This window comes from Phalangium opilio, unplaced genomic scaffold (genome assembly GCF_054372755.1).
Source record: "Phalangium opilio isolate 3A_F unplaced genomic scaffold, DU_Popi_V2 ptg000077l_1, whole genome shotgun sequence".
In the NCBI taxonomy this organism is placed as follows: Eukaryota; Metazoa; Arthropoda; class Arachnida; order Opiliones; family Phalangiidae; genus Phalangium; species Phalangium opilio.
In genome coordinates, this window is record NW_028324185.1 from 6,220,836 (window position 1) to 6,292,924 (window position 72,089).

General features: G+C 38.5%; 2 protein-coding genes across 6 annotated transcripts; one reads left to right on the forward strand and one right to left on the reverse strand.

The window, feature by feature from the left end:
- The first annotated feature begins 30,124 nt into the window (after window positions 1-30,124).
- LOC149657105 (uncharacterized) lies at window positions 30,125-40,485 on the forward strand. 4 transcript variants are annotated; one of them, XM_089844563.1, is made up of 17 exons: window positions 30,125-30,599; window positions 30,668-30,750; window positions 30,866-30,986; window positions 31,055-31,206; window positions 31,269-31,437; window positions 31,500-31,574; window positions 31,629-31,728; window positions 31,806-32,024; window positions 32,104-32,258; window positions 36,155-36,504; window positions 36,581-36,666; window positions 36,738-36,848; window positions 36,908-37,122; window positions 37,205-37,273; window positions 37,339-37,434; window positions 37,499-37,622; window positions 37,683-40,485. In XM_089844563.1, the coding sequence occupies exons 2-17, from the start codon at window positions 30,738-30,740 to the stop codon at window positions 37,803-37,805; spliced, it is 2,178 nt and encodes a 725-aa protein (XP_089700689.1). In that variant the 5' UTR covers window positions 30,125-30,599; window positions 30,668-30,737; the 3' UTR covers window positions 37,806-40,485. The 4 variants fall into 4 exon arrangements, with proteins under 4 accessions (XP_089700689.1, XP_089700688.1, XP_089700687.1 ...); XM_089844562.1 differs by having other exon boundaries at window positions 30,674-30,750; XM_089844561.1 differs by having other exon boundaries at window positions 30,125-30,750.
- LOC149657106 (P2X purinoceptor 7-like) lies at window positions 33,530-36,128 on the reverse strand. 2 transcript variants are annotated; one of them, XM_089844566.1, is made up of 4 exons: window positions 34,716-36,128; window positions 34,484-34,660; window positions 34,322-34,415; window positions 33,530-34,255 (listed from the first exon to the last, which is right to left on the reverse strand). In XM_089844566.1, the coding sequence occupies exons 2-4, from the start codon at window positions 34,565-34,567 to the stop codon at window positions 33,798-33,800; spliced, it is 636 nt and encodes a 211-aa protein (XP_089700692.1). In that variant the 5' UTR covers window positions 34,568-34,660; window positions 34,716-36,128; the 3' UTR covers window positions 33,530-33,797. The 2 variants fall into 2 exon arrangements, with proteins under 2 accessions (XP_089700692.1, XP_089700691.1); XM_089844565.1 differs by having other exon boundaries at window positions 34,484-36,128.
- Window positions 40,486-72,089: the final 31,604 nt, after the last annotated feature.

Here is a 72,089-nt window from a genome sequence, read left to right on the forward strand (position 1 = left end):
TTAATTCTACTACTTAGCTGCTACACTGAAGACCCTGTATATCAAAAGGGACCGGAAGTTCCTCAAATTTGAGTTTTCAAAGATTGCCAGCTTGAGCATGCAGGTCATGGAGTTTATAGTGGTGAAGGTCGCTTTATCGTACGACACGTGACACCGTGGGATGTTTTTGGAGCTCAAATGTACTCACCCAATAGGTCCAAACAATTACCATCCTGGTTTTTCGGCTCAGCGTTGCGGTATTGCCGGTCCCATTAGAAATGCACGGTATGTAGTTTTACAATTGTAACAATACTCCTGTTAAAAAGGCATAAATACTCTAACCCCCTCCCACCCCAAAAAAACTTTTAAATTTCGCGCCTTTTCAATTGCTCTCTTTTCAATATGGGAAAAATGATTTTAAATGACAATTTTTTAAGTGTAAGAATTAAACAGGAAAATGGAGGCTGAGTGAAAGATAAGTGTAGTTTTCATTATAATTTGTTAGTTTAATTCTAAGGTATCCATGATTTTACCAAAAACAATCGTGTTTTGGGTTAATTTCACATTAATTATACTTGATTAAGTTTAATTTAACGGTTTATCTAGTGTGGATGGAATTATTTACCCTAATTGGAACGTTTTGTGCAGTTTAACATATTTGCCACAGTCATTATTTTACCCTAAATTTTTGAATTTCGCGCCAACATAGTAGTTTTAATCTTAATTAAACAGTTTATTTAAACGTTATTTGAGCTTTTAATCCAAAAAATGAATATTTTTGGTTCAATTTCACGTTAATTATATTTAATTGATTTAAAATTAACGTAGGATTGTGTTTCGGCAGTGTACATTTAGGTTATAAATGACTTTCAATATATACTTAACCTTAATTGCAATTTTTAGTGGGTTTTGAATCTTATTTTACCTTAAACTTTCGAATTTCGCGCCTATTAATGTACTCTAAAGATAATTTAAATTAACTAAGTATGAGATAGAAAACATGGGGCTATACTAACAGCTTGTGCAGTTTTAATCTTAATTAAGTATTTTATTTCAAAGTTACTCGAGTTCTCATCCAAATATGTATATTTCATGTTTAAATTCACGTTAATTATACTTAATTAAGTTGAAATTAATGAAGGATTGAGGTTTGGCAGTGTTGATTTAGCTTACAAAATGAGTTTCAAATCACCTTAATTGTAAAGTTTAGAAGAGTTTTTCATTCTTGCCAACACAATGTGTTAAACTTTTATCATACCACGTGCTAAATTTGCGGTAACATAAAGATCTTCTATACCATATGTTAATGAAAGATGTGATTCTATAATTTAGCAACTTTGGCTTCAATAACAGTAATTAAATTAAATACCTAAACAATTCATAGCAATTTATACAAATAAACAAACGGCAATGTGAACTGTGGAGATAGCGAACAACGTAACCCTCCGTTGCTGACGTGGTTACGTTGGAAAAATCTGCGCTGATGTAAACATGGAAATTATTTGACTAATTAAATTACATAACGACACTGTCCTCCTGGATTTATCAGCACCACTGTTACTTATATTTATGAATTAACAAAATCCACTGTTGGTAACAAATAGTTAAACTGCGCTGACGTAAACACCACGACTCTTTTAACTGCCGTAGGGAAAACATATTGAACTTTTTGTCATCTTACGAGTAGTATTTTGAAGTTTTCACAGGGTGAAAAGCACTATCTTTATTTCAACACCTTAATAATTTGAATAGGAAGTGCAAACGGTAAATACAGCATAAAAAACCTAGGGTTAACCCGGTTAGGCTATGTTTCTAGCATAAAATTGAGCAGACTATAATACAGGATTCCAAAAAAATGAGAGCTGGAAATCAGCCTTTTTAATAATCTTTAAAGAGGAAAGACACACTATATGAGACTATAATTACATAGAGTAAGTAAGATGGGGTAATGGCAGCCTTTTACCTTCGACTGTATTAAGCTCTATGGGGAAATAACATGGAGTGCCATTAGTCTCTATAACTTAAGCCTTGGTCGTAAAGAACGTCGAAAAGCTTACTTCAAAAGATATAAAAACCTCTATTAACTGTAATAATTTACCTGAATTATTTTTCTAGACGAAAATTCGACCTGATAACGACCAAGTTCTTATTAAGGGTGCTACAGTTAATTAGAAAATACATATAAAGGTGCTCAAGCTCGGATGAAATACCAAAGTAATTTGTTAGAGTCTACTGCTAAGAAATTAGGAAAATCAGCAAGAAAGCCAACATTTACAATTAGTCAACGTAACTTGTTAGCACCCACAAACTTAGGACCTTGTAGTTGTCAACGAGAACGAAATGAAGAAAATAGGTTTAAGCGCGCTATAAGGTTAGGCTGACCTCTGACCCAAAACTAATTTTTGGATGTACTTTGTTAATTAGTTTAAGTACAATACTTAGACTTCATTAATTAAAAATCGAAACAGGTAAGTTTCCCATTTAATAAATGCTTGTTAATTTAGAAGTATTCCGAAAACTAACTTCGCTATAGTTTTTCCGTATGGCCGGCTTCAATTGCCTTAAAAAACCGAAATTTTTTAATGCTTTTTCTATGGGACGCTAACCCTAAAAACTGTGAATTTTCCTTTAACATTACGGAAGGGTGTCATGTCATATCTACAAGGGCCTACCGGCCCTGTAGAATTAAAACAATTCTCTCCCACATGATGTCAGAAAAAAGGGTATCATTAGAAGAAATCATTAAATTAATAAAAACGTTCCCATATGGAAACACAGAATCAAACAAACCCCAATTACAAATAAGGAACGCAATTATTGGTTCAGGAAACATTAAAGGATCTGCAAGCGAAATGTTTTGCTTATTTAGGCTGTTCCCACTTATATTTCACGATAAGTTAAAGATAAATGATCGAGGCAAAATTATATGGAACATTTATTTAATGTTTCGTTAAATTTGCGATATTTTGTTTTCTGAAGAAATTTCGTCAGAAACCGTTGAAAAACTTCAGGACTTAATAGAATTGTTTTTGAAAATGGTAGTGGAAACCTTTGGAAAGAATTCCATCTTTCCAAAACTTCACTACTTACTACATTATCCATATTTTATTAGAAAATTTGGTCCCATGAGCGTAATATCATGCATGCGTTTAGTCCAGTGCAATTAGACGAAAAATGGCATTGACCTAGAACAAATTAGGGACAAGCAAATCGCGACGTAAATGCAAAGTACTAGTGGTTCTTGTTAAGGGAAAAAAATTTTCCGGACTTCCGGTTGGGGGAAGGCACTTAAAAATGGCCGCCATTTTGAAATTTTCGGTTTTTCGGGTTTAACGCCGAACTCGTTGCTCATATCAAAAAATGTGTTCCAACATTAAAGATGGAGAATATAAAACTCTATCTAATGGTATATGAATTGATGTCCTACGAATACCCATTCGAAAGATAGACCGATTTTTGTGATACGCCATTTTAAATTTTCGATGTTACCTGCAAATCTTCTTTTGAAATTTGGAAAAGAACATGCGACATATATGGGAAAAGAATTGATACTCTTTATTTTATTTATATTTCATCAAAAATATCATTTTCATCTTCGGAAAAGTCTTTATATGCATTTAAACAAGAGACCCCATTGCACTCCCCGCACATCGCAGAGCATTTCAAGTCGAATTTTCGACACGAACATGCTTTGCCACAGTTTGTGGCCTTACAACCGCAAAAAATTAGTTTTAATATGCTTGCGGGTGCTGGTGAGTTTTCAAAATAAATGGGTACTAGTTCATTGCTTTTATTTAGTTCCCATCCCCATTCTTTGGGATTTAGTGTATTACCCAACCATTCTTGCGTTTGTAGGTATACTCTTAAAATGTGTTGCTGAGCAGCTGATGTCGTCGGAGGTAGGGAAGCCAGTTCGAAGTTAGACTTCAATATTTGTTTGGCAACTACCTTGTTGTATTGCAAGTATCTTTGCTTGTTTAGTGTCTCGGTCTTCGGTGCCGCCCCATACAATTTTAGAAAAAGGTCTTCGCCAATTTGCTTCAGATCTTCCATATTTGCATTTTTATCATTGAAAGCCAAGCATCGTTCAACTAGATCAGAATTACTTTTAAGTAGTTTTAAAATTGGCAGTTTTCCTTTCTTATAAATTGCCGAAGTAGTATCGCAACCAGAGAATGCGTGAAGAAACGGAAATATTACGGCTAGTCCTCCAAGTTTGCAACGAAGCTCATATATGTCGATGACTCTATCAGCTTTGGAATTTTTTCCTGGTCGTATCATGAAAAAATGGTTCTCTGTTGCATGGTATACCAGAAGTACCATTATGTCAGTATCATCTGCCACCACAAATACCAAGTTTTCACGAGTCTTGCATTTTAGTGATGTTGACACTATGACCGTGTCTGCATCAGACTTGGCTTGAACCACGAATATGTTTGCTGAAATCATCTTCCGAGATAAGTTTGCAATAAAGGATTTCTTGTTCTGAATATTGGCTAAGAAGTCCGATTGATTAACAGTGTTAATCATATCATCTTGAATTATGACTACTGATGATTTCTTGGTTGCTCTTCTTGTTTGTTCTTGACATTTTATACTAAGATTATTCTCTTCATAACCGTCAAAAACCACTGTGCTATTTTCTCCGTAGTGGTATGTCACGTATCTAACATACTGACTGTAAATTTCGCCATAAGTTGAGGGTCTTTGCCAAACAACTTTATGCAGTAGGTGTCCACCGTCTACAACGTAGCAGATTTGCTCACCTTTAGGAAGCGATGAACTAGATTTTTCAATTTTGTCAACTTCCTTTAAGAGGTTTGATTTTATCCCTTTTCTTAAGAAGCCATCTACAAAAAGAGATGGTGGGTAAGATGCTAGTTTGAATTCAAAGCAATGTTCAAGATCATCTGGGGATTTACTGGTACACAAAATCCGGTTAAACAGTTGTAGAGGATTTATCGGTACTAGATCATTTTTAATCTTTATGGTTTTGCTGTTGGTTATGTTAAGAGTTTTCACTCGATCCAATCTACGAAACTTGACGTCCGCCATTTTTTCCCCAAGGCATTTTGCATCAATTTGTCACCCACCTCTTTAGCCATGTCGCAATTAATTTCGTCTTCAGCAACTCGTCCGCTTGACAGAGAAACAAGTTTCGGTCCGAGTTCTTTATTAAACGGAGAATGGTCTTCAAACCAGTTCTGAAACCGCTCCAGATCTTTTTGGTCACGAAGACGCCGGGAACTTCTTAGATCTACGTGCTGCTCGCTTGTAGATGCTATAACACCAGTGAACCTCTCCAAAGCATTGCTTACATCGGAACAATGGGGCATTGTTGTTACCCATTTAGCAAGTGAAGAATTGCTTAACCCTCTACCTTGAGTAAGTCCGCCAGATGTTTTCATGGAACGCATGAGATTTTGTTCAATAATCATATCGATCCAAGTTCCCGACCAAAAGTTTTCTGTTCGGCGAATTGTAAACATACCTTGTTTAGAAAACTTTTCATAGTCACTTGGAGTCATGTCACGTTTCAGTTTTTCCATTTGGTTGAGGTAAATTAGAGATGACTTAGCATAATTCAGGTGACCACTTGCCCAAAAATAAGGAACCATTTCCGAAACACAGAAGAGATGCATGTCCCAGTTTCCACTTCTCTCAGCGTGAATAAACAGCTTGACAATTTCCACCATATACCAAAACTGTTTCCACAACCTTCCAGTTCTGCTTTCTTCAGCACATTTAGCTAATTCGGATTCAAATTTATAATGGATCTTTCTCAGGACTTCATTTTCTGCATTTTCGACCGTGGGATTCGCGTATATTAATTGCAATTCTTCTAGTGACAGGTCTTCCAATCCGCATTGCTTCAGTATTAATAAAGTCAAAGCATGTTGCGTTAGAAAATTAGCCCTGATAGATCTTGAGTAGGCGTGACCACTAAGCATGTGTACCACAGTATTTTTGGCGTAAACCGTTTGCCATAGCTCTTCAAGGCCACTGGAACCCATTACATAGCCAATTGAGCCCAGAAAAGACATAACTGTATGAAAGGCGCCAAGGCGAACGATAACTCCAACAATTGGGTCATTCTTTTCAACCGATTCAACTACTTCAACCGCTTTAAAAAATAATGGCTGATCAAAGGTAACCAAACAATGCTTTTGGTTTTGTTTCTGACACATTTTCTTGGCGTAGCTAAGGGCAGTGTAAATGGTGTTTACGTTTCCTGGATCCAAGTTTATAAATGGTAAGGCGAGGATCCTAGTCGTAGAGAATTCAGAAGCAGGAGCGGCGATGCTCATATATCCATTCCAAGAGACAGTGCCGTCTTTGCTAAAATACTTTCCAGAAGCCCATAATGTATTGATGTGTCTGGTGCTCTTAACTATTTCAGTGCTTTCCAAACTAAATTCTAAGGCATTTACTCGAATCTCCCCAATTGCATTTGAAGAGGTCCTTTTAAAAGCCTTAACAGGCATGTTTCCAAACTTTCCAATTTCTGTAGCGCTAAATGGACTTTTCGGTCTTGGAATTTCTTGCTTCACTTGGGCAGATTGTTTTGGGGTAACACAAACCACTCCTCCCATGGAGTGAAAAGTGTCGTGTTCATCCAGGGTTCGGATATTGAAGTCAGCATTATCGAATATGAATTGTATGAAAGCTTCTTTTTCATAGGTGATTTGTGAGTGAATGACAGCTGCGGATTCAAATTTCAATGCTTCTTTATATGAAGCGCAAAACCCAAGTTTCGATAGAATGTCTATCAAATGTTTCGAAGCGAATTTTCTGTGAAGGTGAATGGATAAACCGACAAGAACTGGCGAGACGTAAGACCGTGCTCTTACAACTGACATTATTGAGTTTGACAAGGCTGTTGCTTTAACAATCTTTGACTTATCATTATCATTGATGCCTAATAATGTCCTCATCAGGATTTCCAAAGTTTCTGGGATGTCATTCTTACCGCCAGTAGTGATATCGTTGTAGGATGGATAAGTATCACATTTGCAAACCCTCAAACGTATATCTTCACGCACTATTTTAGCAGCTGATTCGACAATTCTTTTCCGTTCCTCTGTTTCGTTTTCGTTTCTATCTTTGTACCATTCTTTATTAATTGCTTTTCCCATGGTGCCTTTGAAACACAAAATATTATTTTCGCCAATGTTTTCTGTAATAACAATGTTGTCTCCAAAGAAAGCTTTTAATCGGCTCTTAAGGTGCTTGAAAGTCCAAATTTCGTCGTCTATATAAACAGTGATGTATATGTCTATATTTTTATACGTTTAAATTTATTATTAAGAAAACAAGATTTAAATACCATCCGTAATGTAGGGCTTCATTTCTTGTTGTAATTCTTTTATGGAAAACTGACATCTATCCTTTGAATTTAAAAGAAAAGAACAATGCTTGTGGAACGCTTCCTCTCTAACATCACATTTTGGTCTTCCCGGTGCATGTTTTGAAGGTGCTTTAAAAATTGCTTGTAGCATTTAACATGGTACCTAGCTTCAGCCGCTACCAAGTCGATGCATGAAATAGATCGTCTATGAACTTCGTTTCCCCATTCATCACCTCGTTCTTTGCATTTATTTTCAATTGAAGATTTAATTTCAAGAGTAGAAATCAGACGTATGGAACTACTTCTTTCTTTCTTTCCCAATTGCAATTTCTTCGCGCAAAAGATACAATCTTCTTTAAAGTTAAAATCAGGCGTAAGAGTTCTAGTTTCTGCTGCTGTAGCAGAAGTTGATGGTTCACTCCTGTTTTTTAAATATCTCTCTATACTGTCCTTTCTAGTATAGTTAACACGACATTTCTGATGCACTAATAGTGACTCCAGTTGGCCTAAAACGTCATCAAATTTTTCGTCACCCCGAGCAACACTCGCGTTAATAATCGTCTGTATTCCTTTTTTTTTTCACAATAACTGTTTTTTGGCTTGATAATGGCGCGGCATAAATAACACACGTTTCGTTATCCATTATGAATATTATACTAATGCTATTCGCGAAAGTAAAACTTATAGTCCCTAAACAAATTTAAGATATTTTAGCGCACAAATAGCAACGCTGCATCTTGGATCCGTATTCAAGATCGAACTGAAAAAATTTCTTGGGAACCAGAGGGTGAGTGTTTAAACTATAAACACAGAAAATCCATAATAGCAGCTATATAATAAAAGGCTATGTTAGACGGTGAAGTTTGAGCGGGACGTTTACATAGGAAGTTTCAAAATACATTAACAAGTAATAAAACTCGGAAAGAGGCAATACTCATAGTCGAAAATCCCCTTTTTGTGACGAAACGCCACCAAGGTAATTTTGAACATTTTCCTGGCGGGGTTATCTTCCATTGGAAACACTGGAGCGTCCTCAAAGGATGGCCACCATTCAAAGTGGATGTTGGACTTCGCCGCATTCTATCGACTAGAACTATAACTGCTAGAGGGCATTATAAAATAAAATGGGCAATGGCATTGTAGACCCTTTTATTTTTTAACATCTACGTGTCGAAAATTCGACTTGAAATGCTCTGCGATGTGCGGGGAGTGCAATGGGGTTTCTTGTTTAAATGCTTTAAAGACTTGTCCGAAGATGAAAATGATATTTTTAATGAAATATAAATAAAATAAAGAGTATCATTTCTTTTCCCAAATATGTCGCATGTTCTTTTCCAAATTTCAAAAGAAGATTTGCAGGTAACATCGAAAATTCAAAATGGCGTATCACAAAAATCGGTCTATCTTTCGAATGGGTATTCGTAGGACATCAATTCATATACCATTAGATAAAGTTTTATATTCTCCATCTTTAATGTTGGAACACATTTTTTGATTTGAGCAACGAGTTTGGCGTTAAACCCGAAAAACCGGCCATTTTTCAGTGCCTTCCCCCAACAGGAAGTCCGGAAAATTTTTTTCCCTTAACAAGAACCACTAGTACTTTGCATTTCCGTCGCGATTTGCTTGTCCCTAATTTGTTCTAGGTCCAACTCTAATTGCACTGGGCTAAATATGTAATATCGATCTTCGTTCTGCTCAATATTTCGAAAGGGAAGGATGTTATATAATAGATATATAATAGACATAATAATAGACATAACAAGTTGATAGATAAGATAAGATCAAGCGGGGACAAAGGGCAGCTTTCCTTTAGTCTAGCAATGTAAATAAAATCAGTTGTCGTTGGATCTTGTGGAATGAAGTTAATAAAGTAACGAGTCTTAACATATCTGTGAGTCCATTATATCACATTAATAGGGTCCTGGATTCATATGTCACCTCTTACTTCCACCGGGAACATCCTTTACCAATTCTTGCCTGCCCTTGTTAAAGAGTAAACGAGTAAAACCAGTCCTTTTGATAACAAAAATGTTTCGTAGCGCCAGAATCTACGATCCATTCCTTTCATTCCATTTCAACGGTACTGCCGAACGCTGTAGCAAGAAATGCCCCTTCCACTGGTTTCGTTTTCTCGTCCCTTGATTTCTTTTCTTGTCGCTTGGGTCAACGACAATTGGCTGCTTGATGACCCCTGAGGTTACAATTGTAACACCTACCATTGAATAACGATAACTTGCTACAGGCTTAGGCTTCATTCGTTTCCCATTCGCGTCTGGATGTTGAGCGATAAAAGCCTTGCGCATGAGGTCTTGGTCTGTATAACGTTGACATAGTGTTCGATTTTCAGCAAGTAATTTGTCTGCTACTGCTTCAGGTTAAAAATCCTTGTAATCGAATTGAGCTGTTAGCGAATCATAAGATGGTGACAACGTTCAAATCATTTTTTGCGTGACGTGTTTATCATCGATCTTCTCCCGGCTTCTGCTAACTCGTCAGTCATTACAAATGTTCTATCCAGAAATTCAGGTATGTCTTCACCCTCTTGATAAACGATAGCATGGAATTTGGCTAACAAAAGTCCCATTCTTGCTCATCATTTAGGCTCATAAATCTGCGTCTATAACTTGTGGGGAACACATTTCCTCGCAAACTTTGTTCGAATCGTAGAACTAATCCCCAAGGCTATTGTAGAGAATACGTCTGATTCATGTAATTGAAACTTTAGTCAAGCTTCTGCGGTTCCCGTTTCACTTGGGCCTGTTTCTATTCCAGATACTATTTCCCATAAGCCTTTCTGCCTCAATATTAATTCCATTTACAGTTTCCATATCAAGAACTTCTGATGTTAAGCCTTAGCTGTGGATTCCGTCAATCACGCTCTGCCACCATGTTGCCATAATAAAGATCACTAGGGAAATTATATAACTAAGGCTTTAGTTTAGTGAACAAGGTTAACTAAACATATTTACAGTATATATTAATTTTATATTCTGTTAACTCTATATACGGGGGGCGACGATGATTACATAGGACTTTTGATAGATGGGCATCCAATGACCCCGATTTGTGTGTGTCCAGCCCGAGATTGAGATGGTGTATAGCGTCATTACTCCCCCCCTTGAATTTTCCGGAGGCTAGATTTGACGGTGCGCACGCAGCGCTCGGCGCGACCATTTGAAGCGGGATGGTAAGGGGGTGTGAGGACATGCTTTATGCCAGCGGTGGAGGCAAAGTCCTGCAAGGATCTGCTGGTAAAACACGTGGCATTGTCGGTGACGAGCGTCTGAGTGATTTCAAAACGTGCGATATGCAGCCTCACTGCTCGGAGTGCGCATTATTTCCACTTCAATCTACTCCGTGTATGCGTCAGCTAAAATGAAGAAGAATTTACCTTCAAGGGGGCCAGCGAAATCGGCATGGGCCCGCTACCACGACGTTTGTGGCGGCGCCCAAGGTGTATGGCTGGACGCAGGCATGGCAGCCTCTTGCTGGCAAGTGGCGCATGTTTTTACAAGAGTTTCGATGTCCCCGTCTATGTTTGCCAACAATCCCTTGATGGAAGCTATGCAGCTCGAGGAGCATGGCGTGGCGTTTACTGCGAGGGATAATGACCCTATTTCCCAACAGAAGGATTTTGTTGAACGTGGAAAGGTCGTTGCGTCGACGGTAGTAAGTAGCCGAAGGGCTGTGGATGAACGTAGTGGGCCATCCATGCTGCATGTAAGCGCGGAGATGCATGAAGTCGGTGTCGGCCAGAGTGAGAGACTCGAGTTCCACGACAGTGAGGGGGCCAGTCGCGGTCACTGCGCGGAGTAAGAAAACGTACTCGGCCGGGACGGGTGTGTCTTCAGACGAGAGGTGAAGGGGCAGGCGGCTTAGGGCATCGGCATTTTGATGTTGTGCACCATTTTGTTAACGGATCTCGTATGTATACGCGACCAGAAGGAGCGCCCACCGTTGAAGGCGCGCGGCGGCCAATTGAGGCACTGGTTTGTTGGATGCGAGGAGAGTAACCAGCGGCTGGTGGTCGGTTAAGAGAATAAATTTCTTACCATAGATGTAGTCGCGAAACTTTCTGACGCCAAATATTATTGCGAGGGCTTCTCGATCCAACTGAGAGTAGTTCCGTTCGGCACGCGTGAGACTGGGGGAAGCAAAAGCGATGGGGCGTTCGCTACCATCAAATTCATGGGAAATGACAGCGCCCACTCCCACCGGAGAAGCATCGCAAGCCAAAACGACCTCCTTGTGTACGTCATAATGAATTAAAAGGTTAGAACCCTTCAGGGTGTTTTTGGCCGCTTGAAACACCTCGTCCTGTTCTGGGCCCCAAGTCCACTTGGCGGCCTTGTGCAAAGAGCATAAAGCGGGGACAACCGTGTAGCATTGTTGGGCAAAAACTTTGAGTAGTAGTTTAAAAGGCCAAGGAACGAACGGAGAGTCTCCATGATGGCACTCATCTTGGAAACCTGTGGGTGTAACCCCGCCGCGTCGAGGGTGTGTCCCAAGAATTCCACCGAGCGAACCCGAAATTTTCATTTTTCTCGTTTTAACTTGAGGTTGTGAGAGCGGAAAAGCGCCAGGGTGTGGTTGAGCTGTATGAGATGGTCCTGCGACGTTTTTCCGCCAATGAGGACATGATCTTGGAACGGAAACACTTGGTGCAAGGAGCGGAGCAGATTTTCCATGATGCATTGGAAAATGGCGGACGATGAGAACACACCCTGCGTCAGGCGGTTGAATACAGATAATCCGAAGGGAGTGTTGATTAGTGATGCCGCGAATATTGATTTTGCCGAATACCGAATATCGAATATTCGGGCGTGACATATGTGCAACTCGCGCGAAACCGGTTATGAGCTGTAACCCGTTCCGCCATGAATTCATTTACTAACATGAATGTCTTTCCGTCTTACCATACATCGCCTCTTACTCGGCAGTAGGAGGAGCCTATTTAAAAAAAAAAAGATGTGGCGAACGGGAAGTAGCAATCAGCTGATATATTTAAACCAGACAACGCGTTTTAACATTAGGCATAGGCTTAGCAACGAAACTAGCGTGTTATAGGTTTATCGTGGTTTTAGGTGTTATATTTTGGTATTTTGTTTATTAATTTTCAGGGTTGGCAATTGTTTAAAACTTTGGTTTAAAACTTGTTTTAAACAGCCATGAAAAAAAAACATTAATTTGTTTAAAACGTTTTAAACAAACAGTTTAAAACATGTTTTTTATGGAGAGGAATTTCGAATATTTTTAACTCGTTTTATTTGAAAATGAGCGAAAATATTAAATAATAGAAATAATAAGCTTCAGTCAAAACCATGCAATAATTTGACTGTTTCATATGAGTGTTTAATTGTTTGGAAACCCTACCAGTTGATTTATCCGTTACCAATCTGTATTGAAGACTGATATTCAGTAATTTGATTTGAAATAACTTATTTTGTCGTCTACCTAAGGTAAAGGAACAACGTTTTTCTACACTGTTGGTACATTTTACTGTTCTAAAGTGAGTACGCGTAATATTTAAAGCCAGGCCCTTGACAGTTCTAAATTTTTTTTCTTTATGTTGACCTTTGCTCTATTTTTATTTTTGTCAATAGTATAATACACAAAAAATTTCCTACTAGCCACATGAGCAATATTGCTCGTGCGTGGCTGGGAATATTAGAATTACATAATTAATGTTTAACTATAAATTGTTTTTAAATTAGATTAATTTAATTAAATGGTGGTCCCATTTTAAATTATTGTCTATAATAATCCCCAGATATTTAATCTTACATACTTTTTAAAGTCTTGGGCAGTCAGTAGTGTCATTATTAGTTCTATCATGTATTATAATATTAAGATTAGGGTATAAATTTGGCTGGCCTCTAATTGAGAAGCATATGTATTTAGTCTTTTCTATATTCAGAGTTAATAAGTTATTAGTAAGTACGTCGTACATTTTGTTCAAGCCAATTTGAGCCTTCTCGTATACTAATTCCCACGTATCACCCTCAAAGAGGAGAGTAGTATCATCAGCGAAGGAGATCAAATTTCCATCGAAGTTAACATTACAAAGGTCATTTATATAGACGAGGAATAAGACTGGACCAAGAACTGTGCCCTGTGGTATGCCATAGGTTATTAGTTCTTCTTCACTATACAAATTTTTAATTTTTACTTGAGTTTTTCTGCTAGCTAAATAAATTCGGAACCACTCCATAGCTAGTCCCCTAGCTCCAGCATTTTCCAATTTGTTTAATAAGATAGGGTGCGAGACTGTATCAAACGCTTTTTTGTTTTTGTCTACTGAAGAGTATAATTTTTTAGTTACTTCTAGGATTGCATCAATCGTGCTTAGTCCAGACCTGAAACCATAATGGTTTTTTTGACAAGTAATTTGTTTTTTCTAAAAAAATTATCAATTGTTTTTTAACAATCTTTTCGAATACCTTTGAAATGTTACTCAATAGTGATATTGGTCTGTAATTTGATATATTATTTTTATTTCCACTTTTAAATATTGGTACTATGACAGCTTTTTTAAGTATTTCTGGAAAGATACCCGAGGATAGCGATAAATTTATAATGTGTGCTAAGGGTAAAGCAATTTGTTGTTTGATTATTTTCAAAGTTCTTATACCTATGCCATCATATCCACTTGAACTTAAAATGTTTTATGCGTTGATACTACATCTTGTGGTGTTATGGGATTAAAGAGTAAGCTTTTTTCGTTGCATATTATGGTAGTCTTATATTGGTTTTTATCTCTTTGTCTATTATTTATAATCGTGTTAGCTAAACAGGGTCCTACAGACGAGAAGAATTTATTAAAAATATTTGCCATTTCTTTAGGGCTATCATTAGCAGTAATTGTTTCACCATTATGCGTAATAGTTTCGATTGTGTTAATTTTCTTTTGTTTTTTGTAGCGTCATTTATAATTTTCCACATCATCTTAGGTTCTTTGTTACTATGGTCAACTCTATTTTTAAAATATTTAAATTTAACTGTTCTTATCAACGAGTGGAGTTTATTTCTATATTTTTTAGCGAAAGTTTTTAATGGCAGGTCAAATGGTTCCTTCTTTACTCGATTGGCCAACTCATCTCTTTTCCGGATTGACACAATAAGTGCCGGCGTGATCCATGGTTTTAGTTTTTGTTTCTTATGGTTGTAGTTATATTGACATTTTTTTTTGAATTTTCAATATATCGTCGAAGAATTTCGATAAAGAGATTAGTCGCCTTATTGCGATTATTTTCTGCAATTATTTCAGTCCATGGTTCTTTCGAAATATTTGCTTTAAGTAAATCGTTATTAATAATGTGCTTTTGCCCCGCGCTATCTTGTAAATCTCTGTTCCATACATGAGGGATTGAGATGAAAGAGAGTAGGGGTGACGGTATAAACCGAAAAATTTTACCCCCTTCTTTCCCCCTTTCAGGGGGGGGGTAAAATTTTTTGGTTTATACCTTCACCCTTTAGGGGGAGGGGGGATTGATGACGTCACGTGATGGTGTTGGGAGGGGGATAGAGGGGGGGAATTGATGACGTCACATGGTGTGGTTTTGGCGGGAAATTTGAATTGTTGAGCCACCTGGTGGTGGTTTTCTTGATGACGCCACGGCTAATTTTTGATAACGTCACTTGGATGATACCTGTAGGGATAGGCTTATGCTAGGCTTATGCTATTGTAGATCCTGAAAAGGATAGGCTTATGGTAGGTTATTCTAGGCTTATTATAATTATGAATCAGAATTTTAGTCAAAAACGTTTAATGAACACAGTCAATTCCAATTAGTTCGCGAATGTACGCGTCGTTATTTAAGCAAATGTAGAATAAATTATATAATTGTAGTTTACGCGTCAAATTTTTGTCACGAACTAAGTTACAAAAATCTTCGAAAATGCTCGAAGGGACTATACACGCTGCTAGGAAATTTTCTACACGGTCGTAATCATTGTGAGACATAGTACCGCGACTTACATAATATTTTTGATATATATCATTCATGCGTTTTACAATAGCTTCATACATGCATTTAATAACTTCGGCTTGATCGTTTAAAAGCTTGAAGTGAAATCTCATAAAACTAAATTTCTCGTTCAGTTTCCCTGCCTCGGCCATTGCTTTAGCAGAAGAGCCTGGGCCGTACCTTTAAAATCCAAAAGCGGTGTTGAAACGGTTGAGGCTTTTAAGTCTGTCTTTAGAGTGAGGGTTCCTAGGAAACTACAAACGGATAAGGGTACTGAATTTAGAAATTCACAATTACAAGGATACTTGAAGGAGAAAGGGGTTATATTTTTTACAACTGAGAATGACGATATAAAAGCGTGTATGGTAGAAAGATTAAATCAAACTTTAAAGTCACGCATGTACAGGTATTTTACAGAAAATAATACCAATAGATATATAGATGTTCTAGATGACCTGGTAAATGCTTACAATAACTCGGTGCATTCCGCGATAAAAATGACTCCTTTGGAAGTTACTGGCACCAATGTCCTTCAGGTTTTTAAAAATGTATACGGAAAGTACTTTAGCGAAAAGAAAGTTTACGGGAAAAAATTAAAGGTGGGCGAATACGTCCGATTAAGTAGGAATAGGATGATTTTTGAAAAAGGGTACGAGCGAACGTACACAATAGAGGTTTTTAAAATAGTGGGAAAAATATACAGACGCCCTCCTGTATTCAAACTAGAAGATTTACACGGGGAACCAATAAAGGGGGTGTTTTACGGGATGGAACTTCAGTCGGTAGCTAGACCCGAGACGTACAAGATCGAGAAAGTAATTCGTAAGCGCACTTGCTAGCGTGGGTAATTGTTCAGCCACGTTAGTTAGGAAATCAGTCGCAACATTACTTGGGGACCTGTAGCATGCTATTACTCTATTTGTATCATTATTTTCTGTTTTTACATCAACAGATTTTGTCGTGGCTCCGATAAAACTAATGGGGTTCTCTGCATAAACTAGATTATTCTTTATATAAATTACGACGCCGTCATTTCGGTTCTTATATTCAGTTGGAAAGATAGCATCGTAGCCCTCGAGTGAGAATAAGTTTATATCAAGGATTTCAAAGGTCTCTGTTAAAACAATTATATCAAACATGTATCCTAACGATTCAAGAAAGACTACAAATTGGTCAAAATTTTTTCTCGCACTACGAATATTTAAATGGAATATGTTGAAAGAATTTAATTCTACGTTAATTGTTTGGTGAAAGTTTTTTTGTAAGATTGTTTCGTTTACATTAGTTTTAAAAAAAGCATTAGGGTCTTCAAACATGGGTTAAGAAATTATAATTTTAAATTTATTTTTATGAGTATTCTATATAAACATTAGTTTCAAATTAATTTAAGTTCATCTAGGTTTTTAATTCTAATGGCTCTTGTATTATCGTCTTTACGCGAAAAAAATTTTCCATCGCTAAACCCATACATGTTTGCTTTAGCTAATTGTTTAACTTCGTAAAGGATTTTTTTTATTCATCGGGGTCAGTTGCTCAATAATATAAATTCGGGTATTTTTTAAGTTCTTATCTATATCTTTAGCTTTAACGTCCCGCTTGGTTTTAAATTGTTTAAGCCATGAGTCTCGAGATTTTTTTGTCACAAAGCAAACTCTAATTATCGGAATAGTTTCATTACCCATTGGTAGCCTATATACGTCCGCAATTTCTGAATGATCATAGTTTTGACCTATTTCTCCCGCTATCGCTTTCAAGATTTGGGTTAATTGTTGATTTTCTGTGGGTTCAATGCCGGCTATCTCTATGTTAGGTAGTAGACTTTCTTGCTTTAATTCATTAATTTGGTGGGCATGCTCAGTTATTCTCGTGTCTAACTCCTTATTTGCTAGTTTTAGATCTTCATTTTCCTTTTTTATAGATTTTAAGTCATCACATACTGATACTATAGATTTATTAAAATCGTCTATTTTGTCGGAGCAAAATTGTACCGACTTCTCAATATCATCTATCTTATCCAACTTGTTTCCAATGATCGCTGTTTTATTTTTTTTCACTTGCATATCATCAAGAGTTTGTAGTTTTTTAAGAATATGGCTTACTTTTTGAGCTAAGAGTTGCAGGTCTGTCGCTGTTTTCTCATTACTAGCCAGTTCATCGTCGTCTGTTTTAGGGTTTTTGCACAGGTTGCACCTCCAAGATGACTTCCTCGTTCCTAGTTTACGCAAATATTCTTCGGATTTAATACTCGTACTAGATACGTGAAAGAATTCTTCACATTTTGTGCATTGCACGGTTTCTTTGGCGTTAGATAAGATTAAACTACATTTTTTACACTCAGACATTTTTTATGCTAGCTTTGTAGATAAGGATCCTATTATCGCGGAGCTCAAAAATTTGCGACCGTTCACCTCGACCAAATCCGTCGAAAAGATCTCTTGCTCTTATTAAACAGTCAGTAGAACATTTCAAATATTCAAAATAGATCCCTCAACACGTACTCCCTTTTAAATAATTAATTTCATGATACAATGTTTTCGGAAAATCTAATTTTAAATCGTGTTTTAAACAATAAAAACACAACTTTTTTTACCACATTTTTGCTAACCCTGGCAAGGACCCTTTCTTACACCTTCAAATTCGAAATTTTAGAAGCTCTTGATTTCGTCTTTTCGTGTTTTTCTTCTCAAAACGTTTTCGTGGTCTGTTGGTCAAGCTGTATGATACTGGCTTTGGGTTTATGTGGTCCCTGGTTCTAATTCCACACGGACAATTTCTTACACCTTGAAATTCTAAATTTAAGGAGCTCTTGCTCTTTTTAAACAGTCAGTAGAATATTTCACATATTCTGTATTGATCGCTTAACACGCACTCCCTTCAAAATAATTAATATCATAAAATAATTTGTTCTTGAAAAAGCTCAAATCCTATGAAAAACATTAACATGTACAAAAATGGGCCAAGCCTCGCCTCGTGTCCTTTCCGCCGTAAAACGTTCTGAGATCCCATGTAGAGCCAAGTCTGCCTTTTAGTTCTTATTCAATCGCCAATTGAACAATTATGTTATAAATTAAGTCCTTTTCCTAATTAATAACCAATATTCTTTGACTCTATAATTATTATACATCTTTGTTCGTATCAAAAATATCGTGACTTGGCAATCGCATGTAAGTAATATTAAAAGGGAGTCGAGGGGATATTCACTAAATCGTCGCCGATTTTAAAATATTCGAAGGGATGTTCACTAAATCGTTTATGGTCGAGTGTATATGTACAAGTTTATAAGATGAGTCATGCACACCCCTATGTACACGTTTGTAAGGCAGTTACATGCGATTGCCAAGGCACGATATTTTTGATACGAACAAAGATGTATAATAATGATAGAGTCAAAGAATATTGGTTATAAATTAGGAAAAGGACTTAATTTATAACATAATTGTTCAATTGGCGATTGAATAAAAACAAAAAGGCAGACTTGGCTCTACATGGGATCTCAGAACGTTTAACGGCGGAAAGGACACGAGGCGAGGCTTGGCCCATTTTTGTACATGTTAATGTTTTTCATAGGATCTCACTTCTTTTTGTAGACCCTCTCGTTATACTTCGGTAGTTGTATTAAAACAAGATCCTCTCGTTGTACTTCGTTTGCCAATTTAATTGCTAACGCTTTTCCATATTTACGCTGAATTACCCCTTTCGACCCCTAGAGAATATACAAAAAACATAGTACGCTATATCCTAAAATAAGAATGTAGCATCAGTTACGACCTTTACGTCCTTTCAACAAGAACACACACTATTTCTGTTGAAAAGACGACAACGCCATCTAGTTTTAAAATAAACAAGTAAAGAACAATTTTAAAAAAATTTCGGGATGTTTTAATTTTTCTGTGCTTTATAAAATAAATGAAAACAAAATCCTGAATTTTAAGTTTCTATCTACCCTAGAAGTACCTTAGAATTTTGATGATCGGTGAGTGAGTGAGAGAGTGACAAAATAAGGTAGATGTCACCTTCGATATTTCAAAAAGTATAAAGGGTAGGAACTTGAAATTTGGAAACTATTGCTACGATTGACAGTCCTCACGGCAAGCAAAATTTCAGACTTTTACCTATACCCATCACGAAGTTACAGTGGTCTAAAAAGTACCGTGAGTTGCTTCGAGAAAAGGATGTCAGTGCTCGACTTGGCGGGGAGCACTGCCGTGCTCCCAGATATGTTATTTTTCAATTAATTTGGAGGGAATAAATCGATTAACAATTAAATAAGTTGATTTAATTAGATTGTGATTAAGGAATAAATTAATATAAATAAAGAAAAATCGCAATGTCGGATTTTCAGTCAATTGATAAACGTCACTCTCATCTTTTGTTTTTTCTGTCTTGGTCCAAACCAAGACCATTTTGTTTAATCAAGCAGGCTGTGAAAATAAGCACCTTGCGATAGCGGGAGTAGTGGCTTAAATGGAGAGCCGCGATGTATAATATATAGACTATTAGATCTGCAAGAGTGATTTTAAACATGTTTAAAACTAGGTTTTTTTTGTGTTTTTACTGTTTTTTTCTACTTGTTTAAAAAAGTTTAAAACAACAAATCGTGTTTTAAACAATAAAAAACACAACTTTTGTTTTTTTTTAAAAAAACTCAATTTTTGCCAACCCTGTTAATTTTGATGTTATTAAAGATTTGTTGTTGTCAAGTCTTGCTCCAAAGTTTGGCCAAGGCTTACGTGTTCGGTTACAGTTCTTACATTCAAGTCGTCAAATATGGTCCAAGCACTGGATATAATGCTTTTTACGAGTTCAAGTTCAGGATTATATTTTGTTGCCATTTTAAAATACTATCATGTTATGAGTTAAATGTTAACAACTAAATTACGTGAGTAAAACGACAACCCGATACATTTAGATTAACCAGTATCCCAAAGAACTGTCTGCTTAATAATGAACGGTAAGACACACCCGAAAGAAGAAGAATTTCCGGTATGGTTCCTATTGGATAATAAAAATTGTCTTGATTAGAATCAAGACCTAACAAGTATCGATAAGACTGAGGTTATCACTTGTCTGAAGGATCAGATATTATTTTTTCTTTTTAATTGAAACTTAAATGCATGCTTAAGAAAAAACAAAGTTCCATTACCGTTTTCCGTTGAAATAAATTATTTTACTGGTAATCAATTTCAAAAATTTACTTATCTCGGCTTTTCGACCACAATTCCATTCCCCGAAAATATTTTATCATTACATTAATTACTTTTGGGAGAGTACGTGTATGGTTTTGCGTTTTAAAAGGTTCCTAAAGACGTTACATCCCCATTCGTGACCGGCACGCTTCGCAGTGGAACACTTTAATTGTTCTAAAACCAATGGCGCCAAATTCAATAGGGACAGTAAGATTTTTACTCGCGGTTTTGCAAAATGATGTAATATCAAGTGTACTTTAGTGAACCGTCGTATTGTTCTTTCTCATAGTTCAGGGTATGATCAGTGTTACTGCCCAATTTCTCTCTCTAGTTTCTAACAATGGTTAGAGACTATTTGATATGCACGGCACAACGTTATATACATTTGTAAATTCTAAGTTGCACAAAAGGAAAAATAATCCATTTTTTATATTTTGGTTTGAAATAAATAAACTCATGATAGTAGTTATAACGAACAGAAAGTCAAGGGAATGGCACCGGTAATGAGCAGCAGAAAGAGAGGAAAGTTTGCTTCAAGTTAGCAGAGGGACATGGTAGTGAAAATGGTAATCTTGAATTTTGTTCGTTCAAACCTTAATATATCATGAAAAATTCAAGTGAGGAGGTGGCACTACCTAGAAAGATTGATTTTGGCAGATAGCAGCGAAAAAATTATGTTCTACACACACTGGGACTATGGGAGAGTTTCTGGGCCGCAGGTCGCACATGATGAAATTTCAACTTCAGTTTACATCAATTCTCCCTGGTCGTACTAGTAGCAAGTTAAGCTATAGGTTTCCCAGGTCCTGTTAGTCTCAAAAGGGTTATATAGTCCTTGTAACTTTTAAAAGGTTGTTGTCATGGCTAAACAGACCACTATTACAGTTTTTTATTGTTTTATAGGTTATTTTGACACGTTGTCTCCCAAAAGTAATTAATGTAATGATAAAATGTTTTCGGGGAATGGAATTGTGGTCGAAAAGCCGAGATAAGTAAATTTTTGAAATTGATTACCAGTAAAATAATTTATTTCAACGGAAAACGGTAATGGAACGTTGTTTTTTCTTAAGCATGCATTTAAGTTTCAATTAAAAAGAAAAAATAATATCTGATCCTTCAGACAAGTGATAACCTCAGTCTTATCGATACTTTTTAGGTCTTGATTCTAATCAAGACATTTTTGATTAATATCTGTTCCTTCAGTCTACATTTTAATTAAGAATGTTAAGAAACTGTTTTACATTTTCAAAATCTGCACTTAGCAGAAACATGTATAAAGGGGACCATAACTTTAGCTCAATCAGACATTTATTTATAATGATACTTTAAAAAAAAACGTAAATCAATAAATGTTTGTATTCTTATTGTATTTAACTTAAAACAATTTTTTACAATCATTTATTGAAACGCGAGGCGCCCCCTAAAAATTCCAGAAATAGGACCAAATTGACAATTTTACAAAATTTTTTAAAATGCTGATTTATGTCCGTTTAACATTTAGCTCAAAATTGTCATAAGACCAATATGAAATTCGGATATCCTTAGAACTTCACAAAGACGATCCGAGATTGTCAATCTCAAACTTTTTTGTAGCATAAACTAACGTCTGCTTGATATTAAGCTTAAAACCTTAAACAAAATATAGTCAGGACTACCCTAAAAGTCACAAAGATGATCCAAGATTGTTAATACGCCTAAAAAGTGCCATCTTCAAAATATGTAGCCGGGGAAAAGAGAGCGTGATCGAGTGGGCTATGCTAGTGGTTGGAAGTCGCGAGGGTTGGGACAGGGATAAGGGAGTTGAGATGGATTGGTAATGATGATGGGCGACCTGCAGCACCGTATCTCTCCCAATGTACCTCGCGCACGCCACTACCCTTCGGTAGGCGATTGCTAAGTGCAGCCTCGTAGCGCCATTTTATTTGTATGAGAACTAGCTTCTATTTTGAAGATAGAGGCAGCGCCCTTTACAATTTCGTCCAGTACGACCCTACCTAACCGCTTAGGATGCTGGGAGGACTATGTTGCCGTAGGTGGGGGTACACAGGCAACGCTTTCATTCCTCTCTCCTTCAAGGTTGGGACTCCAGGCATAGGCCAACTCCATCACGCACTCCACAACGCAAAGCAACTCGCGCCAGCGTGGGAAATAAGGCGGTGACACAGGGAAAATGACCAGTTTAAAAACTGCCTGGTCCAGTTCAAAAATTAGATCGGAGGGGGGGTCACTGGTCCACGAGACTACTAAGAAAGTTCAAGGGTAACCAGACTCCACACATTAAAATTTTAATTATCCACTTCTTTAGTTTAGCACCCGACGTGCTCTGGTCAATGGTCACGGACCAGTTTATTTTTTCCAAGTAAGGAAAGTCGCTGGCCTAATGTCCAGTTTAAAAAATGCTTATTTGGTCACGGGTCAGAAAACTCACGTAAACGCGACGCGAATGACGAAAACTACGTATTTTCCGACTGAGGAGAGGCGAAATAGCCCGGCCTCCTTTTACGTCCCCCCTTGTATTTTGAAAATGGGACTGAGACTATAGTGCGCGAATACTTAGGCATCTTATACTTTCTCCCTAGTAAACTAGATATCGCTTCTTGGTAAAACTTTATATACCAAAAACCATGAGTTTATAACATATGTTCTATAACAAGGTTCATACAACTTTTAGAAAACAAATTTCCCTGAGATTTCCAGGCTTTTCCCCGTATACATCCCTGAGTTTTCCAGGTTTTTCCCATATATAGAGTATCCTATGGAGTAAATGTTAACGAAGGAGGGAAGGGGCAAATAGGACTATTACATAATCAAAGGATATCCCCGTATCTCTAATATAACCAGAGTTACGAGCTTCCAAAATTTAGTGTAATGTTAATCCTATGGAGGAGGCAAAGTACCTACAAGCACCCGGGGCAAGTACCTACAAGCACTCCCAAGCACCCGGGGCAAGTACCTACAAGCACCCGGAGCAAGTACCCACAATCACCCGGAGCCAGTACCCACAATCACCCGGAGCAAGTAACTACAAGAACCCGGGGCAAGTGCCTACAAGCACCCGGGGCAAGCAGCCAGGAGCACCCGGGGCAAGTACCCACAAGTACCCACAAGCACCCACAAGCACCCACAAGTACCCACAAGTACCTACAAGCTCCCACAAGTACCTACAAGAACCCACAAGCACCCACAAGCACCTAAAAGTATCCACAAGTACCTACAAGAACCCAAAAGTACCTACAAGCACCTAAAAGTACCTACAAGTACCCAAAAGAACCCACAAGTACCCACAAGAACCCAAAAGTACCCAAAAGTACCCACAAGTACCCATAAGTACCTACAAGCACCCACAAGTACCCGGGACAAGCACCCGGGGCAAGTACCTACAAGCACCCGGGGCAAGCAGCCAGGAGCACCCGGGGCAAGTACCCACAAGTACCTAAAAGTACCCACAAGTACCTAAAAGTACCCACAAGTACCCACAAGCACCCACAAGCACCCACAAGTACCTACAAGCTCCCACAAGTACTTACAAGAACCCACAAGCACCCACAAGTACCCACAAGCACCCACAAGCACCCACAAGCACCTAAAAGTATCCACAAGTACCTACAAGAACCCAAAAGTACCTACAAGTACCCAAAAGAACCCACAAGTACCCAAAAGAACCCACAAGTGCCCACAAGAACCCAAAAGTACCCAAAAGTACCCACAAGTACCTACAAGTACCCATAAGTACCTACAAGCACCCACAAGTACCCGGGACAAGCACCCGGGGCAAGTACCCGGGACAAGCACCCGGGGCAAGTACCTACAAGCACCTACAAGCACCCACAAGTACCCACAAGTACCTACAAGTACCCACAAGTACCTACAAGTACCCACAAGTACCTACAAGTACCCACAAGTACCTACAAGTACCCACAAGTACCTACAAGTACCCACAAGTAACTACAAGTACCCACAAGTACCTACAAGTACCCACAAGTACCTACAAGTACCCACAAGTACCTACAAGTACCTACAAGTACCCCCAAGTACCTACAAGTACCTTCAAGTACCTACAAGTACCCCCAAGTACCTACAAGTACCCACAAGTACCTACAAGTACCCACAAGTAACTACAAGTACCCCCAAGTACCTACAAGTACCCACAAGTACCTACAAGTACCCACAAGTACCCACAAGTACCCACAAGTACCTACAAGTACCCACAAGTACCTACAAGTACCCACAAGTACCTACAAGTACCCACAAGTACCTACAAGTACCTAAAAGTACCCACAAGTACCCACAAGTACCTACAAGTACCCACAAGTACCTAAAAGTACCCACAAGTACCTACAAGTACCCACAAGTAACTACAAGTACCCCCAAGTACCTACAAGTACCCAAAAGTACCTACAAGTACCCACAAGTAACTACAAGTACCCCCAAGTACCTACAAGTACCCAAAAGTACCTACAAGTACCCACAAGTACCTAAAAGTACCCACAAGTACCTACAAGTACCCAGAAGTACAGACTGTTAAAAAAGTCTTTGCGCGTTGCGTTTTTCGCACATATTTTACTATATTTCAAAACCTATTCAAGCTAGCGCTCTGGAATAAAGTGCGTTATAAAAGTTTTGCATTCCTCTTTCATATTTTACCCGTTCCACTGTTGTCCTTTGCATACTTATACCGGAAACCGGAAATGTCAAAATTATCAACTTTGAAAATATTGGATTCTCGAAGATATAAATGCGATTTTCGGAATCCTTGGGGTCGATTCATATTTGAAAAGTGTTCACCAAATTCAATTTGGATGAATAGGTCACGAGTAATCAGCCTTTATTCAAAATCTGGCAACTTTGGTTAGATTGGCGATAATTCATAATCGAGTATCGAATCTTTGTCGTAATAATGCTTGTTAGATGTTATGACACTTTATGCGTATATATATGATTGGTCTTTTGGCGCAATACTTTGAAACAAATCATTCATTAAAGGGATGGTGAAGTGGAAAATAAAGTAATTTTTTATTGATTCTTCTATGAGACCAATCTGCATTGTGAAACATCCAGGAAATAACACCGAACGATTTTTAAACGACAATTAGTTAGAAATTTCATGGATAATTTTAAATAAGGATCTCCGACCAATCGCGTAGCGCCCCGCCTTTTTATCAACAATTTTCTCTTGGCACGCTCCGTGTTGAATATATTTATCGCGAGACTTGAAAAAATTTGCACGATGTGACAATTGTGGCGCGAGACATGGAGTGTGCCTCGAAAATTTTGTTAACGAAAAGGCACGGCGTTACGGGATTGGTCGGAGTTCCTTTTTTGAAACTATTCTTAAAATCTTAGCCTAATTTGAATATTAAAATCAATGGGAGGTATTTCCTGAATTTTTCATTATGCATACTGGTAGAAGAATGAATAAAAAAATCACTTTATTTTCCACTTCCCACTCCCTTTAAGAGAAAACTCACGTCTTTTGAAGAGGAGAAGCGGTTTGAAAATATTGTTATTTGGGCCATGATATCATAATATTTAGAACTCATATTAATTACGTCTGGGTCTTAAGCCCGATTCATTGCAGCCTAGTGAAAATCTCATTCATGATGGCATGTGCGCTGCACGAGATCCCTTCAAATAGACAAATTCGACTATTCTATACATGAAACAACTTCAGAGGAGAAGGGCTTCTATGCTAGGGATGTTCGCTACGCGATTGAGCTTCTCTAAACGGAGCCTGAAGTTGGGCTATAGCCTCCCGCGTTTAGCGCAAATGTGAGGCCATTGAAAGATTTTTATTTTAGAAGCAGAAATAGGGAACAGAGTAATCTGGGCGCGCGTCAAAGTCCCGGACCCCCTTCCTCGGGACGGTGGGATATGAAAGAAGAGGCTGGTCATATAGTGACAAAGGTAAAAAAGAATTACGTATTTTTCGCCGATCCCGTCAGCAACGTCAGCAAAACGTAGTTTAAGTGAGCAATCAGAAAATTCAAACTTTTCATCACACGTTAGAGGGAGGGCTCTATACTGGGCTGAGTCGGACTGAATTAAACACTAACCGTTCTCCAATCCTACTTCTAAAATTAAATCTATCTCTATTGAGGCTTAATAATATAGCCGACCGCAACCAAAGCATGGTCAAAGGCGTATTTCACAACTGACGTTCAAATGGAAAAGCCTAAAAATTAAATGAAAAAAATGAATGCCGGTAAGAATGATCACAACTGAAAATAACAGCTAACACCTAAAAAAAGAACGCGAACGGTAAACACTTGAAGTTGGTCTCTCTGCGCTGCTGGTCTGCTACTCCTTTCGTTTAGTTTCTATGGCAAGATTACTAGCTTTGGGAGGTATTGGGATATTAGGCCATTTTGTGTTTTAAGACTTTTATTGTGTAGGAAAGAAAACGACCCTGTTTAACGAAACTTTGGATAATTTTTAATATTTAGTTAAAAGTTGAAATATATTTATAAAATTTGGACGAAAATTGTTAAATAACAAGACTTCCTCTGAGTTTCAAATTGAAGAATGTTCGTGTGCTTTATGGAACTATTGTTTACAAAAAAGACAGTCACTTTCAGTTTCAATTGTTGCTTGATATTTTATTGGACATCCCCAAGTCGTTAAAGGAAGGATGAAGAGGAAAATAAAGTGATTTTTTGATAGATTTTTCTTATTATAAGACCATTATATGCACAGTGGCACAGTGAAACATTCAGGAAATAAAGTCTCCGAATGATTTTAAAATTCAAATTAGGTTCAGATTTTAAAGATAATTTGAAATAAGCACCACTGACTAATAGCTTAACGCCCAGCCTTCCTATTAACAAAATTTCCGTTGCACGCTCTATATCTCGCGCCACGATAGTCACATCGCAAGCAACTTTTTTTAAATCTCGCGATAAATTTCATTCGGCATGGAGCGTGCCACGTGAATTTTGTCAATAGGAAGGCAGGGCGTTACGCGATGGGTCGGAGGTCATTATTTCAAATTATCCATAATAGCTGAACCTAATTGGAATTTCAAAATCATTCGGAGATATATCCTGGATGTTTCACTACGCAGAATGGTAGAAGAATCGATTAAAAATTATTTGATTTTCCATTTCACCCTCCCATTAAACACATTGTTAATCGTATTCTAAAAGACAGACATAAACTCTAATGAAATTAGGAGGTAAAGCATTGTAATGTTAAAAAATAGAGGTCCCGACTCGTTGCAAGATTTCTGGAGGTCGAAGGAATTGACGCTAAGATTGAACCGCTCTCTCGCCCGACTTGAATCCGATTTAGCGTTTATGTCTGTCATTTAATAAAAGATTAAAAATCTGTTTAAGGGCTAAGGGAGGTTAAGTAAAATACAATTGAAACTGAAAGTGACAGTCTTGTTTGTAATAAATAGTTCAAGAACGCAGACGGTATTTCCTGGATGTTTCACTATGCAAAATGGTCTTATAATTAGAAGAAGAATCGATAAGAAAATCACTTTATTTTCCTCTTCATCCTTGCTTTAAGTGCTCGGGTATGTCCTATAAAATATCAAGCAGCAATTCAAGCTGAAAGTGACTGTCTTGTTTGTATAAAATAGTTCAATAAAGCCCACGAGCATTCTTCAATTTGAAACTCGAAGGAAGTCTTGTTATTTGAAAATTTTCCTCCAAATTTTATAAATATTTTTCAACGTTTAACTAGTTATCAATGATGATATTAATAGTTATCCCACTGCCTTCTCTAATTTGAGATGGCAGTGGTTATCCAAAATTTCTTTAAAAAGGCTAGTTTCCTTTCCTATACAATAAGAATCTTAAATCACAAAATGGCCTAATATCCCAATACCTTCCAAAGTTAGTATTTTTGCCATAGAAAATAAACGAAACGAGTAGCAGACCAGCAGCGCAGAGAGACCAACTTCAAGTGTTTACCGTTCGGTTTCGTTTTAACTGTTAGCTGTTATTTTCAGTTGTGATCATTGTTACCGGCATTCATTTTTGTTTTAAACTTAAATTTTTAGGTTTTTTTCATCGGTAGCTTTGAACGTCAGTTGTGAAATACGCCTTTGCCCATGCTTTGGTTGCGGTCAGCTATATTATTAAGCCTCAATAGAGATAAATTTAATTTTAGAAGTAGGATTGGAGAACGGTTAGTGTTTAATTCAGTCCGACTCAGCCCAGTATAGAGCCCTCCCTCTAACGTGTGATGAAAAGTTTGAATTTTCTGATTGCTCACTTAAACTAGGTTTTGCTGACGTTGCTGACGGGATCGGCGAAAAATACGTAATTCCTTTTTACCTTTGTCACTATATGACCACCCTCTTCTTTTATATCCCACCGTCCCGAGGAAGGGGGCCCGGGACTTTGACGCGCGCCCAGAATACTCTGTTCCCTATTTCTGCTTCTAAAATAAAAATCTTTCAATGGCCTCACATTTGCGCTAAACGCGGGAGGCTATAGCCCAACTTCAGGCTCCGTTTAGAGAAGCTCAATCGCGTAGCGAACATCCCTAGCATAGAAGCCCTTCTCCTCTGAAGTTGTTTCATGTATAGAATAGTCGAATTTGTCTATTTGAAGGGATCTCGTGAAGCGCACATGCCATCATGAATGAGATTTCCACTAGGCTGCAATGAGTGTGGCTGAAGACCTAGACGTAATTAAAATGAGTTCTAAATATTATGATATCATAGCCCAAATAACAATATTTTCAAACCGCTTCTCCTCTTCAAAAGACGCGAGCTTTCTCTTAAAGGGAGCGGTAAGTGGAAATTAAAGTGATTTTTTATCGGTTCTTATAAGACCAGTCTGCATAATGAAAAATTTAGGAAATACCTCCCATTGATTTTAATATTCAAATTAGGCTAAGATTTTAAGAATAATTTTAAATAAGGACCTCCGACCAATCGCGTAACGCCGTGCCTTTTTGTTAACAAAATTCTAGTGGCACGCTCCATGTCTCGCGCCACAATTGTCACATCAAGCAAATTTTTTCAAATCTCACAATAAATTGATTCAACATGGAACGTGCCACGAGAAAATTGTTTATAAAAGGACAGGGCTCTACGCGATTGGTCGGAGATCCTTATTTAAAATTATCCATGAAATTTCAAACTAATTGGCGTGTAAAAATCGTTCGGTGTTATTTCCTGGATAATTCACTATGCAGATTGGTCTTATAGTAGAATCAATAAAAAATTACTTAATTTTCCACTTCACCATCCCTTTAATGAGCGTCTGAATTGTTTCAAAGTATCGCGCCACAATCCCAATCATATATATATATGCATAAACCTTAACTTTACAGCCGTAGTGCTGAGGTATGATCAGGCTCTATCAGCCATTCAATTGTGCATATTCTCACTGTCTGAAGCTAGTTCTGGGCTAATAGGACAAAACCTAATGATCCATGAATGGGCATTTTATTGGTGTAACATCATTTTAGTTTACGGCGCTATCGTTTTCGAAAACCAAGCGAATTTTACTGGTTAATAATTTTTTTATTATGGGATCATCGAAAACCAAATGTTACCCGAATGTGATTATTACCAGGATATTACGGGATAATAAGATTTTAATTTACGGTGTCATGGAATACAAAATGTTGCGTAAATGCGAAGTTCACGTTTCGGGTACATTCCAATTTACTGGGCCCACTTAAAGGAATACTCTACTCCGTAAAGTACCGATTTTTAACGCTAGATGGCGAGACCTTCAGGGGGCGTGTACGTTTTATTTGAAATATGTACATCAGCCCCCATTGGCCAATTGAGTCACGTGGTACAAAGACCTTACATTAGGGACTGAGAAATATAACAGAAACCGTGGCTTGCAGAAGCGCTGGGTTTGGGGGTCCGAATTTTGAAAAATCTCGCGTCTTTCCTCTCTCTCGTACCGGGTTTATTTGAATTTCTCTCCCCATCCGAGGCTCCGAGCGTGGGAAAGTTTTGGTTTAGGAACGATTCTGTTTAGGCTTGTTATATTTTTTCTTTCGGTCGGACGCGATATCGGTTAACGGCTTAACGCTAGTTATTTTTTTCGTTCGGTCGCGGCGCGAAATTTGTTGGTGAAACCGTGAAAACTAGAAACACTTGTTGTTCTGTCAATAGAGGATTTACTGCTGCCATTTCAAATAGTAAGTAATTATATTACCATTCATTATATTGTATATTTTAAACGCTTTAGTTATTCCGTTTTTTTTATAAATAGGAATTCATATATATTAAAAATTCGAGAGGGATTATAGAGTTTGATTTTTAAAAATCTAACTGAAATGGCTTCCAAAGGTTTGCCATGTTCTATATTGATTTATTGAAAAATTCCTAATATATTAATGAAGAACTAGATGCATGCTCAAAATTATGGTTAGCTATATTTTACTTGAGTTTATTGATTTACCAGAAACTACGCATAGAATGCAATTTTCGAAATTATTATTTCAACGGTGGACAGCCGAGAGAGCTAGGATGGGTATGGGTTCAAATAATGATAAATTTGCTACATTTCTACTTAACCAATTAGGGTAAAATTTACAGTTCTTACTAGTAGGCTACTTAGTTTTTCCTTTTTAAAATGAGCATATTCATGCAGTACTAAAGAGGTTGACCACAAATCAACTCAAACTGAAATTAGTGTCATTGACAAACAAGTGCAAACGGAACAAATAAGCACATTCGAAATGATGACTTCACCGTTTTTTACTGCAGCCAATACTGCAAGATATACACACGCTAAGCCAAAAGGTACATATTTAACATCTAGCTTGTAATTCAACATGTTTTATAACATTGTTATTAAACTACAGACAAATGTGAAACACCATTATATAAAAAATTTGGCTTGGCCATGGAATCACCACTGATAGATACACCTAAGGCAGGTAGTACCTCTACAGAGGATGAGCCTCCTTCAAGGAAAAGGTCTAGGCGTTCTTTGTTTGAAAGTGTAGAAGAACAAAATGATGATGATGAAATGTAAACATCATTAATTTAAAACATTCATAATATTAAATTATTATGAAAAATTATAAACTTAGAGAAGAGGAAATAACTGACAGAGACGCTGACCCAATTGAACAGGAAGCTATAGGAGATCTTATGGAAAATATTGAGTAGGGCATTTCAATTTATTAGTATGAATTTTTTCGATAAAAAACCTTTTTCAGTAATGAAGATGAGCATTCAGATCTAAATTTTGAAAATGAATTTACGGAAGATGCTATAATCGAATCGGATTATGAAGATTTAATTATTGAATACACTGAAGTAATTTTCATATTAATTTTAAAATTAACATTTCGCAGCAGCTTTAAAAATGTGTTGTTGGAAATGTATTGTTTTAGACTCCCCCACAGGAGCCTAAATACCAAACTGCGAAGGAGATCGTGAACGAAAATCTCTCCTTTGTGTATACTCCATTTTTAACTTCTCTGGTTCAGAAAGCTTATGGCAAAAAATGTTTAAATTGTCGGGCAAAATTGGATTACAAAATTCACAAGCGAGGAACTGCCCTTATTTACACGTGGAAATGTTGCGAGGGTACTGGCGGAAAACACGCAAAGGTAGTTTGATTATATACATTTTACTTTAGAAAACAAAACATAAGAAAAAATTAGTGATCGAATGTCAAAAATGATATAGGGAAAATGGGAGAGCCAGCCAATGTTTCATGGCCTATACGCGGGAAATTTAACTTTGGCAAGTGGCATTGTCCTTTCTGGAAACCAGTTTACCAAAGTGGCTTTATTTATGCAACATTGCAATGTGCATTTTTTTGGAAAAGACACCTTTTTCCGGTGAGGTTCCTTTTATATATATATAAATAAGTTTGTTGGGTCATACTAAAAACTGGGAAACTGGGAAAAATGAGAAATACGAAGAGTACAAAGTACTTGCGCCCTCTTGCTTAAAAGGCTTACCAACTTTTTCAAACCCCTCCCCAATCTGTCACCACCGTATTTTCGATGCGTTAATTGTTAGTTGCTAGGAGTTTTTAAGATGAGATGATTTTGGTATAGTGTAGAAAAATACAAACTAAAATTAAAATACTTTTCAACCAATTTTTGTGCATGAACATTGTTCTACTTTATGTTTATTCATTTATGTTTAAATTTATGGCCGTTGGATGCCAAGATAAACAGAATTCGTTCCTTAGCCTTAAGCATTCTAAAATGTACAAGGGATAGCTGAGATCCAAGAGAAACACAAAACCATTAAAGCCTCCCCTTGGGTGCTGGCGTTCGAAACCCCTATAACAAAGTTTATGGGGCCTTTCCCCTCTCATCATGGTTGCTTGGGAGAGGAAATTTCTTATAATAATAAAAAAATAGGGAAAACCTGAGTGAGAAGCGGCCCTTGATAGTGCTAACATGATTGCCCGTAATCCATACTTAATACAGTATTCTTTATAATTGTAACAATATGACACAAACACAAAACTTAAGTGAGTAGCCCCACGATGCGCAGCCTTTAACAGCGCTATAACGATTACCCGTAACGCATACCTAACCCTTAATACAAGAACATAAAATCTGAGTGATTAATAACCCCTCGATGCCCTACCCTAATGAGTGACTAGCCCCTCGATCTTCTAATTAATATGCGTACAGAAACGTTTGGTAAATAACCCCTATACATGCCCTACCCTAAACAGTATTAAAATGTTTACCCGTAATCCTTTCAATGAAATATAAAATATCTAGGGCCAAAAGTTAGTACTTACTTTCTGTTGCTTTTAAAATTCTTATGATTTGTGGAGAAATACCGGCAACTTCTAATAATAAATACCGCCTTAAGACCATTCTAAAAATAACGTCAGTACATACTTGCTTTTGCTTTTAAAATTCCCCTGATTTCTTTGAATATTGAAACAGGGGAGCGTGAAATTCTTATTGTCGAGGGGTGAGAGTCATTTTGAAGGGAACTTACTATTATAGTTCCCTTCCTTTTAAAATGCACGTTGAGTGCGGTACGATGTGTCTTCTATTAGGAGCCGAGCCCTTGGGCCATCTATTTTTAAAGATTTTGGTCCCTATTTCTATCATAAAAAGTCCCTTTTTCGCCTATTTATTTTTGAGAATTTGATGTAAGTCCTATCTACTAGGCCTAGTATGCTAAACATTACTGGTCAAAATCGTCGGTGCTGAATACACGCGTTAAGACTAAAACACCATTTAATGTGCAGAAAATATACTATTTAATAGATAATATATAGAATAAAATACAATACGTACAACAAAAATACAAAATATGCACAACAAAAACACAAAATATGCACAACAAAAACACAAAATATATACAACAAAAACAGAAAATATATACAGTTATAAGATAAATTATGCTGGAAATCTTCCGGGTTGAAAGCCGCGATACACTCCATCCGGACTGGGGAACTCACTACGAATTCGCCCGACACAACAGGCCGGCAAAACCATTCTGTTGCCTAGGCCAAGAAACCCGAAGAGGGTTAGACATAGATTAGCATAAGCCTGAAATCTGAGATTTTCGTTATCTATGTCTAACCCTCTTTCCAGGATTAGTTCGCCTCTAAGGCGCATCGTCAATACCAGGACCAAAGGTTCTAAGCAAAACAAGTTAAATCGTGGCCGTAGGGTGGTACAAACTGCGTTTCCACAGCAGACATTCTCGGGCTCGGTGGGCATCCTTTCACAACGCCCGCAAACGCAGTTTCGCAGCGGGTCACCCGGAGGAGAGGGTGGAGGGGATTGACGCTCGCCCAAGTTGGGCGGACTTTGCACCTCAACGTCAACTCGGTGAGAATTTCCGCGTTGAACTTTAATAATTTGAAATTTTTACAATGCTTCGAAATTAAAATTTACACGAAATATGGGCCCATTACCATCTCTAAGGATAGCTTCTGTTTCCGGGACCATTCGGGCTAGTCGCCGCAGCAGTTGATCCTTTGTATCAACGTCTAGCTTGTCAATAACATCCTACAATATTTACATATATTGCGATTAAAAAATTCTAAACAAGTAAATCAGTAGAAGAAAATACACACATCGATATTCTTAGACGTTTCCGTTTCGGTCGAGAGAACTCTCGGCTCATCTGAGATGCCCATCTCCAAAAATGCCCTCCTCATGGCGGGGTCCCCCTGAAATTTTGGGGCTCTTTTTTGAAAAGGCCGTCTTGGGGCACGGCTACCGCGGGTCCGCCTCCTCTTACTAGTAGTGGTCTATAAAATATATATTTAAAACCATTTCCTGGGGGAGGGGGGAGAATTATATTACCTGAACAATATCCTCTTCTTCCGTGCTTGCTTCATTTGGTTCCTCGTTTTACGACTCGGACTCCTCACTAGCCCTTTCCTCTTCTTGGAAGAGCGGTAGTTCTTGGGCCGGAGGAAGCCGCGGCACGGTTATTTCCGGGGCTGGCGCACTTGACGTGCTAGGTCTAGCCTGGTTTTGGCACACTAGGACCTTTTTTCCCACAACCCCACAGCTGCACCTATCGCTACATTCTACCCCATTAGCCTTACAAGGGCAAGAAAGCCGTCCAGTCGCACGGGTGCACACTGAACGGCAAGAGCAACAATTCCCGAAAGGGTCCGAGGTCCCAAGACCCATTGCAATTGGGAAATTCATTTTTGCGAAGAAGGCTTTATAATATGTCTTAACTATAAGGACCAAAATCTGAAAATGACAACTTTCAAGAGTTGCTGAAAATTCAGATTTCGCAAGCACCGTAAATTAGTCCTCTACTTTGCAAATTATATTTTTTTTTAGCGTAATAGCACTTTAAAAGGCGAGATCAGTAGTGAAGCTTATAAAGTATATGTGAAATCTACAATTTGGTGTAATACAGCTTTCAAGGTAAAATGGGGACAAGAAAAACCTATTTTTTCTTTTTTTTTCTTTTTTTTTGTACTTTTTAGCTTATATTTTCAATTAGCTTGAAAAAAAAAGTCATAAAATTCCCATAAATTTCGACTGAAAACACGTGCAAGTCTTTTGGCGCTTAGCACGAACCCATTTGAAATGTTCACTTCCACAAACAAATTCCAATCTATCGTAAAGTTTATCTGCCACCCTTCCAAATAAGTGCCAAAGCCAAAGTCAGCCTATATACATAAAGATAGAATTCTGACTCAGTACAGTGAAATAAAACCCTTGTGTTAGCTCTTATCCTTTTTAAGCGCAAATTGGGTTGTAAAACGAGGGAATAGGGATTCAACTAAGGTTTAAAAAAAAAGGTTGGCCTGTTCCTCAAAAGTGGGAGCCGACCCGACACACACACTCTAATGGGTGCAATTAAGGACCCCTGAACCCCCATGGACAAAGAGTAGGCCGACTCGGATTTTCGATTGAGAAAAATCGAGAGGCTAATCACTCCTATTTCTTGTGCACCGATTACCGATTGTCCTTAGTCAAAATACTGACTCTAAATTTCCTAGGTTTCATTACTGATTTTAAAATTGGTGCAGGATTCATATAGGAAAATCAATTTTAAATTTTATTCTACCTATTGAGGCACATTTTGCTAATATTGAATTTAGTTTCGTGAAATCAATTCTATAATTTCACCTTGATATTAGATAGGCATTATCTCCTTTCCATTTTACAGTAATATGTTTTTAGAAGTAAACTGTTTCCTATATACGGAACGTTCCGCTACTATACTCTAGACATTTTAAGACTTAGATGTTAAATTAAACATTTTCGATATGCAGCTACCAATTACATTTCATGAAGCCAGCGGTGGATCTTTTCTGGGAAAAAACTCAAAAAGAAACTTTTGAAGAATTGTCAGGTCAAGACCTGATATTGGCTGGCGATGGTAGAATGGATAGCCCTGGGCATTGCGCAATGTTCTGCTCGTACACTTTGGCAGATACAAATAGCAGGAAAATTGTATCTGTTGTTAACAGAGATGTGAGGCATGCCCAGGGTAAAAGCCCAAACATGGAGCTATTAGCCTTCAAAGCTGCCGCCAACGAAGTTGTAGAGTTAGGGTCTCAACACCGTGTTAATGTAGTGGAAGTTGTTACTGACGCCCATTCAGCAATTTCTGGAGAACTAAGTTAGTTTTGGGTGATATTGTGTACAGATACCTTTTAAGAAATTTAGAAACTTAAGAATTTTTATATTTTACTAAGGAAAAGAGGAATCTTGTTTGCCAGGTGTCAAGCATTCCTGGGATACATGGCACGGGGGGAAAATTATTTTGAAAAGAATCAATGATGTGAATCTATAAATCATTTAATCCGTCTTTTTGTGTTTCTTATTAAATAAATTCATTTCAATCCGTTAAAGATTGGGCTAAAATGCAAAGAACACCGAGACCTAAGTCACTGGGCTCCATTACTTAGGAATCATTTCTGGTGGTGCTCTAAAAACTGTGAGGGCAACGTGTATAAAATGAAGGTATTTTGATGTTATGGAAAGTTACGAGGTATGTAAGTTGTAACTTGAAACGTATTTAGTGTTTGTGGTTGACTTGTCTGCACCATGTCGTCAATGAACATGAGTGGCACGTGGAAATTGGCATGTACAATCACTGTGACCATGACCTTTTAACACCAGAGCAGCTCGAAAAACACCCGTGGTTAAAACCAAACACTCCTACGTTTATAAAACTAAGGAATGAAGTTTTGCGAAAATACCTATTGAAGAATATGGTATATTTCACAAATTTTAGGTAAAAACTTGTACTTGAACAAAACGCGTAATTTTATGTTTCAACTGTACCATTCTTTGAAAGATAACATAAACATTTTTAGGCATACCGGGTTTCTCGAAAGTTACCATAGCCTGATTCTTATGTACGCCCCAAAAAGAATCGCTTTTGGGTAGGACTGGCTGAAATAGATTTAGGGTTAAGAATGTTCATTGTTTATTGGTATATTTTTCAAAGATATTGGGGTTACCAAATTAGAGTTAAGCTCGCGGCTATAGACCACAATAAACACTGCGGACGACCAAAGGCACTAACCAAAGATGGAAAACCAAGGTAATAAATCATTTCTAATAAATCAAATTATGTACAAATTGTCCGTATATGAAAAACTTCACAGGGATACGCGTGCCTATAGTAAACGCACTAAGGCTTGGTACATAGTCCCAATATATGAAAAGAAAAAGTATACCTATATAAAAGACTTAATGATTTGCATATTTGAGCAACGGGAGAATTTCAAGGTAATATACATTGTACCGATTAGATACTGAAAAATCCTTATTGTTACGTAATTATCTTAGGGTAATTTAAAACAACGTGTTCCTCTGGAAGAGGATCATCCACTTCGGATATCAAAAACCAGGGGAATGACTGAAGGCCCTTCAAAGGAGGAACTGAGGGAAAAACAAATTACCCGTTTTTAATTAGTGTATTTATGCTGTGAATTTGGTGCAGCTAAAAAGCGCGAAAACTTTTAAAATATTGTAAGCTATAGCTGTGGTGATTTCGTGGGGATAATGTTGCGTGTTATTCTTTAGAATATTTCCAAACAACTCAACCTTTTAAAACTTGAAAAATTTATTGAGAATTAACTTCAATTAAGATGAGTAAAATAAAAAAACATTCATCATTAGACTGAAAATGAAATTGCACGCCCTTGTGCCCGAAAAATATTCTCCCACTTCAGTCCAATAATGCTCGCCCGAGAACCCAATAAAAAAGTGAAATTTCTTGCTCGCTCGAGAGCCCAATAATAAAGTGAAATTTCTTGCTCATTCGAGAGCCCAATAATAAAGTGAAAGCTCTTCCTCGCCCAAGAGCCCAATAAACAAGTGAAAGTGAAGTCCAAAAAGGAAAGTGATAATAATAAACAAATACTTATAGAAAGTCCGTAACTGTTAGTGTCCCGTGAAATCAAGGGGTGTTTTTCAAAAACAAAATTTGCCGTGCTCGTGTACAACTTCACTTTCGTTTTCGCTTTCATTTCTTCAAAACAACCCAAACACAAAAAACAAGTATTTGTTATTTCCGCAACAAGACGATCCAAGGTCTGGGCTCGTAATAGTAGCCACATCTTACCGTTCTTAACAGGCGTACAGAAAATCAGAGTGAATAGCCCCTCGATGTCCTAACAAAAAAATATAACCCTTAATCCTTACTTCAATCAATTTACTTACGTTGTAATTGAAATATCCGGGACGTCAAGCTAGTACTTTCTTTTAAAATATCCCCTCGATGAGTTTACAACATAGACTTATGCCGATGCATACATATCGCATCTTATAAATTTATAACATGGACTTATGCGCAGAAGCGTTTGAAAGAGAACATCCAAACTTGAGTTCTTTCTTTGTGTAAACTCTGAACTTTTTATTGCATAGAAAGTTGTTCCGATTCTTAGAATAGTCATGGCTTGAAATGTGAGAAATTTTAAAGAGAGAATGAAATTTCTCATTTTGGCATGGCAATATGACCAATTTGTGGGTTCATATAAGACACACAGATATTACTATTTGTTCATTAATATTTTCACGGTGCATCCGCATTGTACTGTTATAGATAAATCATAAGCTTTCCCCCTTCAAAATCACCAATGATTGAAAAATATCACCTTAAAGGCTGACTTCCATCTAAAAGAGTTCTAGCGAACTGAAAACCGAGCATGAAGACTAACAATGGAGCGACCGTGCCGATTTTCGAATCCCCGCTGGGGTAAAAGATGGAAGGGTTCTAGCCCCGGTTCTAACTAACTGAAAGCCATGCAATGTGGTTCTAGCGAACTGAAGACACAATAGAGAATTTCCTTCAGAGGAAAGCAAAAATTCGAGAGGAAAGGCTTTTTATTGTGTATCTTCAGTTCGCTATAACCACATTGCATGGCTTTCAGTTTGTTAGAACCCTTCCAGCGTTTTCCCCAGCGGGGCTTCAAAAATCGGCACGGTCGCCCCATTCTTAGTCTCGATGCTCGGTTTTCAGTTCGCTAGAACTCTTTTCGATGGAAGTGGGCCTTTAACACAATTTATCCCTTTTCAGTCTACGTGCGTTCATAAATATGTGCATAGTACATTTGCAATGCACTGTTATAGACAAATAATAATCCCGATCCTTTGAAAATCAAAAATCCATCTTTTCACTCTCCCTTTAAAAAGACGAACGTTACTTCAGACCAAGTCAAACTATACCCCCATCGTTAGATGTACATCAAACGATGTGGCTAAAAACGCTGAAAAATAGTTTCTACAATAGCCGTTACCCGGGAATTTACTCTCGCATAATTAGGACTCAAATCAAAATGTTATAAGAAACAACGGGTAAATTTTAGCGTATGTATGTACTGTAGATAGTATATTAGATCTACTTATGACTAATATTTTTATTATTATTTATGGCAAATTTTTTAACGCATTTCGTGAGTGCACGCCGATGAAGCAGAAATCGGCGCTTTTCATCCGACAAATACTGACATTTCGAATTAAAAACTTCTTTTTATGAAAATAAAATATAGCCTATATTATTCAGGGATAGTGTAGAATTTTTAGAAAGGGTATGTATACCCTTATTTAGAAACTAATTAATTTCTATATAGAAGTGTAGATCAGCCTACCCTCCAACCTGTCCGACATGGCCTTGATAAAAAGAGGGAAACTATCGGCATTGTTCTTTTGCCGTTCTAGACAAAAATCGGGAGAAACTGAGGGTATTACCATTCATCACTCTTAGATTCGCCGCAATGAGGGGTTACGTCTAAACAAATTAGCATTATCAAGGGTAGGACTTATACTTGTAATCTTTTAAGTACAGTCATATGTGCAGCCGCTAGCCCCGATTCCGCCTCGGGGCAGAGCGAACAATGTCCATACAGCCAAAGCGGAAGTGAATTCCACAACGCAAGGAGGGATAATGTAAGAATGCCAACTTTACCAAATTAATTCATTCCGATATTGTAAACAAGTCTTGCCGATTACACACAATAATTTTGAATAAAACTTATTACTTAAATATTTCATTTCAGACTGTGCACGGATTAAATTGAATGATAAAAACTCAATTTTACGACTGTAAATTTGCAATTTGAACTAATAAATTATAAATTTTTTTGCTCCATGTTCAATCTCATTTGTAGGAATTGTGTAATTTGATGTGAAAAAAGGATTTGTTAAGTGCATGTCCTTATTTGCCTCTTTGATAAATTTTTTTAACATTTTGGCAAGTAAAACATAATTTTATAATGAAACATTTTTATAGCTACTCTGTAGCTATCGAATAGAGTAATGGCAGTACCCCCTTTTAGCATGGGATGCCATTATTCTATTTATAAAGCGACCAAAAAATATTTTAGTTGTATAGGGGCATTACGAAAAGAGAGAGACGGGTTGTCTGGGCTCCTGGAGCCCCGTTACATCGGATCGTCTTTAGGCAAACACTCACCTCTTCCTCATTTTATAAACAGAAACATGTATAGCATATCGCGTCACCAAAGATCTGCTAGAGCTTTCTCCCTGGCTAGAGCCTGGGCTTCGGCTAGAGAGAAAAAGGGCGCTGTAGGAGGGGGAAGACAGTTGTATTTTTCCCTCTTCGAATCCCCCTAAAAAAACTGACTCGCAAGAGGGGAACAACTGTTTTTGCCTAGCCGTGGGAAACGGGTGGGAGAAAGGGCAGAACTGAAAAACCGTTAGAGGAAAAATTGAATTGCAGGCTTTCGCACCTAGGCGGCAGCACATTTTCTCTCCTTTTTCCGGGCGCAGTGAAGTTAATCTCAAGGGGCTCGAACGCAGCAGAGTATTGCTTTAAATTCAATATCTATAAAATTTAAAATCAAGTGCATGGCAACCGTTCATTTTGGCGAAGATGTAACTGTAAATTTTATATGCAACATACCGTTAATTTAATGGAAATTATTCATTGAAAATTAATTTTATTTAATCACAGACTTAAGTATGACAAAGCTGTGAATTTACATTCCTACCAGTTGCGTTTTTTTCTATTCTTTTGCATTTTTTTCCAATGTAAATTTGACATTATTTTTCACTGTCAAACTACTGGCAGCAAGCTGCCGGTAATTTGACTGTAAATTTTACGGTAATTTCTTACAGTGTAGACGGCTGAAAATTTGCTGGAACGTTAATAAGTAGTAGGCGCGTACTAAGGACAAATTCCCCCCAATCCGCCGACATCTTAATAAATGACCCCCAAAAATGTACTAAATCTTCTCTATGCAACAAAATCCGCGTGTTTCAACAGATTTCACAAATATTTAGTACACTGGTTTCCATTAACCTGTAAACGGGTTGAATGGTCTTTCGGGTTCAATTTGTTGCCATCTTTTTAAATGGCGGCCAACAATTTAAAAACCCTTCTTTATAGAATAATGTCTGCGTGAAAAGTAATAATTCAAAAATACGTGTCCCTAGGGAGGGGCTGACGAGCAACGCCGAGGCCCTTAATTCTCTCCTAGGGTAGGGCTACAAAAATATTAGTGGAATCAGTAAAATCTACCCATTCTATATAACATTTTGATGGAAAATCTTATTACACGCGAGCAACGACGCCAAGGGAATAACAGCTAGTTGTTTATAGAAATGATTGAATTGAATAATGGCATGGGGGCAAGACGGGGTACTGTTCATGAGCGTTTGATGTTTTCGGGATGGTCAATGACCATCTGTCTGTTATGACCATTTACGGGTCTTAGGACGCGGCCTACGTCTAAGGGGGGGTTGTTTGAGGCCGTCTCAGGTTTGCTAAAAAGTCTGAGGCGTTGAGCCGTCCTTCCGGGGCAGAGGAAGATGACGTGGTCGACCTTGTCCAAGTCCGTACAGAGCGGACAATGAAGCGAGCAAAGCGCGTGTGGGTAGGCGGCCGCGTGCGAGCCTGGCCAGCAAGGAGTAGGACAACCCTCGGTAACGGGACATACCATAGCCGTCTCAGCGCACTCTCTGAACCCAACCAAAACGCCTAGAGCCCAGCGCCAAAAAGCGAGAAGACCTCCTTGTTTCGGGGTGCTTCTTGACGCACCCCTACGCCCTGTGAAGTTTTCTTCACCCATGTCAATAATACTATTGGGAAAGGAACATTAGTGAATGTGCCTTATAGAGAACAATCATGCTAAGAAACGAACAAACAACGCGCGAAGCTGATATAGGGATCTAAAACTGACAACATTATCGTATCTTAACAATAGGAAGATTTTTAAATTGAAGGAAGGCGCGTGAACTATTCGGTTTGCTCAATAGAGCTCTCTCAGAAGCCTTAGTATGACGTCACCCCTGCTATATGCCCATAGAACCAAAGTGGTACTAAACACGGCTGCCCACAGCCAAAGCTAAGCCCGTGACGTTTTACTTAGGCACTGACGTGACGTCGAAACTGAGATAGCTCAATTGTGCCAGAAAAATGACTCACATTTCCCTGGCGACTTTCCCGTAAACGCTGATACTGTAGATTTCATTTTTCCGCATTCGAAAGGGAAGTCCGGTACTGGTTAGCTCAGTTTTCTAAGCCTAAATTGAAGCGACCACCGGAAAAGAAAAGCTTTCAGCGGATTGTTCAAATGTCCTGGCTATCCAGTGGTAGCTTGCGAGATGTATAGAGTCTGCCTTGGTATTGCGGCTTGCTTTTAGCGCGTCATACAGTCATTACTTAATGCGTTCTGATTTGCCTATTGGGAAATCTCGAGGACTCGACGCCTTTTGAATTATTCCTGGCTATATATGTATTATGAAAAGACGGACGAGTGTTTGAACATTAAAAATTCATCGAGGACAAATGGCGCTATAACACGGCCTAAAACTTCAGCTATCGACTGTATGACGCTACATACCAAACTAGTTTGTCCCAGCTAGCTCGGCCAATCACGAGGATGTCGTGCCCAATATCGTTATTTGACCAGAAGGTGATAATAGAAGAAGCGTGACACTCTGTATCCTCTTAACACTTTCGTTACGTAACATGATTCTTCCCGGGCTCATGGCACCATTTTGTTTGCTCTCCCGCTCATCAAACTAAGTTCAGATGCGCATCTTACCGTGCTACGGTGAATTCTACTACAACTGTTTGGTATTTACAAAATCCTCAGCAATCAGCCTTACATACATTGATTCTCTTGACGTGGGACAAAAATCCAGCACAAGCGCATGCGCCTTGGCAAATACTTAAGTAGCGCTAATAGATATAGTAATGATGAGGGGGAATTATCTATCGCGTATGTGATTTGGTTTAGTAACCTTGCAGACTTCTGATGTTAATTGCCCCGCAGTGTCGCTTTGTGGTTGTACATTTCTCTCTCGAAGGGAAGCATTATACACTTCTGATGTGACTTTCTGCACTCTCTCTCTTTCTCTCTCTCTCTTATGAAAAAGCACCATACAGGCGCCATATGGTATCGATTTAATTTAAAACTTGCTTTATGCGAGTTTTATTTTACACCTGAAAAGTTGTTTTTGGGTTTAATTAAATGGATCAAGCCGGAACCATTCTGTTAACTAAGAATAAGCGGACGTGCGTAAAACGTTTAAAGTGGTTCGAGGCTAAACGAAAACCGTTAAAGGTCGGTCCTAGGGACACAAGCGTCACCTTTAGTACGTCTAGAATTGACCACGTCGAAGAGTACGGTTTGCAGTTTGATTAACCCTTTTCGTAATGGATCTGGATTTGGGTTTAAATATTTCGGAACCTCTTCTCGCCAATTTCATCGAACCATTCACCTTAGTTGACTGCGCAGCTGGAATGTCGTCTTTAAGGGTCGCCGATGGAGCCTTAGCTCTGTCTGATCTTTGAGATTTTTCACTGTAAAAATTTATCAGAGTATTCTAATGTACAAATTGTAGAACCTATAATCAATGTAAAATTTAAAGTGTACCACCACAAAGTGCACGGGGTAATTGTAACATGATTCTTTCCTACATCAGAATTAACATTTGGAGTGCGCAAGGTTACTAAACCGAATCACATACGCGATAAATAGTTCCCCCTCATTATTACTATATCTATAGAGCTATCTCAGAAGCCTTAGTGTGACGTCACCCATGCTATTTTCCCATAGAACCAAGCCGTACCAAACATGACCGCCCACTTTCAAAGCTAAGACTCTGACGTTTTACCTAAGCACTGACGTCACAACTAAGATGACTCTATTAGCGCTTAACTATTTGCCAAGACCCATGAGCTTGTACAGGATTTTTGTCCCATCCACGTCAAGACAATCAAGGTTTGTGCCTACTTGATTGCTGAGGATTTAGTAAATACCAAACAGTTGTAGTAGAATTGACTCCATCTGAACTTAGTTTGATGAACGAGAGAGCAAACAAAATGGTGCCATGAGCCCGGGAAGAATCATGTTACATAACTAAAGTATTAAGAGGATACAGAGTGTCACCCTTCTTCTATACCCCCTTCAGATATTGGCGATAAAATCAGAAAAAAAATGTACTTGGAAGTTTGCAGGTAGATAAAACTTTCGAGGCTGCAGCTGTTGGGTGTTGCTGCGCGTCGAGGTTGTAACTTAAACGCAGCTGAATCTCTACTTAATAATTATGCTAATTATGATAATTATCTGTGTGTTAATTAGTTGCATTTGGTCGAAGCCGATAAAGTTGGCTCAGGATTTAATCGAGTGTGCCATAAATTTCCGCTTCGTTTAACTTTAATTTCATCATTTTCAATTAATCTTTATTTTAATTGCCAACAATCCTTAATTATTGCTGCGCCAACTGAACGCTCAAATATAGCTCAAAGTAGCCCAAAACTCGCAACCAACTTTGCTCAAACTTGAACCGATACATTTTTATTGATACAAAGTTTGCTCTTTGCATTTCCCCAAAAACAAGTCACGAAAATCGTTTTGTATTAGCTACGTGTGTGAGGTGGCAGATCGGGTTCATATACGGTTGATCATAAGGTATGTTCATGTTCCATAAGTTTGTTTAATTAATCTCTGGTAACTTAGAAACTGCATCTTGTTGTCATTTTGAAGTGAGTGAGTGAGTGAATCAGGTCATAGATTCGAGGAGTTAAAGCGAGCGAGGGAGGCCTGGTGAGTGAGGCGCTGCTGTCAAAGGCCTAATTAGTAATGCAGATACTAAATAGGACCTAAATGGGCTGCAAAAGGTACTAAGCCACGTTCACACTTACATGGGGAAACCGGTTCGAAGCGATTCAAAACGCTTCCAAAGTTAAGTGTGAACAAAATCAATACTCGTGAAGGTAATTACAAACTTGCGAAGCAACTTAAAGCGACTTTGGAAGCTAGTTTGTAGTTTTCAGGGGTATTTCACATGGAATGAGACTAGTATTAAGGGTATTTTCTATGGCCGTAGCAGAAAACACCAACGAAAAAAATCTAAAGGTGTTGAAATCGCTTCGAACTAGCAATAAAGAGTGTTTAAAAACTTGTTGGGCAAACGAGTTGTCAACCGCCTCTAGTGCAAGTACCAACATAGCTCTAGTGTAGGACTTCAATTGACTCGCTTAATTCTGTCGTTCTCCTTGAGTAGAACTAGTTATCTCGAGCTGCTCCAAGTCTCTCAGTAGCATTACGAACTTGTATTGGTAGTGCCATTTATACTTATGGAAGGAACATATCACTTATAAACTTATATTACCAGCAAAGCAGAGTTTTTAAACTTAGAGGAATGCCCCTATGCACAATTTTTGTAAATACATAGTTTACAGGCATGGAGGATTCCTACCAATAACACAAGGAGATCAAGCGACTTAGAGTGTAAAAGCGTCTGCTATTTTACACTCTAAGTTGCCAGGTCTACTTGTGAAAATGGTATGAATACTCCTTGCGTGTAAACTATGCATAGTTTATTGGAATGACCTTGATATACCGGATAAGATACGGATACAAATATTTTACATCCCCAACCCACACGTTTAGGTCACATGACCGCGTAAAATAACCGCCATAGTGAAGAAATTTAAAGGGAATATAAGCGCCCCTCTCAGTGCTAATAATTCTTTAACGATGACCCCCAACTTCAATTATTGCACTGTGGTGCACTCTCTAGAGTCTAAATTAGATGAATAGTGCTGTGCAGCGCGGCAGTGCAGTATCGGCGGGGTCTAATGGGTTTCAAGTAAGAAGTCCCCCGTATAGAAATCTCTGGGGAAACTAGAGAGTGTGAGTGAGCCCTCTTCTTGAGAACTTAAATCGAATAAAAGGAGATTGTCGGTCGACCCCAGGAAATATAACTACCCCCATGCCCCTCTTAAGAAGAAGTAGAAGAAGTTGGGGGGGGGGGGTCGCAATGCATTCGCCTATAGCTTGCCTTTCCCCAAGTGATCAGCCAAGGAAAGAGTGAGAGCGTAAAGAAAGCCATAGCTAAGATCTTTTATTTTCATTTTAATATTAGGTTCGCCATATTTCAACCAATAATTCGGCGTGTGAAAAACAGCCTTTAGGGAATAGCCAAGTTGATCTTACGCGTTATTTTGGAACGATTTCATTTATGTTACCATAAGTTTGTCACTGGTTAGTGGGAGCTTGTCATGAAGTGATATTGTCCGCTGCATCAAAAGGTTGGAAGAGTTAAATTAAAGGATTGGTCCGAAAAATTAAGGTGTATTATTAATTTTAAGATTCATATTAACATACTTGTTTCCGCGTATGTTTTTATAATTAAAAATGATTTAATTTAATCAGAAGTAAATAGATTATAAACAAGAAGTTAATATCTCCCCGGCATGGGCGCGTTATGAAAGTTGAGATTCCCGCTCCTATTCCGCGGCAGCGCACAAATGGCGTAGCACCTAGGGAACCACTTGACATGCACCTAACGTATCTAGTGTCGCGCCGCTCAGACAAAGTAGTGCGGGTTGTTGAAGGTTTAATCGACGCGCATGCGTTCTAAAGGTAATTTCAATCAGCTGTCTGCTGTGAGACTGTAACAGTATAGCCTAGGCCTAGTACAAAATCTATGAAGACTACATGTGATTGCCTATGAATGTGATAAAATAGTAATATGAAAAATGGATAAGGAATATGATTATGACGAATTCGTGAAACAAAAAGATGAACGTAAAACAGTACTACAATGTTGGGAGAGCCAAGGACGTTTGAAAACGTTTGTTTGCAACATGATGGAAGAGTATGCGGTATTATTCGTAGGTTTCAGATAAAAATTGCACTGGGTTGATACCGAAGGCGAAACTAAAATCGTTTTTTACGCGGCATTATGAAACTAGATACAGTTTTAGACTTTAGTATTTTAATATAATTTACCAATATCTCTTGTCGCTTCTATGACGTCATGCGAACATCCTATTGGTTACAAGCAAGCCACGTGATACTCGATACTCATTTTACATGGCATGCAGGCGGGAAGGTATGATTGACTTAAAGCTATTAACTTTTTGATATCTATTTACTTTTGATTATACGGTAAAAGTGCTTTTTATAGACGGATTAAAATCGACGTAAATGAAATCATATCTTGCATAGTAACAGGTGAATTTTAAGATTTATACAAAGAATTAAATGACAAATGTTTAATCTATGCTTGCGAATTCGAAGTGAGGGTTAAGAAATGTTTCATAAGTTTGACACTGGTTACCGAGAGCTTGTCACGAAGTGACGTAGAACATAGATTAAAGATAAAGCGACGCCTGGTGAGGCGCTGTGAAAGGCTTAGTACAAACTAAATAGGAAGATGGACTGCAGAATTGACCGAGTGTATGCCTAGTACTTCAATTCTCGCTTGTCGTTCTCGAACCAGCTCGAGCTGTAAGTCTCTAGCATTACAAAGTATAGGTAGAGACGTCATACTTAAGGAACATATCTTATAAACTTATGGTCGAACTAATATGAGACCCAGCAAACCAAGGAGTAGTTTTACAAGAGTGCGCCACCACTCTTAGCTGTATGGTGAGAAATATTGAATCATAAATTGGTTACGTAAATGTTGCATAGATGGCACGTACCTCTCTGTCGCAAGCTTGAAGACGATTCACTTGGAAGATTTTTTAAAAGGAAATTGTCATGAGATAATTTTCGTTCACTTGAGGCATCAAGCAAAACATTTTCCACGTCGCTCTCTTTATTAGGCATAATGTAATACATATAATTTTTATAACGGTTTTTTTTGTTATTAATTTCGTAACGCACTGTCACACTTTTGTCAAAAATCAAAGGTAAAATAAACATTTTTTATAAAAGGACTCTTTTAGAGACTGAACTGGATATTCCATTTTAAAGCCATCTTGTATGCAGTACCATAAGATTATAAGATATGTTCCAAAAGTATGACACTACCTATACTTCCTAATACTAGAGACTTACAGCTCGAGCTAGTTCAAGAAAGACAAGCGAGAATTGACTACACTCGGTTTTGCATTTCATCACCCAGCCCACTGGGTTTTATTGGGTTTTCATCTTTAGTAGTTGCGTGTATTTTAGAAATTGTCATTCAAAAGTCACTGCTTAATAAAAAAAAGTCTTAAAACAAAAAATATTATTTTGAAGTTGAAACAACAAATATGTTACACTATCTTTAAATTTAAACTATTCTAGCATTAAAATTCTTCAAAATCTTAGTGATGGGTTTTATTAAGTGGGTTTTTATGGTGGGTAAAACCAGTGGTTTTGTTTTGGCTGGGTTTTTTAACTCGAACCCTGTAAGTAGACCGCTTTGGGCTTTGCGTTGATTATCAGTCACCCCATACAGAGAGATACATAAAATCGCACAAATTCTTTGTTCATTCCACCATTTTAATTACCTTTTTTCTAGGGATGAACCAGTACCGATAATATATCTTAATACTTCTGCGCCTTATACAGGGTTCGTACGTGACCTAGATAAGTCGTGGATTTAAGGTTTTGTCTTAAAAAGTCAGGGATATCGTTTGGTGTATCAAACCACGCTTCGAGCAATGCTAAATATGGGCCAGGTGTGATGATAAACACCTTAAAATGGTTAGGAATGTTGGTAAAATTTCGTCGGGGATAAGCTGGAAAAGTCAGGGTTTTCAAAATAAAAATTTCGTCCGAACCCTGTTATATCTTTCATTAGTTTATAAGATATGTTCCTTCCATAAGTTTGTCACTGGTTACAAACTGCAGCTTGTCATGAAGTGATTGTATAGTGGGACGTCTTGGATTATAGTTGAAGGCCGACTTCCAGCGAAAAGGGTTCTAGCGAACTGAAAACCGAGCATTGAGACTAACTATGGAGCGACCGTGCCGATTTTCGAATCCCGGCTGGGGTAAAAGGTGGAAGGGTTCTAGCTAATTGAAAGCCGTGCAATGTGGTTCTAGCGAACTGAAGATGAAAAATAGAAATCCTTTTAAATTTATTTCCCCTCGAATTTTTGCTTTCCCTTGAAGGAAATTCTCTATTGTATATCTTCAGTTCGCTAGAACCACATTGCACGGCTTTCAGTTAGCTAGAATCTTTCCACCTTTTACCCCAGCGGGGATTCGAAAATCGGCAAGGTCGCTCCATAGTTAGTCTCGATGCTCGGTTTTCAGTTCGCTAGAACTCCTTACGATGGAAGTCGGCCTTTAACTATAATCCAAGACGTCCCACTGTACAATCACTTCATGACAAGCTGCAGTTTGTAACCAGTGACAAACTTATGGAAGGAACATATCTTATGAACTTTTGATCTTTATAAGCCTTTAATTAAAGATGAAGGAAGTTAAAAAGTTTTTGGCAAGGATTAAAATTTGAAGTCTCCACGCTTGTCTATCTTTCTCTCTGTAGCACGATTTGCTCGAGGACCTTTCGCCTTCCGTGACGGTTCCATGCGGGATCGGGCGAGCGAAGCGAGGCCGACTGAGGCGTACCGAGAAAAGCCTATCCGTTTGCCTCTTCTCCATGAAAATAATCCTTCCCTCTGAGACTGAGGATTTCACTTTTTATTGCTCCCGTAAGTTTTCTATACAAGAGTTCTTTGGCGTCTTCTTCGTGGGAGGCCATAGAGGTGTAAGAGCTAGAGAACCACCCAAATTTATATTTAGGATATACCCCAAACAGACGGGACAGGACAGGACAATTTGGGATTCTTGACACTCCCCTAACTTTACCAAAGACAACTTTCTTGAGAAATTAAACCTTGCGTCTTCATCCGCCTGGGCTTTCGTAAGACTATCACCTCTACTCAATTCTTGGGTCATTTCACGCGACACGCGAGCGGACTTTTATCGGTGTGTGGCCGATCGACTACGCGTGAGCGACGCCCGCGTTAACTTCAAGCACGTGTGATTTTTCGTCACGTGACACACGGTACGTTGTACCATCAAACGAATGGACGTTTTCGATTTACTACCAGTGCAAAATTGAATAAAGCGCGTGATAGTGCGTTTCGAACGTGGCCATTACTATAAAAATCACTACTTTTTCTTTCGAACTAGCCTAACCTGCCAATTCAGAATTTCTAGATGCAATGTACATGCTTTTCGAGAGAGAGAACGCGTGCAGAAATCTTTCAATAGAAAAAGTCTATTTGAATAAAGGTACCTTATGTATAGACGATTTGCATTGAAGAGGCGTTCAAAATAGAATGAAGATCCCTATTTCGTATTTTTATTTGTGTCATCATAAGGTCATAAGATATGTTCATCCATAAGTTTGTCACTGGTTACTGAGATCTTGCCATGAAGTAACGTAAAGCCATAGATTCGAGGTTAAGCGACGCCTGGTGAGGGAGGGGCGATATGAAAGGCTTAGTACAGACTAAAGAGTAAGATGGACTGCAGAATTAATCGAGTGTAGTACTTCAATTCTCGGTTGTCGTTCTCGAGCTAGCTCGAGCTGTAAGTCTCTAGCATTACGAACTTCTATAGGTAGTGTTATACTTATGGAACATCTTATAAACTTATTGTATAATGAATCTAGAGAGCTTTCAATCGAAATGGTGTATATGAGCCTATTTAAGGAGAGTTACGGACCTCCCATGGTAATACATATCGAGGCCTAACAACGGTATAGACTGTTATGTTAGGAAGTATTTTTACGGTGAGAATATATCGTTCAATCTTCTATTTCTCCCCTTTTTTAGCGTCCGTCACGCGAGGGCAGTCCAACGCGGCTGATCCATCAATTTGCTGAACATGGGTGTTCTCCAATCATTTGAGTAATATAAAAATAGTTTAGGGAGCTGTAACTGACTGTTTTTCATTATTTTTCAAAAATGTTTCGATTTGTATCAATAGAAACGTAGATTTTTATGAAAAAGTTCGAAATGAAAATAAAATATACCTCTTACAGTAAGAGAGTCAAAAACAAGTTGGGAAACCAAAATAAACCTCTCCAAGTAGAGACGCAATTAAAACGTTTTTCTTAAATAATTTAATAAATATAATTGATATTTATCAGTTTAATCTTCATTAAACCGCCTTAATTCTAATTAAATCGTTTTAAGAAAATTTATTTCTAAAATCATTTTAAACGTAGCTATTGTTGACGTTTGAATTTAAGCATATACCTCTTTAAGAATTTTTGGAAATTTATTGTCTAAAAGGCGATTGATTCACATTAAATGATAAGAAAATCAGCAGTTGCGTGATTAACCTTTGGTGGAAGCCCTGCCATTGGGAGCCTAGACAGTTCTTGTAACCCTAGCCGATCGCCGCGTACTTCTTAATCCTGACAATGGGAGTTGAAGCCAAAAAATGCTTTCAGCGAACACGTTTGCTCGATTTGCCAACTGCGAACGCAGTGACAGACAGACACAAAAAACATTCAGTGTAATACCTCTCCGTGACGTCATCGTCATTCGGAGAGGTAAAAATTAATATCCGGATTTTATTATGTTAATTAGCAATCCTAAGTCATTGGATTTTTTTTGTTTAATAAACGAACTCATATTTAAACACCAGTTATTCCACGCAATCATGGTTTTACCTATCTTAATCGCCCAAGGTGCTGATATTAGAAGAGAAAATCAATTTCGCATTTTGGTCATATCAGGGATAGATTTAATTTTAGAAGTAGGAATGGAGAACGGTTAGTATTTAGCCCAGTATAGAGTCCATCCCTCCAACACGTAATGAAAAGATTAAATTATCTTATTGGCTCACTTAAACTACGTTTTGATGGCGTTTCTGACGGGACGGCCAAAAATTCGTAATTCCATTTAGTTGTTTCGTGGTCTCTTCGTAATTGTTGTAATAGGCCTAGGCTTAAAGTCTATTTTTAATCTATTGCTAAAATACTAATCACTATGCCTAGATCTAAAGTAACGCTTATCAATCTTAAATTGATAACCGGGATTACCTATATAAAGCCTAACAGAATAAGCTACGGGGCAGAACGGAATAGAGACTGTGTAAATAACTTATATACTAAACATGAAATAAAGTTGTTAAAGTTATACATTATCGCCTAGTCACTTAACTGTAGTACATATCATAACATGGTATCAGAAGTGTAGGACCATTAATTCGGATACAACATTGCAACGACCTCTTGCTTCACACGACAATGACGTCTGTACGGCCTCCTGAACCCTTCATTCCCCCAGTAACACGAGTGTTCCGCGTTCGAGTCGGTTCGAGGTAGATTCGTCGGTTTATGGTAGTAGAATTTAGTCGGTAGTAACGACTAAATTCCGACTCTTATCCAACTTCAGTTGCCAACTCCGCTTTGCAGTCGGCCGTGAGAACAATAAAATAGTGTTGGCTGATAGTTGTATTTTAAGTCGGTTAATGTAATGAAGGATTAGGTCGGCTGCTCGACTCGTTACCAACTAACATGCGTTTCTATCAAATAAAAGATAACAATAAGGGTCTAGTGGTCGACATATCTGACGGCCTACCAATCACACTGAACATTTCAGATTTCGTTGTAATGGAGCTTCTTCCGCGTTTCAGTCGGTTCGATGTAGATTCTTCGCTTTATGGCCTAGTCAACACTTACGACTAAAGTACGACTCTGATCCAACTTCAGATACCAGCTCCGCTTTGAAGTCGGCCGTAAAGAACAAACAAATAGAATTGGCTGATAGTTACATTTTATGTCGGTTGGTGTAAAAAAGGATTAGGTCGGCTGCTCAACTTCTTACCATCTAACATTGGTTTTTATCAAAATAACAACAAGGGACGAGAGGTCGGCATATCCGACTACCTGCCGATCATACTAAAGATTTCAGATTATGAAAATTCTTCCGCGTTTGAGTCGGTTCGAGGTAGATTCGTCGGTTTAGGGTCTAATCGGCACTTACAACTAAAGTCCGACTCTTATCCAACTTCAGTTACTAGCTTTGCTTTGAAATCGGACGTGAGAACAAACAAATAGAGTTGGCTGATAGTTACATTTTAAGTCGGTACGTGTATGGAAGGATTAGGTCGGCTGCTCAACGCCTTACCAACTAACATGGGTTTTTATCAAATTTACGACAAGGGTCGAGAGGTCGACATATCCGACTACCTACCGATCAATATTAAACATTTCAAATTTCGTTATTTTAAGCATAAGAAAATGATATATAACTCCCTATAAGTATGAAACTCTCCATTTAAGCCATGTAAACAGCATTTTCTTCCATTGCAATTTGTAAAAAGTTTCTAATGCCACCTATTAAGAGCTTTTGGCTTCAAAAAGTTGAAATATTTGTTTAGAAAATTTTCAAATTTTATATCGTAATTAAATAGTTAAAAGTCTTGAAATTATTATTGTGAAAATTATAACTGATTAAGTACATTGCAAAATTATCATAATAAATTAATAGATGGCGCGAGATTTTGACGAACGAGGCTAGCGCCTACACTGGTACGAGGTAAGGAGTATCTTGTGTCTCTACTTGCGCGGCGATATTTCCCCGGCCCATCGTGCCTTTCGCGGGCACCTTAGGTGGCGGCGATGGTTTCGACCCCCTTTTACTCGTAATACCGAAACTTCTCCCACGGGGCGTAAAAGCGTAAGCGCGCCAAATTTGAAAGAAAATGCTGTAGTATGAAAATGTACTACGTTTCATACTTATAGGGAGATATATATTATTTTCTTATGTTTTAAGACAAATCAAAGATACTTGGATTTGTATTACAAACAAAACATAAAATAAAATTTTAGAATCAACAATATAGTGTAATATGTTTATTCACCTTGATATAAATATAAATCTCTCGTTTTAAGTATCATTTTAAAGTAACATTAAAGAAAATGTTACGGTTTACGGCCTATTTTAGCTTTCCCTTAAATTTACATAAGCCTTTAAAACCGTTTCCACGGTTAACTCTTTGTTACTTCGTTTTTATCGGAGATAACTGCAGTGTACACTAACGTTAAGTGCAGTCATTTATGACTATCTCCACTTTTCGTAAACCGCCCAAGTTGCGGAATTCGGTCCAATGGGACCTCCCTTCTTTGGTTTCGGTTGAATGGGATTTCGGTCCAATGAGAGGGAATCTTTAGAGACACTTCGCATTACCTACAGTAAAAGATCTCTAAACCGACCTTTAAAAAATTCTACAGCCGACCATAAACAATCCATAAAGCCGACCCTAAACAAGCGATAAAGCCGACCCTAAACAAGGCCTAAAGCCGACCCAAAACAAGCCATAAAGCCGACCCTAAACAAGCCATAAATCCGACAAATAACAGTCGATAAAGTCGACCGCAATTAGATTAATAATCCGACCATAACCAGATAACAAAGCCGACTTCTTGTTTGATAATGAAAGAGCTGGCCACGCTTACTTTTTAGAGTCGGTTAAAGTGCTGGCAAAATTTCTATCCCGACCTCATTTTGGAAATCCCGAAAATTAAACGTGCACGTTTGAAAAGGTTGGAAAACCGCCGGACCGACCCATTTTCGGGTAGGACATTTCGACTGTCAAAATGAAAGTCTACCGACCATTTTGCGGCAGTATAGGGCAGTGTCGGTTGAATCTCGATCCGACTCCGTTGGCCCAACGTCGATTTTGCAACTGGGGTCCTGGTGCCCACCCGGCACAATCGTGGGAGGACTACAAGGAAAGGTACGCCTTCTTCGCCGCCGCTTCGAAACTTGACAAGGAAGATGCCGAATACCAGAAGAACGTTTTCCTGCATGTCCTGGGAACTGAAGGCATTCGAATATACAAGACCTTGAAGATACCTACCGACCCCGCCAAATCAGCCTTAACCCTCATCTTTGAAGTTTTCGATAAGTATTATAAACCATACAAAAGCACCAACTACTCGCGATATCTCCTGTTTACTACAAATCAAACACAGAACCAAACCTTCGACCAGTACCTTACCCTACTGAAAACCATTGCACCTGGTTGCGCACTTGGCAACCTACAAGATTCAATAATAGCTACCACAATACTCATCGGTACCAAGTCTACAGAAGCCCGGAAAAAGATGCTGCAAATAGACGACTTGACCCTTGACGAAGCCATATCAATTTGCCAGGCAGATGAAACTTCCACAGCTCACTTACAACGAATGACTAACTTGCCCACATCACACGACATGGTAGAACCTCTTGACGCCATTAATTACAATTATACGCAACGTCCACCAGGACACTCGCAACCACGCCAATTCGCGCCACCACATCGTCCACGATCGGCTAGCGAGACAAGAAGATTTCCGCGGCAGCAGTTCCACCCACGACAACGGGCTAGATCCCATTCCCAAGGATACAGAGAACGCCCATCTTCAACCCCAACGTGCAACCGTTGCGGCCTGACTCACACCTACAACTCCTGCCAGGCACAAGGCTCGCATTGCATATCATGCGGTCGCATGAATCACTGGGCGTCAACTTGGCGCTCAATACGCGCACTGGAAGAAATACCACCAAGTGAGTTTAAAACGCCTACCGAAACACATTGCTCTACACAGCAGGAGTTTTCACCTTATAACGCTTATGACGCAACCTTGGAGCCACTATACCTGAACTCGCTGTCACTCCACTTCACAACATCGGATGATCAGCACCAAACGTCGGCAGACACCGTATGGAAAGCTAATGTCCTGGTAGCCGGACGAGCCATTACCTTCAAAATAGACACCGGCTCACAGGTGAACGTCATACCCATTGATGCCTTCAACAGCATACTAGATGCACCACCTCTAATGAAACCAAGACATACCATACGGGCCTATTCTGGTCACACTGTCTCCGTAATAGTGATTGCGTTCCTCCCATGCTCGTCACAAGTCGCATCAAGCTACAGCCAATTCTACGTCGTTCCCACCGATGCGACGCCTATTTTGAGTGGGCAGCTCTCCATGGCATTAGGATTAATCGCTAGACTACAGTGCAACATCATTAACCAACCAAAAACAAGCCAACGACAAGGAAGAGCTAACAAACCATCATCGACGATACACCTCGTCGCATGACATTGGACTCGTTAGGTACTCCAGGAAGAAAGAAGGACACGGATCCATTGACGACCTCAAACCCAAGAGAGATTATAGCAGAGTATGACGACGTATTTGACAAGATCGGTAAATTACCCGGCCAGTACGAACTTCGCATAAAACCTCACACAAATCCGACAGTTTGCCCACCAAGACGAATACCAGTACAGCTGCGCGACGACGTGTACAAAGAACTGCAGCGTATGATGGAAAATGGCGTAATAGAGGAAGCTAAAGAACCCTCTGAATGGGTACATCCGATGGTGGTTGTCCGGAAAGATAACTAGCAAATGAAGAAAAATCAGGCGGAAAGCAACGACCACACAAGACAGAAATCTCCAGATGAAACCGGGACAAATGAGGAACATGATGAGAAAAGGACCAGAGTCAGAATATGTATCGATCCAAGGAATCTCAATCCGGCGCTACTAAGATCGCAATTCCAAATGCCCACAAGCCAAGAAATATTTGCTGACCTGGCAGGATCAAGACTCTTCACTGTACTCGACGCACAAAGTGCGTTTTGGCAGATCCAACTGACAAAAACTAGCTCCCAGCTATGCACCTTCTCAACACCATTCGGAAGGTTCCGGTTCAAGAGACTACCATATGGAATTGCAACCGCCTCCCAGCTGTTCCAAGAAGTGATGCAAGACATCTTTGGTGATATACCAAATGTCCGGATATCTACGGACGACTTTACTATCCACAGACCTGATCTGGAAACCCACAACAAGACATTAATAGCTGTACTGAAAAGAGCCAGACAAGTAGGACTGACATTCAGCAGAGCCAAGATGCAGCTAGCAATACCACAAATAAAGTACCTCGGGCATATAATCAGCCAGGACGGCGTGAAACCAGACCCAGCCAAAATCGAAGCAATCACGGACCTACCACCATCGACTGACAAAGGCGCCCTAAGACGATTCCTCGGTGTGGTGAACTATCTAGCTAAATTCGTACCTTCTTATTCAGAGCGAACCGCCCAATTACGAAGCCTACTGAAAGCTGACGTTGAATACTACTGGGTCTCCAACCTTCAACGCACATATGATGATGTTAAAGCAGCAATTGCCTCAACACCAGTACTGAAGCTATACGACCCCAAAATACCATGCATAGTGTCAGTAGACGCAAGTCTAAACGGTGTCGGAGCTGTACTCTTACAAGATCGCCAACCAATCGAATACGCCTCAATGACTTTTGATCAGACCCAAGTCCGATATGCTCAGATCGAGAAGGAGCTTTTAGCCGTTCTTTTTGCGTGTGAATGCTTTAATTTTTATATCGCAGCCTCGAACGTCACGGTACAAACTGACCATCGTCCTCTCCTGGCGGTCATTATGAAGCCGTTCAACTTGATGTCCCCCAGACTTCAACAGCTTACGCTTCGTCTAGCTCGTTACGACCCCACACTGATCTATGTCCCAGGCTCGCAGCTGTATGTTGCCGATACTCTATCCAGAGCTACGCTACAAGATTCACGATACGACACCAGCTTCCTGGAAGGGCCTAATGCTACGGTCTACAGTCTCACAACCATGTCGCACACCAGAGAAGAAAAGTTCCGAACAGAAACTCAAAAGGATCAACCGCCTTCAAGGATTTCCTCAGTGAATGGAACATCGAACACAGCACGTCAAGTCCTAACCACCCTCAAGCCAATGAACAATCGGAAAGAACAATCCAGACCATCAAAAATCTCATGGAGAAAGCCTGGAAATCAGGGACAGACCTCGATCACATTCTCCTGGAGTATAGAACCACGCCGAAACATAACTTACCATCCCCTGCGGAAATACTAATGGGTCGAGGCCTACGCACACAGCTGACCGCAAATGAAACACTATTGCGACCACATTACCCGATACGGACAATAACCAACACACTGCAGAAGAGGCAGCAAGACATGGCACGACAGGCTGGAGAACGTCCAAATAGACCATTGCGTCATCTACGACCAGGCGATTCTGTCAGGTATATGGCAGGTCCAAGACAATGGATACCAGCAAGGGTTCAACAACGCAACCATAATGACGACTCCTACATAATACGTGCAGAAAATGGGCGCCTGTATAGAAGGATAAGAACGCATTTACGTCCCAATATGGGCGCGAAAACAGCCCATGAAAACCCAAGGCCAACAACAAGAACTCGACAACAACCTCTAGACGGAAAAGAAAATTCAGAACCATACATGATGATCAGACTACCGATCCGGAACCAAGTCGACCACGAAATCCCACCAGAACATGACTCACTGAGGGCAGAAGAAAGACCACGGAGAAACCAACTGTCAACACGGACCGGGGAACAAGGCCCACCATCATTCCCAAGTACCCGAGAGACCCAAAGCAACAAATCTATCATTGCCAGACCAGGTCAATCACTGGAAGGGTTCAGCCACCAAATCACTAGGAGCGGCAGGATATCAAAAAAGCCAGATCTCTTCTCATCGTAAAGAAAAAAAAAGTTGTTGTAATAGGCCTAGGCTTAAAGTCTATTTTTAATCTATTGGTAAAATACTAATCACTATGTCTAGATCTAAAATAACGCTTATCAATCTTAAATTGATAACCGGGATTACCTATATAAAGCCTAACAGAATAAGCTACGGGGCAGAACGGAATAGAGACTGTGTAAATAACTTATATACTAAACATGAAATAAAGTTGTTAAAGTTATACATTATCGCCTAGTCACTTAACTGTAGTACATATCATAACAGTAATGATTGAAGCAATCTCTGTTATATGTCATATGTGAGGTGGCTCCGCTGTCCAGGCACCAGGAATCTTGATCAGTCTTCATGTGCAATGCGAATTCTTCCTCGGCCAAATTTTCTGCCAGTACATGATGGGCGTTTTCTTTCTTTCTGGTTCTTATGCCTGAACCACTGTTTCTGTCGGGGCAATCGGCTACCTTGTGGCCGGGTTTCCGGCATCCATGACACTTGTACTTGAAGGTCGTGCTTCCTCGTCAACGTAAACCTCTTCCTGTACCCCTTTCCAGTTGTCCGGGAAAAGTGGTTACTGCCCATCATCGCATTGTGCACGGGTTCGTCATCCCTAGAGTTCTTGGCGTCTGATTCTTCCAGGATCTTTATTTTTAAAGCTTCTGGATCAGGTAACGTATCCCTGGACTCCATTGCGCACCGGAAGTTCTCGTACGATTCTGGTAGACTGTATAACAACATAATGGCCAGTAGGTCGTTGTTTATAGCTACTCCCATGTCATCCAACTCGTCTACTGCGTCGAAGAATTCTCGGACGTGGTCCCGGACATCTTCTTCCTCCTTCATTTTCTTGAGGGTCAGTTTCTTCAGCAGCGTGGCTTTCCGGGCAGGTCCACTGGACTGGTAGATGGATTCGAGCTTCTGCCATAGTTCCCGAGAGGTGGTGCAATTCTTTACTTGCTTCAATTCCGACGGACTGATCAACAAGATTAGGTCCGCTCTTGCTTTTCGATCATTACTGTCCCAGGTAGCGACCGCCTGGGCGTTGCCTTCCGTTCCCCGCACCGGAATTGGCCTCGTTGAAGTTCCATCTACGTACTCCCAGATATCGTTCTTTTGCAGCAGGGCTTCCACTTGCATTTTCCAGGTATCATAATTATCTTTCGTTAACGTCTTGATTCGTCCCAGGTGATTTCCGGCCATTCTCCGTTTGACTCTGCACCTTAAAGGATAATCTTCCCGGCGTTGAACTTCGTATGACTTCTAAACTTCTGCGCAGTGGAAGCGTGCTGGGCCCATAACCTGTTGTTGTTTTACGCAAGAACGACTCTGGGACTAACTGGTTATAAACTCTTTATTAATTTAATTAAAACATTAATATTAATTTCCGGGAACATTTCTGACTGAACATTGCTAACTGGGAACTGAACTCTGAACAACTGAGAACTGACCAACTGACCTCTGACAACGTTATCGGAATGTTATCCGGTTATATAATTAAAGGCATCGCGATAAAAAAGGTTACAAGAATGATTGCGATGCATAAAAAACACAGGTATATAAAAATAGAATCTGGATATAGATAAAAAACAACCGGTATTATCTCTAATTTACAACACATTTTACCTCTGTCGCTTTGACCCGCCTCTTCTTTCATACCCCTCCGTCCCGTGGAAGAGGGTCCGGGACTTTGACGCGCGCCTAGATTACTCTGTTCTCCATTCCTACTTCTAAAATTAAATCTATCCCTGGTCATCTTATTGGATTCCAGCCTGTGAAAATTCAACCAATTACGTAGAGGTAAGAGGTTAGATTTAGCAGACGCCCTTAAAGCATTGGCGGATATGGCACAGTAGTCCACGTTTTAAGACTAAATAAAGGCTAATTATATTGTAATAAGAAATAATTTATTTATTTTCTTAATATTTTCCCTTTTATATTTAAGGAATAATGTTATGTTACATGACATTTTCTTTTAAATATAGTATTTGATGGTCTAAGAAGGATAAGAAAACATCTTACTGAAAAATAGTGTCATCGGGAGGATTAGAACAGAGCCGTTGAGAGAGATTTTGCTTGCAACTTGGAAAATGATGAAATCGCGAGCCCCCATCAATATAGCCCTACTGGTTACGGGCCCCGAGAAAGCTGACCGAATTTGCCCCCTCTCTCGTCGGCCCTGGATTATAGTGTAGTGAGTTTAAAGCTAGTGCAGGGCCCCCAACCGAATTTCGAAAATATTTATAGAAATTATAGGTATTTTTTCATGAAAATATAGATTTATAGGACGTTTTTCCAGAACTATAGGATTATACAGTATAGGACAGTAAAATATTAATTTTTCGTTTTTTAAAAACCAGTAATGCGAGAATAATTATATCCCGCCTTTTTTGATGTAGGAAATTTTATAGGATTTTTGACGACTTTTGCCAGAAATATAGGATTTTATAGGACATTTTTAAAAACATAGGATTTTATAGGACATTTTTAAAAACATAGGATTTAATAGGACAGTTTTAAAAATGTAGGATTTTATAGCACAGTTTTTTAAAATATTGGATTTTATAGGACAGTTTTAAAAATTTAGGATTTTATAGGACAGTTTTAAAAATATAGGATTTTATAGGAATTATAGGACCTCTGGGGCCCCTGCTAGTGACCTGCGAGCGGAAATAAGCATATGAAATGACGTCTAAAATTAAAATCACGTAAAGTTGAAAAGGAAAATTTGTTGGATTGGAGCCTCTCTTATAAAAACTGTCTTCTAGATAGGGATTCTATTTCTAGAATTAGCGGTAGAGAGAAGGGGGACATCACTCTCGCTGTTTGATATGAAGCCATCAGCCACCCAAAATGCCTTGGATTTTTTTTTATATAAATCCCTCCCTATCCTATATGGAGGTTGGCAGCCACCCAAAATGCCTTGGATTTTTTTTTTATATAAATCCCTCCCTATCCTATATGGAGGTTGGCAATCTAGTGAAATCTTCCCCTACAGGTCTAGCACAGTCTGCCATTACCGGCGTCTGCTTTCGTCGTCTTATCGCGAAGCACGTTTCTTAAATCATTCAGAGACACAATATCGTATCTACGTTAGCTACATGTTTAGGCCTTTGTTTTTTTGGCGGATATCAAGTAAAATAAAACACAGAAAATTACGAAAATTATGCAAATATCGTGGAATTTTGAGAGAATCAGTAATAGCAAGTTAGTTTACACAAATGGAGGATTCATACCATTTACACCAGAAGGCCAAGCTACCTGGAGATCAAAAGCAGACGGGTTTCTGTTCTTCAGGTAGCCCGGCCTCCTGGTGTATATGGTATGAAAGCTCCACGTGTGTAAACTAATAATTTAAGCAAGTATGCCTAGGCGCATACTTATCTAAATGCATTACTTGAGACGCTGCCAAAGACCTAGTACCGACTAAACCTTGTGTAGTCAATTGTCCGTACTTTACGAACTACCTCTCAGTAAGATTGTAGTATCGGTACTATTGGATAGTATATGAAATGTCACACTTACGCAGGGCCGTCACAATAGTTTTTGGGCCCTTGGAAAATCTACGAAATCACGGGCCGCTATCAAGAAGGTATATACGTGCCTCAGGGAATCAGCTGAGCGGATTATCCCCCTTCCCTGTCTCTCGACGGCTCAGCTTTTATGGAATGTGTATGATTTTTCATAATCACAAAATTAATTCATACCATTTAATCAATACATCTCCAAGATTGTGGGACAAAAACCTTTTGAGACTTCAATAATAATCTAGAGATAAGTGCAAGAAAGCAGGCCAGTAGAATCTACACGAGACGTAATGATATAAAATTTCTAAAATATATAGAGAAACAGTATAACTGAAAGTATCCACTATTCCGTCATATATTGCTATTTAAAAACACTCTATTGTCAAATTACTTAATTGGTTCACTTTATACAGTACAAATCTAGTTAATAAGTAGTATTGTCAAAATATTTACAGCAAATATTGCGTCAAAATGTGTTAGATTCCTATCTGGCCACCGTAAGAACAACTTTCTACAACTCCCTCTTCAAAGGCCGATCCTCTTATATCTCGAGACTTCTGAGTTTAGTGAGTAGTTTCGCAGGGTTCGAAAATACCCGACCCATAGAGTTTTATTGGTTTTTTACCTTTACCAGTTGCGTGCATTGTAGAAATTGTCTTTCAAAAGGCATTGCTTAGTAAAAAAAAACCTTAAAATGTTTCATAAAAAATAACAAATATTATTAAATAATACTTTTGAAATTATTCTCCCATTCAAATTTATCAAAATTAAAGATCTTAGTAATGGGTTGAATTAAGTGGGTTGTTTATGGTGGGTAAAACCCAATAAAACCCGTAGGTTTTTTAATTCGAACTCTGAATATAAATATCGATTTAACACATGTTCACTGTCCCTTTAACAATTCTCGAAATTAAAAATCTCAGTTCTCGGAATTTAAAATTGCGAAAAACAAATCAAAGTGCTAGTGTCACACAAAGTAACATACATTCTTGATTTTGGAAGTCGAGGCATTTTTGCCCCGAATTCGTAAGAAGGCGAGCGACTTTTTTTCTACCAATTTGTCATGTGCATACATATCTTTAGCTATACTCTCGAGTCGTGTGTTAAATTTTTGCAAATCTTTCCGTCTATTCTGGGCCCGTTATTTTTCTATGTCAAAGAATAGAAAACGCTCTCTTGAGCCCAATTCTCAGTTTGTCTCCAGGATGAGAAAAGGAGGCGGGAAGTAAAGACTGACTTAGAAAAAGACAAATAAATAGAATATCGCCTCTTTCTCGAGTGGATTATAGTTCTTGTGAAGCTTTGTTTAGAACTAGAAATATCCACGTTCTTCGCTACTGGAATTTAAAATAAACATAAATAGTTATTTGAAAGTTCTTAACCAACAGTTGGGTGAATATATAGTTAAAACAGAATGAAATTCATAAAGACGATCAAAAACGGATTAATGTAATACGTCGCCAATGGTTTATTGCCGTCTGCTTAACCAAAGCACTTACCCTACATTACCCTTACTTCTGGTCCAAAACCAGTTTATTAATTGCTTGGACTAGTTTTTAAATTCAAGAAGTGGTGGTTACTGGTCCTCGGGACCAGTTTATTAATTGCAAATATGTCGGAGAAAAAAGGTTGGGACCAGTCCGGAGACCAGTTTATTAATTGCAAATATGTTGGAAAACAAAGGTTGTGACCAGTCCGGAGACCAGTTTATTAATTGCAAATATGTAGGAGACTAAGGAGAACAAAGGTTGGGACCAGTCCGGAGACCAGTTTATTAATTGCAAATATGTAGGAGAACAAAGGTTGGGAATAGACCGGAGACCACTTTATTAATTGCAAATATGTAGGAGAACAAAGGTTGGGACCAGTCCGGAGACCAGTTTATTATTTGTAAATATATAGGAGAAAAAGGTTGGGACCAGTCCGGAGACCAGTTTATTAATTGCAAATATGTAGGAGAACAAAGGTTGGGACCAGTTCGGAGACCAGTTTATTATTTGTAAATATATAGGAGAAAAAAGGTTGGGACCAGTCCGGAGACCAGTTTATTAATTCGGACACTAGGGTGGGTCACTGGTCCCATGGACTAGTTTAAAAAAACATTCTTATTTTCCAGACTGCTTACCTCTCTCAGTCCGTAGGCGTAAGAGGTTCGATTTAACAGACGACACTAAACCAATGACGACACAATAGTCCTCGTTTTTAAGACTAATTAAATTCTAATTATTTAGTAATAAGATATAATTTATTTTTTACTTTTCCTTTTATATTTAGAAAAAGGCTGTTTATCTAAGGTATAATGTTATGATACTTGACCTTTCCTTTAAAAAACCGGTGTTTAATGAAAATTTTAACATTTATGGTTTTGAGTAGCGTAAATTTCTAATAGGAAAACTCGACTTTCTTTAGAAGTTACAATAAAGAATGTCTTTATCTTCTGGTTCTGTACAAATTAAGCGTCTCAAACACTATAATACGTTTTCTCCCTACTTACTAAAAAGAGCTTTTCAACGCAGTTTATTTGTGAAACTTTCGTGCGTTTTCTTCTGGAATTTATCAGTTTAGAATAGAATTTTTTCCAACAGAATTTCTTTGTTCTTTTTCGATGTGGAGAGTTAGGTATGGTGTTCTTAGTTGAGACATTAGATGAAACCCACAATACCGTAGAAAAACCAATCTTTCTGTTACAAGCACTCTGATTTCCTTAAATAACTTGGTGCATGTTGAAAGACCGAAAAGATGCAATGGAAAATTCTACGTTTGAATATAAAAAATTGTGTGTTCTCAGTTTCGTCAATGGAAGGAATGTGATATCTCGTGGAATATCCCAATGGATTTCAATGTCAAAATCTATTTATTGTGAGTTGCATTGGAAGAAGTGTAAATGTCCTTGAAAACAAGGATTTTAAAAGGCGGTAATCTAGCTTATTTACCAGTCGTTGGTAATGTCGCTTAATTACCAGTCGTCGGTAATCTAGCTTATTTACCAGTAGCCGGTAATCTAGCTTGATTACCAGTAGCCGATAATCTAGCTTAATTACCATTTGTCGGTAATCTAGCTTAATTACCAGTAGCCGATAGTCTAGCTTAATTACCATTTGTCTGTAATCTAGCTTAATTACCATTTGTCGGTAATCTAGCTTAATTACCAGTCGTCGGTAATCTAGCTTAATTATCAGTCGTTGATAATCTAGCATAATTACCTGCCGTCGGTAATCTAGCTTAATTACCAGTAGCCGGTAATCTAGCTTGATTACCAGTAGCCGATAATCTAGCTTAATTACCATTTGTCGGTAATCTAGCTTAATTACCAGTAGCCGATAGTCTAGCTTAATTACCATTTGTCTGTAATCTTGCTTAATTACCATTTGTCGGTAATCTAGCTTAATTACCAGTCGTCGGTAATCTAGCTTAATTATCAGTCGTTGATAATCTAGCATAATTACCTGCCGTCGGTAATCTAGCTTAATTACCAGTAGCCGGTAATCTAGCTTGATTACCAGTAGCCGATAATCTAGCTTAATTACCATTTGTCGGTAATCTAGCTTAATTACCAGTAGCCGATAGTCTAGCTTAATTACCATTTGTCGGAAATCTAGCTTAATTACCATTTGTCGGTAATCTAGCTTAATTACCAGTCGTCGGTAATCTAGCTTAATTACCAGTCGTCGGTAATCTAGCTTAATTACCAGTCGCTGGTAATCTAGCTTAATTACCAGTCGTCACAAATCTAGCTTTATTACCAGTCGTCGGTAATCTAGCTTAATTACCAGTCGTCGGTAATTTAGCTTTTTTACCAGTCTTCTCTAATCTAGCAAAATTACCAGTCGTCTCTAATCTAGCTTAGTTACCAGTCGTCGGTAATCTGGCATAATTACCTGCCGTCGGTAATCTAGCTTAATAACCAGTAGCCGGTAATCTAGCCTAATTACCAGTAGCCGATAATCTAGCTTAATTACAATTTGTCGGTAATCTAGCTTAATTACCAGTAGCCGATAGTCTAGCTTAATTACCATTTGTCGGTAATCTAGCTTAATTACCAGTCGTCGGTAATCTAGCTTAATTGCCAGTCGTCGGTAATCTAGCTTAATTACCAGTCGTCGGTAATCTAGCTTAATTACCAGTCGTCGGTAATCTAGCTTAATTACCAGTCGCCGGTAATCTAGCTTAATTACCTTTCGCAGGTAATCTAGCTTAAATACCAGTCGTCAGAAATCTAGCTTAATTACCAGTCGTCACAAATCAAGCTTTATTACCAGTCGTCGGTAATCTAGCTTAATTACCAGTCGTCGGTAATCTAGCTTAATTACCAGTCGTCTCTAATCTTGCATAATTACCAGTCGTCTCTAATCTAGCTTAATTACCAGTAGTCGGTAATCTTGCTTAATTACCAGTCGTCGGTAATCTAGCTTAATTACCAGTCGTCGGTAATCTAGCTTAATTACCAGTCGTCTGTAATGTAGCTTAATTACCAGTCGTCTCTAATGTAGCATAATTACCAGTCTTCTCTAATCTACCATAATTACCAGTCGTCTCTAATCTAGCTTAATTACCAGTCGTCTCTAATCTAGCTTAATTATCAGTCGTCTCTAATCTAGCTTAATTACCATTTGGCGGTAATCTAGCTTATTTACCAGTCGTCGGTAATCTAGCTTAATTACCTGCCGTCGGTAATCTAGCTTAATTGCCTGCCGTCGGTAATCTAGCTTAATTACCAGTCGCCGGTAATCTAGCTTAATTATCAGTCGCCGGTAATCTAGCTTAATTACCAGTCGCCGGTAATCTAGCTTAATCACCAGTTGTCGGTAATTTAACATAATTACCAGTCGTCGGTAATTTAGCATAATTACCAGTCGTCGGTAATTTAGCATAATTACCAGTCGTCTCTAATCTAGCTTAATTACAAGTCGTCGGTAATCTAGCATAATTACCAGTCGTCGGTAATCTAGCTTAGTTACCAGTCGGCGGTAATCTAGCTTATTTACCAGTCGGCGGTAATCTAGCTTATTTACCAGTCGGCGGTAATCTAGCTTATTTACCAGTCGGCGGTAATCTAGCTTATTTACCAGTCGGCGGTAATCTAGCTTATTTACTAGTCGTCGGTTATGTCGCTTACTTACCAGTCGTTGGATATGTAGCTTATTTACCAGTCGTTGGTAATGTAGCTTAATTACCAGTCGTTGGTAATCCGGCTAAATTACCATTCGTCAGAAATCTAGAAGTTTAATTACCTTTAATTGGTAATCTTGATTAATTACCCTTACTTAGTAATCTGGATTTTTTACCTTTACTTAGTAATCTAGATTAATTACCCTTACTTTGTAATTAATTGGTTATCCAGTTTAATAACCTATAATTATCTTTAATAGATAATCTAGTTTAATCATCTTTAAAAGGTAATCAAGTTTAATAATCTCTTGTAGGGAATCCAGTTTAATTAGCTTTAATCTAAGCAGGGAAAAGTTAAAATGTCCATTAGGCTAGCTATTTGTTCTAAGAATTTGACTATAAAACCGGTAAAACGACCAAACTCCAAGAGTGGCTACATACACTACATAACTCATGCTAAAAAGTCGCAGGTTCCATAGTTTCAGGGTAAACCACGTAAGTCGGAGCATGTAATTAAAACTATGAAAAACCGTACTTAAACTTATTTTTTCTTGATGAAAAAAATAGGCGCCATATATGGATATGGGGCTTTCATTTAAGACCATTTTCAAGTCTATCCAACTTATAGTTATTTTTGTAAGGGTATGGACAAAATTTGTAACTTTGGAAAATTTCCCATGTTATTTCTATGGGAAAATATTCAGTTTTTCGTCAAAATCTGTGATTAATTTTATGGAAATGAAAACCACCCTTAGCAACTTTATTTTTTATAAAATAAACTAATAAATGGATCTCTTTGAAATTTTAACCATATATTGAGGGCCCGAATTGTAGTTCTGTGGAATTTTTTCAAAACAGTTAATACAACGCCAAAAAAACTACATCCAAGCAAAAAACCCTCCTTATACATTAAGAGCAGTATGAAGTCTTATTTAAGAGAGCTACCGCTGTCATAGAATAAGGCGCACTGTAAATTTTGGCAGAACTTCTCGCTTTTGTAATAGTATTTATCGTCACTCGTGGATATTTTTCGCGCCAAAATGTACCTAGGTGGGCTAGGAGGATAGGGATGAAGGAGTCTTCGACTGCCCGTTTTCCCATTGAAACGCGCTTACAGATTATCGTCCGTTCTGGGAGATTCTTAGCCGCGCACCTTGTTCCGCGCTCATCGTCATCGGGCGTCGTCTGTTCGTTTGTTTTAATTTTTGTTAAAGGGAGGGTGAAGTGGAAAATCAAGTGATTTTTTATCGATTCTTCGTCTAATTATAAGACCAGCCTGCATAGTGAAACATTCAGGAAATACTTCCGAATGATTTTAAAATTCAAATTAGATTCCGATTTTAAGAATAATTTGAAGTATCCCCCTCCGACCAGTCGCGTAACGTCCTGCCTTTTTGTTAACAAAATTCTCGTGGCACACTCCATGTCTCGCGCCACGATTGTCACGTCGCGCGCAAATTTTATCAAATCTCGCGAAAAATTTCATTCGACACGGAGAGTGCCACGAGAATTTTATTAATAAAAAGGCAGGACGTTACGCGATTGGTCGGAGGGGGATACTTCTAATTATTCTTAAAATCGGAACCTAATTTGAATTTTAAAATCATTCGGAGATAATTCCTTAATGTTTCACTGTGCAGACTGGTCATATAATTAGAAGAAGAATCGATAAAAAATCACTTGATTTTCCACTTCACCCTCCCTTTAAAGGCGCTACATTTTTTAGTGCTTTAACGGAACATTTATCATTATTTTATTTTTTATTAATAGTAAATTATGGTTCTTAGATAAAATGAAGTAAAGGTATCGGTTTTTTACTCTTTCCCAACACCAAAAACTCGACTAGATAAGTGTTTAAGGTGGATTAAAGCCTGTGGGAGGGTCGAATTAACGCCCGATAAAATTAAAAATATCTCTACATGTGCAGTGAACACGAAATATAGGCGGCGTTGCTTCAAAGGCCTAAGCTAGCATGAAAAACCCGCTATTTTTGAATTGGATTTGCGTGGTCACGTGATGCGCGTAACCAATGTAACTAGGTGCGCCTGCAAGAATCTCCCATCTGAGAGGCCGAAACCAGCTCTAAGAACGGGCAGTCGAAGACTCCTTCACCCCTATATCCTCCTAGGTTTCTGTTTGCGGTGAGAAAGTGGCCTTGCAAGGTCTCGTGTAGAACACATACGTGTCTTATAAAAAATTTTTGAGATTTACAGAAATAAAGTTAAACGAAGTACGTTTTGAAAACCGCTTTAAATTAAATAATGTGCGCTTCTTTTTCGGATGATGACGAGGGTTCAGCTTGGTTAGGAAAGGTAATAAAGTATATTACTTTATATGCTTTTGAGCTTATTACGCGAAATCTTTAGAAAGAAAATTCCAAAATGAGGAAACTATTGGACAAATTTGAGACCTTTGCACAACAACGAATTTAGGGGTACTATTTTTTTACTCTTTGCAATTTCACCTATTAAAAAAAGTGTAATCAACATATGTATGCTCTTATAGAGCATATAATTACAGTTTCTCGGTTAAATGATCAAATTCGGAATCTCAAACGGGAAAACCGTGAAAAAGAAGAAAAAATTAAACGCGATAACATTTCTATTGAAGGTACGAACGTAGATATTTTAATTTTACGTTGTTAATTGATCGCTAAATTCATAGCTTACTAGAAAACTATACAAGAACTTCAAGAAGAATTAAATAACGTCCGAAAAGACTTAGATTCAACAAGATTCAACAAGAAATAATATTAAACGAAGAAAGTTAAGGTACAATTTGAAACCATAATTATTTTGATCTCGTATACAGGTGTTTGTGTTTAATTACCTCTAATTCGAACATTAGCTGTGTTGCAACTCAGACGGAAAGGAATGGAGAGATGAGAAAACCTTCTATTAATTCACAAACTCAAACTCAAACTGCTGAGCCTAGGAACCTTGAGGTTTTGTACACATATTCCAGCCCGATATTCGATAGTCAGTATAGTATTAGATGCCAGATTGACAGTCTGGATGAGGGGCTCACAATTTCTACACCAGTATTTGAATCTCAACAGGATGATTTTGAACTTGATCAACTTTTTTAAATTTCAAATCATTGTGTATTTTGGCATAAAATATAACCCGTATATTTAACATTTTCTGTGGTTAGCCTCATTTTTTAAGAGGGTGGGAGTGAAAAGGGAAGGAAACAAATTTAACAGGATCAGTTCTTCTTCCCTATGAGGATATAGGAATGAAGGAGTCTTCGACTGCCCGTTCTAATAGCGTTTTCCTTTGGGTCCTCGCGGAGCGCTCCCATGGAGCAATAAAAATGGTAGTAGTAGTTTCCAGCTTCGTTAAAGACTGTTTTTGAAGAATAGGATCTCCTAGTTTTATTCCTTCATGGGAGCGCTCCGCGAGGACCCAAAGGAAAACGCTCAGGTTTCGGCCTCTCAGATGGGAGATTCGTGCAGGCGCACCAAGTTACATTGGTTACGCGCATCACGTTGCAGCGACCTCATCCCTGAAGCCGTTGCAGACGATGACGTAGGGCTGAACACCCTTGTTCACCTTTGGGGACTATGTTCAGCCCGTCGCCATCTAAGCTCCTCCTCCCTTTCTTATCCTTAACCCCTGTTCTAAACACAAACCGAGGCCTTAAGGAACGCCGGTTTGCTTTCAAAAGTTCAGTTCGTTTTTTGGTTCCCGAACAGTTAGTTCGCTTTTTACCTCTCCGAGTGACGTATGTCACGGAGAGGTTCTAATTTCGACGTCTATGTGTGTGTGTCTGTGTGTCTGTCAGTCTGTTGTTATTGACTTACACCCCAGGGGACCGCGTTCGCAGTTTTCAAATCGGAGCAAACGTTTTCCCAAATTTCGGACCGCGTTTACAGTTCCCGGAAATTTGGAAAATTGTGTTCCACTTACAATGGCTATTATCCATTGCCTGTCTAACACCAACAGCCTCTGGTCTATGCCCGTCCCACCTGGACACCAGTCTGTACACACTGGCTTCTAATCACCACCCTCTTATGGTCTTTGTCCATCCTACATAGACACCAGTCTGTACACACTGGCTTCTAATCACCACCGTCATCTGCTCTATGTCCATCCCACATGGACACCAGTCTGTACTTACTGGCTTCTAACACCACCTTCTTCTGGTCTTTGTTTTGTCCATCCCACATGGACACCAGTCTGTACACCTGGCTTCTACTCCATCATCATTCTTATGGTTAAGACATACACTGCGATCGGCCAGGGTTACGAGAAACGTCTGGCCTCCCAATGGTGGGGCTTCCACCAAAGGTTCACGCAATTGCGCTGTTCT

Excerpts from the sequence above, each read along its gene's own strand:
- LOC149657105 (XM_089844561.1), top strand. Across the intron at positions 31,729-31,805 it reads TAATTATTGAATACACTGAA|ACTCCCCCACAGGAGCCTAA; the intron begins GTAATTTTCATA and ends GTATTGTTTTAG. Across the intron at positions 36,505-36,580 it reads AGCAATTTCTGGAGAACTAA|GAAAAGAGGAATCTTGTTTG; the intron begins GTTAGTTTTGGG and ends TATTTTACTAAG.
- LOC149657106 (XM_089844566.1), bottom strand. The coding sequence starts at position 34,567 with ATGAGGAGGGCATTTTTGGAGATGGGCATCTCAGATGAGCCGAGAGTT. Across the intron at positions 34,416-34,483 it reads AAACGTCTAAGAATATCGAT|GATGTTATTGACAAGCTAGA; the intron begins GTGTGTATTTTC and ends TAAATATTGTAG. Across the intron at positions 34,256-34,321 it reads AGAAGCTATCCTTAGAGATG|TTCAACGCGGAAATTCTCAC; the intron begins GTAATGGGCCCA and ends AAATTATTAAAG.